General features: G+C 42.1%; 1 protein-coding gene across 1 annotated transcript; it reads right to left on the reverse strand.

The window, feature by feature from the left end:
- Window positions 1-8316: 8316 nt before the first annotated feature.
- On the reverse strand, window positions 8317-48316 carry LOC134568312 (monocarboxylate transporter 2-like). The gene is made up of 5 exons (XM_063426810.1): window positions 48191-48316; window positions 37369-37616; window positions 18001-18144; window positions 12661-13503; window positions 8317-8698 (listed from the first exon to the last, which is right to left on the reverse strand). Exons 2-5 carry the CDS (start codon window positions 37583-37585, stop codon window positions 8397-8399), a joined length of 1506 nt encoding a protein of 501 aa, XP_063282880.1. The 5' UTR covers window positions 37586-37616; window positions 48191-48316; the 3' UTR covers window positions 8317-8396.
- Window positions 48317-72089: the final 23773 nt, after the last annotated feature.

Raw genomic sequence — 72089 nt, forward strand, 5'->3', positions numbered from 1 at the left:
CTAAGAATGTCAGTTAAGGCATTCAGGCTCTCACAGTGCCCATTGGAGGGATGAATTGGTATGGCTAGAATGATGTGTGTAATTTTTCATTACTTTACCCAAATTTTCAATTAGGGCCAGATGCCCTTAATTAGTGTTAACATGCTCAAAATGGTTTCACATTGAGTAGAGACAATGCCAGGGGACTCAAGGCACTATAACCAATTCAATGAATTAAAATGGTTATATTGCATACAGTGTCCCTCTAAAGTGTCTATTTCTGCATATATTTACATTGTTACATTGTTACAAACGGTGAAAAGAGAGATGTGTCCATACCGTTCAGCCTTGCTCACATCTGTTTTTGCGGTTGATTCAAAATAAGGCAAAAAGCACTTGAAGCACTTCCAATTTTGCAAAAAAATGAAAAATTGTTATTCTTGACCCAAAATGGGATTTATCAGATTTTCCTTGGATCAAGAAGATATTACCCCACAAATGAAAAATGACATCCCTGAATATTATGTTTTTGTAAGTATGCATCCAGTTGCTGTATAGACCCTAACAAAGCCACTTCTTTGGGCAGAGTATTCCACATCCTTATTGTTCTTACTGTAAAAAAAAAAACCCTTCCTTTGTCTTATACTAAATCTCCTTTATTCCAGTCTAAACACGTGACCTTGTGTCCTATGTATAGCCCTGTTTATGAATAGATTTCCAGACAATGGTTTGAATCGGCCCAAATATATTTGTATAATGCTATCATATACCCTCTGAGGCACAGGTTTTCTAAACTAAAGAGGTTTAGATTTGTTAATCTTTCTTCATAACTGAAATGTTCCATTCCTTTTATTAATTGTGTAGTTTGCACTTTTTCTAGTGCCATAATATCCTTCTCGAAAACAGGTGCCTAATATTGCACAGCATATTCAAGGTGTGGTCTTACCAGTGATTTATAAAAAGGCAAAATTATATTCTCATTCCGAGAAATATTGCACCGTTTTATACATGACAATATCTCACTGGCCTTAGCAACTGCTGATTAACATTACACATTGTTGCCTAGTTTGTTGTTTAAACCAATTCCTAAATCATTTTTGTGTGTTGGTATCCCTAATTCACCATCATTTAGGGCAGGCTTCCTCAAACTCCAGATGTTGCTGAACTACAACTCCCATGATTCTCAGCCTATTTCATTCATAGAATCATGGGAGTTGTAGTTCAGCAACATCTGGAGGGCTGAAGTTTGAGGAAGCCTGATTTAGGTTGTAAATTGCTTGTGCATTCATTACCGCGAAGTGCATAACTTTGCAATTTTCTACATAAAATTTCATCTGCCACTTGAGTGCCCATTCCCCCATTTTATCTAACTCCCTCTGCAGCAAAGTTATATCTTGCTCACGTTGTATTACTTTATATAGTTTTGTGTCATCTGCAAACACTGAAATATGACTTGTTTCAAGATCATTTAGAAATATGTTAAATTGAAGTGGTCCCAGAACAGAACCCTGAGGGACACCACTTACCACTTTTGTCCAGCTTTAACATCTTCTAGACCAATTTCTTTTGGTTTGAATAATAACCTATTGCATGAAACTGTATCAAATGCCTTGGAAAAATCCAAATAGATCACATCCACTGCAACACCCTGATCTATACTTCTACTTACTTATTCGTAGAATGTAATTAACTTAGTTTGATATGGCCTTCTTAAAGAATTCCTGAATAATATCCCTTAATAACCTTTCAAATACTTTCCCAGTCACAGAAGTTAAAGGTCCACTATAGTGCCCTGAGGATGCCCCCACCCTCAGGGCCCCCCTCCCGCCGGGCTGGATGGAGAGGAAGGGGTTAAACTTACCTCTTTCTCCAGCGCCGGGCTGGGAGCTCTCCTCCTCCTCTCCTCCCTCTTCTTCTCCTCTTCGGCTGAAAGCGCATGCGCGGCAAGAGCCGCGCGCGCTTTCAGCCAGTCCATAGGAAAGCATTATCAATGCTTTCCTATGGACGCTGGCGTCTTCTCACTGTGATTTTCACAGTGAGAAGCGCGGAAGCCCTCTAGCGGCTGTCAAGGAGACAGCCACTAGAGGCTGGATTAACCCATAGGTAAACATAGTTTCTCTGAAACTGCTATGTTTACAGAAAAAAGGGTTAATCCTAGCTGGACCTGGCACCCAGACCACCTCATGAAGCTGAAGTGGTCTTGGTGCCTATAGTGGTCATTTAACCCCTTAAGGACACATGACATGTGTGACATGTCATGATTCCCTTTTATTCCAGAAGTTTGGTCCTTAAGGGGTTAAGCTCGCAGGTCTATAATTTCCAGGTAAAAGGATTTTGTACCTTTTTTGAATATAGGAACCCCATCTGCTTTCCTCCAATCCTCCAGTACAATTCCTGAAAGAAAATAATCTTGAAAGATAAAAAAAACAGCTGTTCACTTATTTCCATGCTTAGTCCCTTAACTACTTATAGGTGAATACCATCAAGCCCCAAAATGCTGTTTATATTAATGTTCTTTAGTTACTGCAGCACCTTGTCTTGAGTCATCCAATAACTTTTTTTTTTTGCTGCATTCATTGCATATCTATAGTCCTATTCTTAATTTATATATACTGATGAGAAATAGTTATTTAAAAGAGCTGTGAGCAACAGCTAAGATGTAAGAAATTAATATAAAACAAATTGTTTTATTCCAGTGTGAAAGGCAAGAATAAAAAGCACTTCTAGAATTGTAAGCAGCTATATCAAAAGCCAGATACATGCAGTCAAAAAAAGATGAAAAAAAAACCCTCCAAGATAATAAAATCTTTATCATAACTCAACATAACATAATTTGTCATAAAAATATGTAACATGCTAGCACTTATGAAACTATTACTAGGTCCAAAAGACCAAATATTTTAGGCATACACCAATACTCAGACAAATTAAGTGTCAAATAAGTACTCTTATTATATAGGAAGAAGTAACTATCTGGAGGTGTGCTTGAATACTTTATCTCTTGCCACTTTGTATAACCTTCAGAAGAAGAGAATGAAAAGTGTATATCATAATGCTGTTATATTATTAATGCACACCAAATAGAGATTAAAAACGCTTACATAGATAAATGTGTGAGTTATTTCTAAGTTCACACTGAAAGCACAGGTTAGGCAATGTGAGTACAAGGGATTTTGCTCTTTCTCCTGTGATTTGGGCAGTCCATCAGTGGGGTATACTCAGCACAGTATCGGCAAGATGGCAACTAGGAAAGTCTTTTTTTTTTGCTCCACTTTCCATCAACATATTAATTCAATGCATGTCACTTCCCCCAGCACCTTGTCTCTTTATCCCTACAGTCGCTGGTTGTCGATTTGTCTCTCCCCCAGTCCCTCTGTGTCTTTTTGTACCCCTCCAAGCCCCTTTTGTGTGTCTCTTTCCTCAGCACCTTGTCTCTTTCTCCCCCAGTCTCTCAATGTCTGTTTGTGTGTGTCCCAGCCCCTTTATGTGTCTTATTCGCCCCAGCCCCTCCATTCCATGTTAACATACAATTATAATTCAATGCTTAAATCGAATGATTACAATCCAAATGGAAGCTCTAGTACCAAATACAGAGTCTCTCTCTTCCGATAAAAAGCTGGATAGAAAACAAGGGGAAGGTGCAGCGCCTAAGTAGTCCTCACTTTGGTATATGTAATAAAGTAAGAAAAAAAACAAAGGAACACAATATTGTAGTATGTAGAACTGGGAATGATGTAAATAAAAAAAAATGTAAAAATGCCCACTGCCGCGAGCATATGAAGAATTTAACTTGCACTTGATCCTTAGGCGGGGATTATTCCACCCAGGCACGTAAGTTGGAGCTGTATTGAAGCTCATAAAAAGTGTGAGTGCATTTATTTATTTATTTACATAATTCCTAGTTCTACATACTACACTATTGTGTTCCTTTGTGTTCTCTTCCTTTATTACATATACCAAACCGAGGACTACTTAGGTGCTGCACCTCCCCAGTTTCCCTCCATTCCATGCGTCTCATTTCTTACCCTCAGCCCCTCCATGTGTCTCATTACCCCCAAATTCTTCCGTGTGTGTAATTTCCTCCCTCAGCTTCTTCATTCATGTGTCTTATTCCCACAGTCCCCCCATAAGTCATTTCCCCTGCCCCCCCCCCCATGATGCATCTAAGTTTCCGCGCCCTCCCATGAGTCTCATTTCCTTCCCCATCTGTGCATCTTACCACCTTCCTCCTCTCTCCATGTTTTTCCTCAGCTCACTCCTGTGTAGCGTGATCGAGTCACAAACCGGTGGGGGAGAGGAGCTTCAGTAACCTTTTCCCGGGGTGACAGGGAGCAGTTCAGCGACCACTGAGCATACTTCCTGTCAAACTGGTGGAGGTTACTGAAGCTCCTTTCCCCCAGTCCGCGACCTGGCAACGCTACACAGGAGTGACTGGCAGGAGGGGAGTGCTGTGCAATGCGTTCTCCTGCTGGTCAGCTGAATCTTGTGCTCCAAAGCGGTGCCTGTGTAACCTTGTGGCAGTGCCGGCCCTGATATTTTCCACCACCTGAAGTCTGGAATGAGTGGAAGGACTGGAGTTGTGGCCCCTCCTCCTATAGAGTGCGCAATGACAGCACGGAGACCCTAGCAGGTGGAGCCAACTATCTTCTCTCTTAATTTTAGAACTAATTTCCAATCTCTTTAATAAAACGTCCCTTGCAGTGAATCCCAACCTCGGTTATAAACATTTTCATCTCACAATATTTTTTAAAAAGAAACACACAAATTGCTTCTATATTAATTTATTTATACATCTATCCCCACTTACAAGAATTAAAACATACCCAAATAGCTATATAAATATTACAATGATCACAGTATCAATATCCATATAATTTTCCAGATAATCACTATTCATGAGTCCAAGAATTATTTACATTTATACAAACAGAAGCTCGGGGTAACCTTTCAAGAGCAGGTGGAGGGACTAATGGCCACCTGAGTAGTATTGATAATCAGAACAGCCAGTGGGTCCACATGTGTTTCCAATGGTATTACAATATTGACCAGTTTCCCATAAAGCATGCAAGGCCACTGCGGAGCACCTATAGGTTTTTGTAGTGTTACTCAGGATTCTGACACACGACTACAGGGTTTTCAATGGTATTCAAGTGTGGACTCTTCACAACACAAGGGACATTTCAAGTGTTGGGAAATTGTCAAGCTGGGAAAAACAAAAAAACAAATTTCTTTCCAGTGATTTTTTTCCATGCAATGTAAAATTCACATTGAATTTCTAATAAGTCACACTTATTAATAGCAATTCTCATCTGTATCCTGTTTTGCTTATTAACAATTCTAAAAGCATGGTATTTTAATGGTCTGAGGGTGCATACAATACTTTGAACAAGCTACCATACTTGGTAACATTGGGAAATCAGAACACTGGCTATCGCTTCAATGAGAGAAGTTGAATGATTGGTGGGTTTGGGGCATTTATATCCTAAAAAGGATAGGAAATATCAATGAATGGCTATAGTTACTCTTATGTATATTTTAGAATGGATGTTTCCAACCCAATTCACAAAAACCTTAAATAATTAAAAATGTCTTAACTTTGCAATTCTGTTCCAATGGAAAATTTGATGAAAAGCAGATTATTCAAATTTGAGGATTAGATTAAATCACTGTTTCAGAACAATTTATTGCTTACCCCATATGGTACTTATAAGGTTTCAGTTTATCAAGTTAAATCAGCTGATTCAAGTTGTGTGCATTTATTTTCCCTAGCCCACCCAATAAAAAAATAAACCGCTTTCTTTAAAGAAATATTTTTAATAATTGGTCTATATGCCGAATTACAGCAGTTCTATGTTGCTCAACATTTTAGCCACTGTGGTTCACCATTATGGAACTCCGACATTTTTTTTCCTATACAACCATCAGCAAGTGATCTAGGACAAGCCCCATATGCTTCATGAGAAGATAAATTCTCTGGCACAAAGCATACAATTTGATTCCAAGCTTCAGATAGGCGTGTTGGAAAACAGATTGTAGTCTTTATGTGTTGGTAGAATTCAGTCTCATTTTCACCACCTATAGTAGACATATAAATATCTGCCTTCAATTCACCATCACAAATTCTCCTACACCAATGTCTCAATGTCTCGGACAGGATTATACAATAATAATATGAATCAATCAGAGCTCAAAGTGAACGTCAAATTTTAGGCTAAAACATAGTGGCTTTGAAGATTTTTTTTCTACTATATCTGCTGAGGTCTAAAATGTGAAATCTACATAGAATTAACTTTTAATACATCACGATTTTCACTTTAGTGAATACATTGTATGAGAGCAGAAATAAAGTAAGGGGGGAGGGCTATAATCCCCTCCAGATGTTTTTGAACTACAATGCCCATGATTCTTTGCTTAAAACAGATAGCCAACACCCATGATTCATTTAACAGATCGCCAATGCCCATGTTTTTTTGAATGAAACAGATAGCCAGAGAATCATGGCTGATAGTCAGGGGATCATTTGATTTGTAGTTCATCATCTGGGGGTGTGCAGGCCTGATCTAAACGAACAGTGGAACACTCCAAAACTAGAAATATATATATATATATTTATTTCTAAATTTGCAGTGTTCCTTTAAGTATATCGATAACTAGTCATGGACAGTCAAATTACAGGGAGAAGCTCTCGGTCGGGTCCAATAAAAAGACAAAGTGACCCAGTGCCCACCATACTAAGTGCACAACCAGGTTCACCTTAGTCTACTAGGAAATTAGTGAAGGCTATAAAACAAAAAAAATATTGTACAGAAAACAATTAATACAGAACAAACACTTATTCTTTAATCAGAACGATGACGCAATAGGGAATGTGTTTGTTCGCGAATAGTAGTTCAACGCACTCTCCATGTTATCCTATTCCCTTGAGACATTATATGATGAAATAATATCCTCAAAGCTACCATAATTCAGCACTTCTTCCCTTTGTGGCTCCTTGCATGTCTTGCTTTCACAGCACGGCTATATTTAATATATTAAAGAACATCCATCACTAAATATACATTTTAGAAATGGCCTGCACTCTCCTGCAGTGATGCAGATTTTGCCTTACATTACGTCTGTAATAGTAATTCCCCTTACTTGAGCTTATCGTCTCTATTTAAAGCTTCCAGAACACATGGGATCATATCAAAGGGTCAAAGGACTAGCACATCTTTCAAATGAAATGTATGGTGCCCTTAATTTAATTTAAAACTAATTGAAATGGGCATTGCAAAGAAAAATTATAAAATGGGAAAACAGAATTTACATGATCACCACACAAGGGAATATATAAAGATATTTATTTCCACAATATTAAATATCGCTGGTAGTGGAGCATTTGTTGATTAACCCATAAAAATGTTACTCCAATTAATGCTAATCATCAAAAGAATTGATACCGAATATCAATTTCATTTATAAAATCTACAAATTCATTCGAATTAAAATTCTTTTTAAAAGGATTTTAATTCAAACAATTCGACAACAAATTAACCAGATTTTCTGAAAATTATTTGTTTAACAACTAGTACGAATTTTTGAAATAATAACTTCAAATACATTTTAGCACATGTCTAACATTAACATTAGTCGCATGTGCAGGGGGTGCAATTACACTCCTGCACAAAATGAATTATTTTTTCGAATAGGAAGTGTTTCAAGCAGAGATGCTGCAAATATAAATTAATACCACCATGACCACTTCTAAAAGCAGAGGTGGTAGTTGGAATAACCTCTTAATAGCAGATGAAAGAAACCTAAAAGCACTTGTTTCAATTTAGCCAATATTCAGTTTCATTAGAATTTTGAACTGAAGACTGTCCAATGTTCTGATCCAAATTTCAGTTATAAGTCTTCTTTACATATGATTGTGACAATGTAATTTTTTTATTGCAACATTAAATAAACATTGCCATAATTTAATGGTCTTCGGATATAATTTCTCATTGTTCATTCAATAAACACTTGTATTATCTTTTTATGTTACATAATTTAAATCATGAGATATACATCTATAAATATATTGTATTTGAATCCAAAAGCAACATACATGGGACTTGTATGTTGATCACTGCTAGTAATGGGCTCCCATTTTTGTCTTCTTGTGAAATTACACATCTCATGTTTGCAAAAGAACGTTTTCAATTCAGTAATCCTGAATTACAATAGGACTATTTTTCACCAGGGAATCTTTTCCTGGATTTCCCGCTAAAGAAGAAAAAAAAAATTATAATAATCAGCTGGGTTTCATGTGTTTTTTCAAAAATGTCAAGTTTCTCCAATTTGTCTAAGATCTAATCACAGTAAATTATCATTTTGGTCTGAAAATTTACTACACTTACAAAACCTTCATGTTTTCATGTCCTTTATGTCTATGCTCATTTTGAGCCATTAAGTTCTTCTTTCGAACTTTTTTCAGGTTCAGATTGTTCAGCTATGATCTCATGGCCATTTTTGACCTCATGATCAGTGTCATTTAGTGCTTGTTTTTTGTTTTCTGTTGTGAAGCCATTGCCTTCTTTCATTTCAATCTCTTTGTCTTGTCTTTCCTTTTCTTCCTTTTCAAGCATCCGATAGTTATAATAGTTCATAACAAATAGGAATAAACCTGCAAACACTATGGTACCACCACATGCATAAAACATGTATCTGTAGTCCCCTGAGGCATCAACTATTGCACCTGTAAATAAACCAAAATGAATCAGTTAAAAATGTTATACACCCACCTTATTAAAAAAACTGTTTTTTTTCCCCAGACGGTAACATATGGTGAGTTGATGTAGACTGACAAAAAAACTGCAATAGTTATGCTATGATATTGGTTTTCTATGTATTTAATATAAAAGTACTCTCATTATCGGTATTACCGGAGATTATATATCGGCAAAACCGATAATTGGTCGATCCCTATAAATTGCTCCAATAAAGGTGAAGAGAGAATATTGAAAATTTACTATATAAGTCATTAAGATGTGTGTTTATGTGTTTATGTGTTTTGGTAGTGTGTGAGAAAGACAGAATCTACATTAAGTCCTTCATTTCGGGTGTTGAAATCTGTGATCATTTTCATCTCAAATGTCTTTCGTTCATGAGAGTTTCAGGCTTAAAGTTCTTAAAAGGAATTTCAAAGACTCATGCTGCCCAAAATCCAAAGCCAGGAAACCCAGGATGGCCCATTATAACAGGTATGGTAACACTCACTGAACAAATATCTGGCCTAATAGAAAACATTCTTAAGCCTCTAGTTATTAAGACAGAGCTTTATACAGGACACTACAGACTTCCTCAATAAACTTAACCAGATAAATGAACTACTTGAAAACACTATACTAGTAACAATAGATGTAGATGTAGTACTTACAGGGCAACATCCCACATAGGGATGATATTGAGGCCTGCCTTTAATTTTTCTCATCTCACAAACCAACACACAAATATGATAGCTCAATAATTGCCCAACTTATAGAATTCATACTCACATACAACTATTTCAGTTTTAATAACAATAACTACCTACAAATGACAGAGACAGTGATGTGCACAAAAATGTCACCCGATACACTAATCTTTTCATGGCTGACCTAGAAAACAGATTTTTATGTACACAGCCCCACATACCATATACATAGTATCATTACATCGATTATATTTTCATAATATGGACAGAAATAGAAGAAAGCCTTATAGACTTTCATAAATATTTCAATTCATTCCACCCATCAATAAACCTTAACTTTTTTTAAATTGTAGTGTGAGTTTCTTGGACTGCACAATAACGGTCACCAATGGCATTCTTCATTCGTCTGTATATTGAAAACCCACTGACAGGTACAGCTACCTCCACAATTCCAACTTCCCGATCACACCAAACAAGGTATTATCTACAGCCAGGCTATAAGATATCACCGCATTTGCTCTGACACAAAAGACAGAGATTAGATCAGCACCCGAGTACACAGTCAGTCATTTAGGCAAAAGGGCTACAAGGAAAGGACAATAGCTAAAAAAAAAAAAATCTGCCCTAAAAACATCACGGGAAAGGCAAAGTATTGTATCCTACAATACAAAGAAAGGGAAAACAAAACAAGAATCCCTCTAGCAGTTACTTACAACCCAACTCTAGGTACGTAAAATTATTAATGAGCTTCAACCATTAATTTCAGAGGACCCCACACTCAAAAAAAATTTCCTGAACCCCCATACTAGCATTCAAACAACCGCCTAACCTGAGACAGAGATTGGTCCGCAGCAAATTGACAACAGAACAGGAGCTCACACAGAATGGCACTGTATGATGAAACAAATCACTCTGCAAACTCTGTCAACATATATGTGGCAATAACACAGCCAGACACAATAACAAATCATACAACATTAAATGATCACTATAGTGTCAGGAAAACAAACTTGGAAGGCAGCCACAGAGGCTGGATTAACCTGCAATTTAAACATAGCAGTTTCTCTGAAACTGCTATGTTTACATCTGAAGGGTTAAAACCTGGGGGACCTGGCACCCAGACCACTTCATTGATCTGAAGTGGTCTGGGTGACTATAGTGTCCTTTTAAAGGAATCATATTCGAGCACATCTGCGAATGTGGTGTACATAATACAGTGTACAGTGTGTGACAAAGGTTGCTACATTGGAGAAACTGGCCTTAAACTGCATCTCAGAATGAATCTACACAGACACTAAATCAAGAACCACTAGGAAAATGGATATTGTACCCCTGTTGGTCATCACTTCACCCAGACTGGTCACTCCATACAAAACCTCATGATTAAAGTTCTTGAAGGGAATTTCAAAGACTCTCATGAACGAAAGACATTTGAGATGAAAATGATCACACATTTCAACACCAGTACTTAATGTAGACTCTGGCTTTCTCACACAATAACAAAACTGTATATAAACACACATCTTAAATGTTCTTTTTCAATATTCTTGTATCTCGTTTCACCTTTATTGGATCACTTTATATACATAAATATATGCAGCTATATGGAGTCTCCACTCCTTCAAAAAAATCATTAAAAACCCACTTCTTCATAAATGCGTATCAATGAAACTGTTAAAGCTCCCGACTGATTCCTCTCTTGCAATTGTCACTAGTCTAATACTATCCTTACCTTTTGTGTCACTTTACCCCACTACCTCCAGTGTCTGTATTATTTCAATTTATAATGCCATAATACAGACTGGGGGCTGGCAGGAAGCACTTACCTCTCCTGCAGCTCCTGTCAGCTCCCTTCTCCTCCGCGCCGATCCGGTGAGCACCTCTGGCAGCTCCCAGTTTAAGTCTCGCGAGAGCCGCGGGGTCATAGTGCGGCTCTCGCGAGACTTACACTGTGAGCTGACAGAGGAGCTGACCGGACCGGCGCGGAGGAGGAGGAAGCTGACAGGAGCTGCAGGAGAAGTAAGTGCTTCCTGCCAGCCCCCCTCCACTGAACTGCCAATGCCACTGGACCACCAGGCAGTGAGAGCCCCCCTCCCTGCCATGTATCAAGCAGGGAGGGGGGCCGGAAAAAAAAAAAAAAAAAATATATATATATATATATATATATATATATATATATATATAAATAATAATAATAATAATAATAAAATAAAAAATAAAAAAATATGAATAAAACAAAAAATAATAATTTAACAAAAAGATTATTAAAATAATAATTAAAAAAAATAATAATAAAAATGCCCACCCCCCACCAAGGCTCTGCAACACATACACAAACACACACTGCATCACACACACACTGCATTCATATACACACACTGCATTTATTATATACACACACTTTAAATAAATATTTAATTAATATAATTTTTTTAGGATCTAATTTTATTTAGAAATGTACTAAGCTGCTGCATTTCCCACCCTAGTCTTATATTCAAGTCAATACGTCTTGGGGGTAACATTAGGGGCCTCGGCTTATATTCGGGTATATACAGTACTTTTTCTGGCTATTCTCAGCCAACCTGAACCTTTCACTTTCAGGCACATCTTCTGCTATTTATGACATCCCACTCACCCCCCTCCCCTCCTCTAACGTCAGTTGTTTTAAGTGTTAAATTAACTATCAAATTGATCAGTATTTCTTCAGACCTGAGGAATAGAGGAAAACTATTGAAAGCTTTATTGGAAATATTATGTTAGTCCAATAAAAAAAAAAGTATTGTTGCATACTGCAATATTCTGGTATTTTGGCTATATATATATATATATATATATATATATAATATCTTCTAAATAACATATAAATAACATGCTGATCAAAACTGCATTAGAATTTCATTGAAATTCCAAAGTAATCCAAAGATGATATAAGACAAAGTAGGGTGGTCTTCGAGGTTGACAAAAGTTTACAAAAGGCGGAGCTCCGAGGTCAACCGCAAGCGGCTGGCATAAATGATAGGATTCTCCATAGACTTCACCAGTGTAAAGCACTGAAATATCTCATGGAAACTGAAGCAACAGGAGCCAAAGAAAACAGCAGCAAAATGTTCTATAGCTTTGCTAGATGACAAAATATGAATATGTTGGGAATCAGGTGCCATGTTTCCACAGCTGGTTTACTTCAACAAATAAAAAACAATTTTGATTTATATTACAAAATGTGTAATTAAATAGAATATATTTACCTCCAAGTGGGGGTCCTATTAGAAGAGGAACACACTCCACAATTGTGACAAGCCCAACAGCACTGGAAAATCGTTTGACGCCAACAAGATCCATCAGAGTTTCAAATAGCAATGCGCACACCATGCCAAAACCCAATCCAAAAAACACAGAGTACACCACCAAACCTGTATAGCCTCCGGCTATTGGGCACATGAGATGGCAGAATCCATTAAATGCAATAGAAGCACTGAAAAAATATTGAATTCTTGGCCTGATCCACTTGGTGTTGGCAATGATTCCTGTAAGTGGTCTGGCAAACATATCAACTATGGCAAGTATTGATAAAAGAAAGGCTGATGAGTATTCATCAACCCCTAGATGCTTTGCATATGGTGTTAAAAATACAATCGGAGCATAAAATGCAAGAAACATTATAACATTTCCAACAAGGTAAATTAAGAAGCCTCGGTGTTTAAAAAGCGTCAAATCAAGGACTTTGTTGAATTTTTGCATACAGCTTTCTTCCTTCTTCTTTTCCTTTTCCTTTAGTTTCCCTGTTTCCACCAAGCCAGCACTTGCTTTATCACCACCTTTGTCTTTTTGTTTTTTAGATTTTATAAATTTAGGTCCAATAGGACGAAACAGAGCACCAGCCACACAACAGTTCAAGAGCAGGGCTCCCAGGATGAGAAAACTCCCTCTCCACCCATACTCGTCGAACAAAAACTGATTCAGAGGTGCCAACGTAGAGAGTACGACTGGACTTCCTGCCATGGCTAGGCCATTTGCAATTGGTCGACGTTTTGAAAAGTACTTTCCAATCACGATGACTGATGGCTGAAGGTTTAGAGAAAATCCAAAACCTGTAAGACAGAATAAACAGAGGTTTGCTACATTATATAAAAATAAAATGCCAATTTTTTATGAAAGTTAAACTGGAGTTTTGGTGTAAATTGTATACTTTTGAGAATGTGGTAAAATCTTAAAGAACCCTTTCAAAACACTTCAAAGGCCATCAAGTGTAACATATCATGCAACTCAGTTGTTCCTTCCAAAACAAAAAGCAAACACATTGCAGCAATTTCACATATTGCCCTTAAAAGTGATAAAACAAATTGCCCTGAAACAAAGTATTTAATATTAATTATATTAAAGGGAAGCTTTAATAACTAAAACAGCTTCAGTGCAAAAGGAACATTCCTGACACCATAACAACTTAGAGAATTACAAAATGTAGGCAAAAATAGTAAATGATGAAAAACATTTCAACTCATTAAAAATTATACACTGATAGTTAAAACATAAAAATCACTTTTCTAATATTGTGTAGGTAACCCTCTGGAGCTCCCGAAATAGCTCTAATGCATCAATGCATGTACTCCACAACACCTCTGAACGTGTCCTGTGGTATCATTTAAGTCCTGCAAGTTACGATGTGAGGCCTCATGGTTTGGATTTTTTGTTCCAGCACATCCCACAGATGCTCAATCGGATTAAGATCTGGGGAATTTGGAGGCACCTTGAACTGTTTGTCATCATCTTCAAAGCATTCCTGAACAACTTTTGCAGTGTGGTGGGGTAAATTATCCTGCTGAAAGAGGTCACTGACATCATGAAACACCATTGCCATGAAGAGGTGTATGTAGTCTTCAGCAATCTCTATGTAGGTGGTTCTTGTCAAAGTAACAGCCACATGAATGCCAGGACCCAAGGTTTACCAGCAGTTTATTGCTTAAAGTGCAACACTGCCCCGCCGGCCTGCCTTCTTCCCATATTGCATCCTGCTGCCATCTCTTTTCCAGGTAAACAATGCATACGTATCTGACCATCCACCTGATCTAAAAGAAAACGTGAGTCATCAGCTCATGCAATCTTCTTCCATTGCTCCATGGTCCAATTCTGCCCCAATTGAAGGTGCTTTTGGTGGTGGATAGGAGTTATCATGGGCAGTCTGACCGCTTGCTGGTATGCAGCCCTGGACCCAGAAAAACAGTTTTTTCAAGAATTGATTGTTTAAGAATTGACTGTTCAATAGCTGCCTAATATATCCCACCCCTTGACAGGTGGGATTGTTTCAATATAATCCATGTTACCGGTCAGTGGTTTTAATGTTGTGGCTGATCGGTGTATATAGTTACATTTTCAATATAAAATATGACATCTAGTAAATAAACCCAAATGAATCTCTCCTTCTGTAGATGGATAAAAAATAAATATGACACTGTTAAATTAAAAAAAAAAATTGAATTTTATATTGTAAATAAAATTTTTGTAAATGCACCCCCCTCAAAAAAAAAAAAAAAAACAACACACAAAAACTTGTTGCTATGAATGTTTGAAAGGGACCATGCAACACTTTTATAGAAAAGACATATTAATGAGAGGAAAATAATAAAAAAAAAAAGTTGAATGCCAACCAATCTTTTAGATAATAATCAATTAAAATATCCTATTATCTGCTCATTAATTTTCCAGTGACACAAATCTAATTTATTATAATTTCATTTTAGCAGCATTAATTAGTATGTGATAGCTTCCCACTCAGCAGTGCTCTTGCTGACTTGTCATTAAAAATGCTTCTAAGTCACTAACTAAATTTAAGTTGTAAATGTAACTCTAAAATCTCTTTTCAGAAAACTGTCACAGAAGTATATACACAGAGGCCAAAATTCCAATATAATTTTTCAAAATTTAATTTTAGCATGCATTAAATTTAATTGAATTAGAAAAAATATAAAGAAGTGCAAAATTATTAAGCATATACATTATTCATTAATTAAATTCATTTTAAACCAAACAAAAAAACCTGAACATTACACCAACGGCACTTTTATCCCAAAGCATTCTAAATACATACACATTAATATTTAGTTTTTCCCCTCTTGCAGCTATAACAGTGTCCACTCTTCTGGAAAGGCGTTCCACAAGATTATCGAATGTTTCTCTGGGAATTTTTGCCCAATCAAAAAGCACTGATATTGGACAAGAAGGCCTTGCTAGCAATCTTCATTCCAGTTCACCCAAAACACGTTAAACACTAAACTCATCCAGCTATGTCTTTATGGACCTTGTTATGTGCACTGTGGCAAAGTCATGCTGGAATAGAAAAAGGCCTTTCCCAAACTGTTCCCACAAAGCTTGAAGCATGTCCAAAATGTCTTGGTATGCTGAAGTATTGAGTTTTTTTTTTCACTGGAAGTAAGGGTTCTAGCCCAAACCCTGAAAAACAGCCCCATACCACTAAAAACTTTACAGTTGGTACAATACAGTCAGGCAAAGTTCTTTTGGCATGCACAAAACCCAGAATCGCCAATCAGACTGAAGCAGGATTGTACTCTGTGATGTGAGGCTTCCATGCTGCACCATTTCTTGAACCTCCCGCTGCACAGTTTTTGTGCTGATATTAATGCGTGTGGAAGTTTGGAACTCTTCAGCTATGGAATCAACAGAGCTTTGGCGACTTTTACGCACCATGTGCATCATCACTCAGTGACGCCGCTCTGTGACTTTACTTGGTCTTCTACCGAAACATCTACTCAGTATATGGGTTGGACCTGCCTAAGTCCAGATGGGTAGTTGAGAATGACAGGGCTGAGATCCTGTGGTTCTTTCAGATCCAGACAGACCAGCAAGTACTGGCCAACCAACCTGACATCATGGTGGTTGACAAGGAATGGAAGACTGCAGTCATGGTGGATGTGGGAATACCCAGTGACTAGAACATCAGGAAGATGTTCTAGCCATGGAACATTAAAGGTGGACAAACGAAAAGCTAGAAAGGATGTGGAAAGTAAAGGCAATTCAAGTCCCAGTTCTGATAGGAGCACTCAGGGCTGTGACTCCCAAGTTGGGGGGAGTGGCTTCAACAGATTCCAGGTGGGACATCCGAGATCCCTGTCCAGAAGAGTGCAGTGCTAGGAACAGCTAAGATACTGCACAGAACCCTCAGACTCCCAGGTCTCTGTTACAGGAAGGATCCGAGAATGTGGAATAAAACACACACAGTTTAAAACAACAGGTCGACAGCACAAAGACTACTCTACTGGTCTGTGTGCCTTTCATGGTCCTTTATTTTGACATGGATTTTCAGTTCAGTACAATTAGACAAGCTGTGATTACTGCAAATGTGAATAATGTTCCCAAATGATTTATTTTTGCCATTTGCATCATTCTTCCTAGAAAAGGGGCATACCTGCCCAATGACAGGCTGCTGGCCTGCGCCCGACCATCAGAACTGCTGAAATGCTCCATGCATTGTCCTAGTGCCCACTGCACCGCACACTGTGCTGCCCGGGACTGTTCCCTGGTTTCCCCAGATGCGAGACACCAGGGAATTAAAGCAAGCTAGAGAAACAGGAGCCTGAAATCGGAACAGTTCCTCCAAAAGTGGGACTGTTGGTAGGCCTGCATTTGGAATTCAATAAGAATTCAATTTCATAGTTTATTAAAGGGACACTATAGTCACCAGAACCACTACAGCTTAATGTAGTTGTTCTGGTGAGTATAACAGCTCCCTTCAGGCATTTTTATGTAAACACTGTCTTTTTCATGTAAACACTGCTCCTAGGGATACCTCCAAGTGACCACTCCTTAGATGGCCACTGGAGGGTCTTCCTGGCTCAGGGCTGCACAGTAAGCAGCCCTGCCGTTCAACGTCTCCACGCTCTGCACGGGGATGCTGAATATTTCCCATAGAGATGCAATGATTCTATGCATCTCTATGAGGAGATGCTGATTGGTCAAAACGGTGTTTGGCCCGCCCCCTTGCCATTGGATTGGCTAAAAATCGGCAATTTTGATGATGTCACCAAGAGGCTGGGCTAGCGCCGGCAGACCCATGGAGAGCTGAAAATAAGGTGAGTTTTAACCCATTCTGAGGGGGCTAAGGGGGGGCAAACCGTGGGTTTTCACTATAGGGTCAGGAATGCATGTTTGTGTTCCGGACCCTATAGTGATCCTTTAAATACACCCTTTAGTCTTTACATCTAAGCGGTCTACTTTAAAGTCCACAAATATGTTCATGAAAGGCTACAAAATCCTGGAAGAGATAGAATATCTTCTGGCAACTACAGTACATCTGTAAATGTATACATGTGCTGTCAAACTATTATGTACAAACATTTCAAACACAAATAATTTTCTTCCACTTCAGTTCTTTAACCTGATTTACGGTTGAGTAGGAAGAAACATTGGTAATTTTGTGCTGTTTGTAAAGAAGGATAAAAAAAAAAAAAACCTTGCAAATAAAATCTCTGTTTTCATATAAATTTCAATAAAATAATCAGTTCATCGGTTCAACCTTGCAGTGCATCAATGAATTCATACATTAAAAAGATTACATGAAATAATAGTTTTATTACCTGCAATAACACCGACGCATATGTAAAGCTGTAAAATACTTGTGCTGAACGTAGCTAGAATCATACCAATCGAACTTAAAAAGCCTCCAAAGATAACTACAGGTCGACTGCCATATCGATTCACCAAGATACTGCCGATAGGACCTACAATAAAAAAAAGCAAATAATTATGTTTTTGCTTAAACTACAGTGTTTAAAAATACTATTAAAAGTATTAAAAACTGCAGTGTTTAAAATACTAACATACAATCAAATTAAAGAGCCATATGTTTAATCTAAACAGTGTTCTAGCAGAAATGCTAGTAAATGTATACATTTGTTTTAAATATTACCCCCTCCCACCCCCCAGGAGGTTGAATTTGATCTTGTCCAAATAGACCTGTAACAATGCAATGAAAATTAGTGTTGGTGTGTAAATATAGGTAAGATGTGGTTAGTTTGAGATATCCCCTGTAGCCTTAACTTATTTGTAATGAGCTGTGCTATGGGGTCACGATGAGTTTGTCTACCACTGACGAGTCCTATCACAAGAGTATGATTACTGTTTGCATTCACTGACCATGGTAAACAATTGTGACATGCAATGACGTGCAAAGGGCTGGTCACCTGAAAACGTGTTTACATTTATTGACAGAATGTAAGATTACTGTATGCATGCACGCAGTTTTATTAAGAGTTCCAAGTATTTTTTTTTTCAATACTAAATTATCACCTACATTGTACTTGTCTTTTCTGCTTCAAGATCTATATCTAGCATATACTTTTTGTCAGAAAAAAAAAAATAAAAAAAATATTTCCATATAAATAAATCAGAAGACAATAGTTTAATGTCTATAGCCAATAAAGTGGACAGGTATCAAGAGTTAGACTTTTTTTGTTTGTTCTTTATTCTTGCTCATAACTTCAATGTATTGTCCCTCTGCCTCCACGGACCCCTTGTGTGATTGACAGGTCAATTTTTTTTTTTTCCATTTACCTGTTCCCAGCACCAAGGTCCCTTGGCACTGGATGAATCTTTTACTCCAGGAACCTAATGTGAATGCCAGATGAGCACAGCAAGCACATTAGACATTCACAAAGGCAAGCATTCAATTAATGCTTTCCTATGGGGATTTTGAGGTTGCTGGACATCGAAGTGAGAGGACATCCAACATAGTTTCATGGAGTTAAACTGCAATGTTTTGCCTTGCTTTACACTGCACAGTTAAGGGGACTAGAGCACTGCACCCAGTCCACGTCAATGAGATAAAGTAGTCTAGGTGCCTATAGTGTAACTTTAACCCACAAATTTTTTTTTATTATATATATATATATATACACGTGGCATCACAAGTGGGCAAACCGCCTGTAAGCCGCCTATAAACCGCCTATATCTATGCAGAAAATACAGGCCAGAGAACAAGTGGTTTGCACCTGCAGCAGGTACAAAACACAGTAATCGCTCCCTTGCAGTCCCCTGTTAATGAGTGCAAGGGAGCAAATATTGTGGTCTGCACCAAATAGAGGTGCAAACCACAGGCTCCCCACAGTTCCTAAAAGGGACACTATAGCCATCAGAACTAGTACAGCTTAATGACCATTCAAGATGTGATGGATGTGAGTCTTGCCGCAGCGAGATGGCGGAAAAAAAGTTAAATACCTTTTAACTTAATGTTGCAAAAGTCATAGATTGGTTATTTTAGCTCAGATGCTGCAATTTGATTTTGAAAAACTCATTGTTTAGCAAAAACCTACGTCTCCAAACTGCCTTAAAGGCAATTTAAAATAAAGATCAATTGTTTTTCCCAAAATTAGGGTGGGTCATGAAGCTTTCCAGTAGAACCCTGCAAATGTAGAATAACCTGCCAGATAACATCAAATGAAAACATCTACATATATTTTCAAACAAAAAGCAACTGCATTAATTGCTACAAACATAATTTCAGAGCAGATTTACCTATAAGGTCACATAGGCGTCCGCCTAGAGCTTCGGCGCTAGCTGGGAGAGTGCCCTCCTTGACTCATCAAGCAGATAAAAAGATCTCCCTGCTTCACTACATTTAGGGGGCTTCACTTGAAGAGTTTCCTTAAAGCCCCTAGCCATTCTCAATGACTCAGAGAGCCACAGCCAGTACTCCGATTTATTGAGGAAACACCAGGGCCGTGAGGGAGCTGTTAAAGTGAGCTGCACCCAATATTAGTGCAGACCAATGTCATAGGGCCACCAACCTTAACAAACCCACAGAAACACTATCAGAATTATTTACTAAAGGGAGAATTGTTGGGAATTCAAAGGAAATTTCAGGTTTAAGGCCAAACATAACCAAATTAAAAAATTGCTCGAAGTCAGCAAAGCCTTATATTTGAAATTCACTTTTTTCTAATTTTAGTGAATAATCTGTACATCAGGGCTCAACCTCAAGCCCTTTTAGATAACAATATACTTTCCACTTAGTTCAAACACATATAAAGATAATCTCAGACTCACAATGAGACCAAGATACATTAACATTCTCATGTCATAAAACCTATCTACACGTTATATTTATGACTTTTAAGGTTTTACAGTTTATGAGTTTAGCTTTTGCCTTCACACAAATTATGGGGGTTAAATACACTGAATACCTTTAAAGTTGATACTTTACAACACGCTTAGCACCTGTGATTGTATATTGCATATAATTAAGTAGATATGGCATCCACTGATACACTTTTATGCCTGTCCTTTAGATAATGTGAAACATATATTTGTAATATGTATATCCAAGCAGGAAATCGTGATTTTGACACAAATTTATAAGCGAAAAAAAAAATGTATAACAAACTTCTGAAAAATAACACAGATTTTGTGCAACAAAAATGTCCAAAATAAAATGCATCAACTAAGATGTGTGATTACAAACAAAAAGCTAACTTAAAGCACCATAACCACTGAAGCCTATTGTAATATTTATGATGCATTGAGTCTCAGGGCGTAGTGCCCTTTCAGTAATGTGAAACTGTTTGAGCAAAAGAGGTGATTTAATCCAGTGGTTACAGCTTATCATTGCCATACAAATTGGACAGATAAGGGAGTAAGAATTCCTCATCACCTCTGTATGAGAGGGTGCAAACTTTGCGTGCCAGAACAGTCTGTTCTGTAAATTCATTTAAAAGTTCAACAAATAAAACAGTCCCATAACAATAATTATACATAGATTCTGGGTACTTTCCAGTTCCCCATGTGGGCGCAATGCGCAAAAGGGAAGCAATACAGTCAATAATGCAATTCCTTAGTACGCAGTACTGGAGGCGGTATCTCCAGAAGGATATTGATACTTTAGAGAGGGTTCAGAGAAGGGCTACTAAACTGGTTCATGCAGGATAAAACATACAAGGAACACCCGGGAGTTAGACTACATAGGGAGGCATATGCCTCCCACCACGCTGACACAGACCTTCCTCCTCCTCCTCCCTTAATTCCCTTTTTTTTTTCTCTACTCTCTCTCTTCCTCTTCTCTTTCTTACCACTGCCCACTCAGACAGGCCACCTTTACAGACGTGATGTCCCGCAAGCACCGGGACCGTGAACACCAACACACTAGAGATAACACCGACAGGAACTACCGAAAATCTATCGTGGAACACTACCCCCGAATGATACACAACGAACTCACACATGACCATAAAGCGGACTGGGGGGCGGGAACCACAGGGACCGCAAGTTGCAGTACATGTGCGTTACGACCCCCACCTCAAACAGACACACCGATAGGGCTACGCCCCACCAATGGTGCTATGACGCTTATATGCACGATTACCCTCGGTACAGTAAGAGCGATCGAGGCACATGCAGAAAAACATACACACCCACAGGGGGTTCCAAACCCCGCACACAAGCCTGCCCTATTGAGGCGTATAATACCTACACAGGTTTCCACCGTCCGCAGAACACAGGGTTCAATAGCATTCCTATGTCCCTGACTGATCAACTGACAGCTGGGCCAATATCACAGTGCCTATTCTGGATCTTACTGACCAATTGCCATTAATATGAGGTGTGCTTATATGACTGCCTGGATGATCCTCATGAAATCAATGGGCTCCAAATATTTTACGTTTCATTTAAGCCTGCTCCCAAGGTTATTCTTGCTTACTGGGATTACACTCTTTGCAATAGATTTGGTGGTACTCCCGCATAGCGAGGTGCGGCAGCGCTGTAATACATCAAGTATCAGTGGTTTCACCCTCACCTTTTAACCCCTTAAGGACACATGACATGTGTGACATGTCATGATTCCCTTTTATTCCAGAAGTTTGGTCCTTAAGGGGTTAAGGAGCACATGCCATACTCCGCTGAAAGAGTCCAACCTCTAGTCTTTAACCTAGAAATGTCGGATAACACGTTACTTTTCTGCAACTCATACGTCAACTGTATACCGTTATTATGACCAAAATTAAGACATAATTGATTCAATTGTTTCAGTAAACAACAAAATGTGCAGATTATTACCCTGCTAAGTTTGACCATAATTCCCTATCTCTTTCTATTGTATAAGTTTGTAAAATTACATTGTTCTCTGGTATTACCGTCACTGCACTTCAAAAATAAAGAATGTAAAAAAAACAAACAAAAAAAATACACAGTAAAGGAGGAGACTATATTTAAAAGAAGGAAAACTACCACAACAAGAGGACATAGTCTTACATTAGAGGGGCAAAGGTTTCAAAATTATATCAGGAAGTATTACTTTACAGAGAGGGTAGTGGATGCATGGAAAAGCCTTCCAGCTAAAGTGGTAGAAGTTAACACAGTGAGGAAGTTTAAGCATGCATGGGAGAAGGCTAATGAAAGTATTAAGAAAATTGGGCAGACTAGATGAACGGCCCTTACATTCTATGTTTGTATGTTAACCCTTACTTATTCTCTCCTGTCTTTTGCTCACCCCTAAACCCATTTAAAACCTTCTCTATAGAATCTGACAGTGGGCACCCACTTTAATGGTGGCTCCTTAATAGACGCCTACAGCTTTGACTCTATAATGCTACCCAGAGAGTGGACTTAAAAACAGCGCGAGAATTGGGTAGGGCTTTTCTGATGATCAAGGAGTTAAGCAATAGTAGTCCATACTCAACAAGAAATCAACAATACGCCTTCCTTTTAAAATCATTAAAGTGTTTCCCCCTGGCGCTATTTGATGCCAGCAAAGCACATATTGTTTATTTGCCAGTCCAAAGGTCATATTAATTCATTCAGTAGACAATTGACAAGTGGAATGATTTTAGTAATTTAATTACTTTGTTGGCAGGTGTGAAACATTGAAAACATTTTTACAAACTACAGTGACTATTTATCCTGTTTGCCGCATTGACATTAGCATAGCAAGAATATTTTATGTCATTATTACGCCATGTAAAAACATGTCCACTATTACTAACTGTAATTGTGCTTATCTTGTTTATTGAACTGCATAATTATAAGCGATCAGTATACTAAAGGGTCAATTAGAATCGGCATCAATATCCAGTCCTATGCATCGTTCAATATAAGGGTATTTTATCAAGCAAGCTACTTATTAATATAATTTACTCTCGGAGTGCTTTTGAATTTGACAACTCTTAATTACTTATGAGAGATGTTTTATAACATGAACAGAGCTCATTAAATGGAAATTAACCCACGACTACATATGTCACAATAAAGCAAAACACTAATAAAGAACAAAAGAAAATGCATTATGAGATTTTATTAAACTTACCGAAAACATTTCAGCAGTTTTTCTAGATTTACATTGACGTTTCCTGTTTCTTGAACTGGGTTGGTGATAGTTTTCATTTTGCACAACCAACTCGATGATACCGTAGCAAATATGACGCTGTGATATATAAAACTAACCCCTTCACTATCACATGATTACATCATTTACAGTCTGCATGCAAGGACTGTTGGCGAAGAGTGACACTTAGTCGTACAGCTCAGTGAGGTACGGAGAGGCAGCATCAATAAATGTACAGTACATGGGGTTTTTTTTTGCCCCTGAAAGCGAATTTCAAGTTTGGGCCAAAATAACCAAGATGTTACATAGTCGAGTTTGGACACATTAAATTTTGGCCTAAAAAATGAAACTCTTTCTAAATTCTAATTACACGCTACTGAATAGCTCTGCAATTGTCTAATGACAATATGCGAACAATGCGATGTAAATAGAATGCAATTCTTTTGCGCAAGAGTCACCAGAACAACAGCTTCATGTAGTTGTTGTGGTGAGTATACTGTAATCATTATATGCAGGCATTTTCATGCAAACACTGCCTTTTCAGACAAGCTTTGACACGTTTTGACTGTCTTTTTGTCAAGCAGAGGAAAAAATACTGAGACAAAAAGTAGTCCCTACTTTGTCTCACTATAATTTTTGACAGGGTTGGAATGTCAGTTAAATTCCAACACAGTCAATTTGGGTATATTATACAGATTTTATCTTTATGAATTACTTATTTTGGAGGCGGTGGGGTTTTTCCTAAAATTACAAACTACACTCTCACAAACTCCCCGCGCACTGAAGGAAACTGTGTTTTTACCCCTTAAAGACAGAGCGTGCTTTGTCGTCCTATAAAAGCAGGGCTTTAACACCTTTAGGGTGGCACAGTACGCCCCAATGATCAGGCCTTTCCAAGAGCAAGGATACCTGCCCTTCGCAGCTATCAAGATGATACTGCAATCACATGACTTTGACTGGCGTGGCTGACAGATTCACTGTCTGTGTTGTCAGGCAGATCCCACAAAATAGAATTAGTAAAAGCACTTAATTATGTTAAAATAATAAATAATTAAAATAAAAATGTAATAGCAAAATATACTTAGAATCAAATAATAATATATATGAATTTCATTGTAAATGTATTTTGTAGATTATATATATATTATTTTATGAATTATATATTGACAACCCAGGCAGAAATACCAGATAATTTAATTTGCAAGCCCTATATTTTCCCATGTAACTTTCTAAAACTCCATAAAATCTGTACATGAGGAATAATGTTATACTAGTGAGACATCACTCAACACAAATATGGGTGTTTTAGAGCAGTTAAAGGACCATTATAGGCACCCAGACCATTTCAGCTTAATGAAGTGTTCTGGGTGCCAGGTCCATCTAGGATTAACCCTGCCTGCTGTAAACATAGAAACTATGTTTACATATGGGTTAATCCAGTCTCCGTGACAGCCGCTAGAGGCGCTTCCGCGCTTCTCACTGATTTTCACAGTGAGAAGACGCCAGCGTCCATAGAAAAGCATTGAGAGTGCTTTCCTATGAGACTGGCCGCGCATGCGCATTCAGCCGATGACGGCAGAAGAAGGAGGAGATTCCCCAGCGCCAAGGCAGCCCGGCGCTTGAAAAAGGTAGGAATTTAACCCCTTCCTCACCCTAAAGCCCGGCGGGAGGGGGACCCAAGGACCCTAAAGAGCCAGGAAAACGAGTAGGTTTTCCTGGCACTATAGTGGTCCTTTAAACCTAAAGTGCAGTTTTTGTGTGAAAAATAGAAAAAACAAAAACGACTGGACATACCTGATTTTGAATACCCTGGGTTGTCTACTTTTGCAAATGAAACATCATGATGGTGGTATTTCTCATACCTGGGCTGCCACACAGTCTCAAAGGCAACATATGCCCAGCAAACGAACTGACAAGTTTCAATATGTAAAAACTGAAATGGGCAAGCTCTTTATTTGATCCTGTAACTTTCAAAAACACCATGAAACCTGTACATGGGGGCAACATTGTACACATGGGACATCACAGCTCACAAATAGCATGGTGATCACATGGCAACATGCTTACGCTGGGACTCCAGTTTGAAGTCAATCATTATGGACTATGTGTTTTCTATGCAACTCATGATAACAATGGGGGTGAGTACTTGAATGTTTTTATGCTATACACTTCTATATATTAACCAATACAGAAAAGAGTGCTCTGTGTATAAAAGGCGCTTAGTAGATAAACCAGACAATGGATAAAGGTGAAAAAGCAGCTCACACTCGTGTAAATATCCCCAAATTTTACACACAAAGTATAATGCAAAGAAAACAGATAACCCAGGTGGACCAAACCACTATAGGTGTCTCTTAGTGGAGGGCTAAGAGACTTCTATATATCTAGCTCTGTCCTGATGAAAGTTTAATTTGGCAAACAGATATATTGATTAGAATTTTCTGAGCAATAAAAGTTATATTTTAAGCAAATTTTAAAAAGTCCTGGGAGTGCTATCTAGTATTATGATGTTTTAGATTTGATTAATTTAAAATTAATGTTTCATATATAAAAATATTTGATGCAAAATGAAAGTCCTAATTTCTAAGAAAATGAAATATAATAAGCGTTGGTTGGTGCACTTAATATGAAAGAGGTAATTATGGTTGAACAGACATACAAAACAAAACCTAAAATTTGAAATATAATTTGTATATTTACCTCCATCCTTTAAAGTTTAAGACAAAGACTCATCATGTAAAGAATAAAAAGATATATATATATTACATTGTTAAACACAAATACACACACCAGTAAAGCCATAAGACTAGCTTTTCCCACAGAAATCTCACTTTAACAGTGCTCTCACTACTGCAAGGGATTATGGGTAGGCATATGCGAATGAGCTCAACAAAGAACCACATTTTTGCCTCATAATCCCACTTTATACATTTATTCCTTGGAGTATGTGTCTGCTGTATACAACAGCTTTGAAACAACTCAGGAAGAGGAGCAAAGCCAGTGAACCACTCATGGACAGCTGTTTCGTTGTTATATCAACTCATCAGCATAAGATAGAATACAGGCTTGCTATGGAGGCTTGGCGTTTCTTGTAATGTACATACCAAAAAAAAGAGTTGTGGTGGGGAAAAAAAAGTAGGAGGATGAAAACCCCTTCCACCTGAAGTGGATATCATCCAGATATCCAATAATGTGGCTGCACTCACGGTCTTCTCAGTTTCAAATCTATATTGAGTTATTAAAAAACGATCATCGACATTTCAGTCCTCCGTTCGGGACTTTCATCAGGATCCTGATGAGAGTCCCGAATGGAGAACTGAAACGTCAATTATGGTTTTTTTATAACTCAATATAGATTTGAAACTGAGAAGACTGAGTGCAGCCACATTATTGGATATCTGCATAATAGAAACCCAGGCTGAATAGCACCCGGCATAAGGCCCGGACTAGCCATCGGGCTAGTAGCCAAATGCCCTGCTGTGTGCCTTCGTGGGCCGGTGGGGAGATCAAGGATCTCCCTAACCGGCCCACAGGCACGGACATGCTGCCACAGGCTGGGGAGGGAGTGAGAGGAGGACCCGGTGGAGCTCTACCCTGCAGCTCCGCCGGGTCCCTCTCACGAGGTCGGAGCATTGCCGTGGTTACCAAGGCAATGCTCAGATCTCGCGAGAGTGAACTCTACCCCAGGATCTGCAGGGTAGAGTTCACTCACCACTAAGACCACTAAGGACTGCAGCACGCACCCCCCCCCCCCTCCATGGCAGCACGTCCCCGTCCCCCCGAGGCTAAAGGCAAGAAAGGGGGGATACAACGTTTATCTATTTTTTATTAAAAGAAACACAAAGAACATATGTAATATATTTACATTTTGCCCCTCCAGACACATTTCACACACACAGCAACAGCACACACAGCACCCTCACCCACACAAATCACACTCACACTAACAGCACCCTCAGACACACACACACACATATATTATGTATAAAATAACCCACAGTGAGTTAACAGACAAAGAAAATTAGAAACATAGAATGTGACGGCAGATAAGAACACCTTCACATACACACAGCGCCCCTCACACATACATATAAAAATGGTACATATATTGGGGGGCGGAGCCCGACAGCCAAGATGGCCGGTCGTGTTTTCTAAGAGCTCCAGCACCGGTGGGCTAATAAACGCCAATCCTGGATAAACTACCGATGCTACCAACCCACGGTGACCAGAAAGCGACCAAGGAAAAACCGGGGAACAGAATGATACCTGTCCCGGCCCAAAACGAGATGAAATCGCCTGAACCGGCCAATGCGGCCTAAGCCAGAGCGGAGCCTGAAGCCTGGGGGAGGCGGCCGATCTCCCGGCGTGAGGCACGCACACATGCCTGAAACAGCTCTGCTACCCCCCCTCAGGACCGGTGGGGGTCATCCCGGTCCTCGCTGGGGACGATCACCCCCATAACACAGCCTGCAACCCACCGGACGCTGTGTACCCCTGAGACCATTAAAGCGACACCTCAAATGTGTACAAGCTCCTGGGCCTGCAACACACGAGCCACAAGCAAAATGGCGGCAGAGCGCCAAATGCGACAGCAGAACTGGCCCGCAACCCCAAAACAACACGCTGACAACAGCGATCTCGGGAAGCGCCTGGATGATATACTCACAAGGTTCTGGGAGAAACTGCAGAACCGTGCAGCGACAAGGCGGCAAAACCTTCGGGGAGTGGGTGAGAGGGAGCCGACAGAGAAACCCTTAAGCGCAGCACAGGGCCACCTGCTGACACCCACCCATCCTGACTCACCACAACTGCCCGAGGACTCACCTCAGCAGCCTTATCAGGATCCAGCACACAGCAAAAAGGCATGCCCCGGGGCGTGGCCTGGACGCTGATGAAAATGGCCGCATAGAACGAGTGCTCCGCACCCCGGCGCTCAATAAAGCCCTGTAATCTGCTACAGCCCCGATCTCGGAGCAGTGAACCGTGCCCTGAGCACCCCCTTTACCACGGCCGAATGTCAAGCCGCAGAATTACTAAGAAAAAAGGCACCACCGAAGCATTATCCGTGGCGAACATGTTTGCCGCCCAGAGGCCTGCTGCACGTGGCGTGCCCTCGACTGCAAGCCCCGGTGCCACTCTCCTCGAGGACCCCCTCCGGGCCCACGACACCCCATCGGAGGCAGCTTCTAGTGCCATCCTACAGTCCCTAGCGGACGTTAAAGGATACCTGGCCGAGGAAATCCAGCGCACGGCCACAGAGGTAAAAGCAGAGATAGCCGCCATTGGAGGCCGCACAACCCGCATCGAGCTGCAACTCGGCAAGGCGGTACAAGCCCACAATCAGGCGGTTTCCGTCACAAACACCCTCCTTACCAGAGTGACGATCCTGGAACTGGAGCTTGAGGACGTCTCCAATCGCTCCAGGAGAAACAATCTGCGCATACGTGGATTACCGGAATCGGTGGCGGATGCGACCCTTGAGGAGACACTGGTCGCCTGCTTCAAACAGAGCCTCCCCGACATCCCGGCACATCTGTGGATGGTGGACAGGGTACATAGAGCCCTGCGGGCCCGAGGACCAAAGAATAGCCCGCCCCGTGATGTTATCATCAAATGGCACTACTACACGACCAAGGAGGCCATCTTGAGACACAGCAGGACGACTGCCTTTGCCCACGAGGAGACCAGCTTCCAAATTTACCAAGACGTGGCGCCGGCCACTCTGCTCCGACGGAAGGAGTGGAAACCGGTCACTGATTTGCTGAGAAACAATGGCCTGCGCTTTGCCTGGGGCTACCCGTTCAAGATATTGGTCTTCAAGGGCCCCAGGCCATCGGTGCTGCTCCCTACAACGGACATACCCACGTTTCTGGCTGATCTGGGCTTGGACTTGCCGGAGGACTTCCAGCCCCCACAGTCGCACACAGGGACTCTCGCCAGGCTAGACTTTGCCGCCGAAACCCAAGATATCCAGCGGGAATGACGCCGGGAGGGAGCGCCCAGAGGGGCTCCATTGCAGAAGGCAGGGGGACCTGCTACAGCCTTTGGACGCTTTGATATCACTTAAGTATACAGAAATGCCCTGGTTTTACTCTGTTTTTGGTTTGTGTTAGACTTAGGTTCCTCTCTTTCCATAAACTCTGATAATGGGGGAATATAACAGTGTGGGGACATGTCATCAGATGTATGCTACTACCCCTGAAACCCTCTGCTACCCTGGGGGGCACACTGGGCTTTAGTACCGAGGGGATTAGCTTTGATGCTCCCATAGTTAGCTGATGCTGCATGATACTTCAGGGGACTGAGATAGCAGCCGCTGCTCCTTATGCAATGTTATAATGTATATTTTATATGCTGGTAGTCTGTGGGCAAAGATAGTGCGCCCTGAAATGCCCTGACACCGGGAGTTTTCATCCCATAATTCTGGTCCCGTTTCAACCTGATGCTAGCGGTGTGAAGGCAGGGTACAGGTTGACACTGTTTAATGGGCTGGGAGGATACCATGATACGGCGTGCTTTGGCACTCCAGCACGGGCCTCTGAGAGGGAGGTGATTGAGAAGTGACTTCTGTTGGGGGGGGGGGGGGGGGGGAGGACTTGATTGTGGAGGGGACGCCTTGAGGAGGCAGGTTATTATTAATAGTTTATTTTCGCTAACGACCAGCAGGGGGAACAATTATTGAAAAAATAATATATATATATATATAATAAGAAATTACCCAAAAAAAAAAAAAAAAAAAAACACGCAAGAAAAATAATGGGGGAAAAATCATAAAGACAAAAAAAAAAAAAAGAGAACCCAAAAAAAAAAAAAAAAAAAAAAAAAAAGAAACGGCACAGAAAATGACAGACAAATGACCGCTTTCCACATAATGAGCAAGATGGCAGAGGGGTATGCTGTAGATGGCGGGAAGCAGGGGGCAAGTACCCTTATACAAACAATAGAGCGGGACGCAGGCCACACTGGCTGATTGGCCGGTGGGTGTGAGCCCGCCTCAAGGCAGAGTCACAGGGAGGGGGTGGGACCCTGACTTAGACGCGCCTGTTGGGCGGCTTCCTCTACATAGCTGGCGCACATGCAGCCTCTCTGGCGGGTGCTCCTGTGGATGCGCGCAGGGGGGTGGGATGACTCACGGTGCCGCTCGTGCCTCGTGGCGCTGCGGGGATATCCTGGCGCGGCTCCCTGGGTCTTCCCCCCCTCCTCCCTCATTGCTAACAGGGCTCAGGGATCGGGAGCTGGTATACAACGTCCTTAGACGTTTCGCTCTGATTGAGCAATGCCGGGGTGCTCTTCGGCTGAGTTTCCCCCCCGTTTTGAGGTGATTCCCCTGACGCGGAGGTGACCCACCCCCAGAGCTCCTGGCATAGTATAAGTCCCGGAATTGTACAGTACAGTGTATATAAGTGTTTTGTTCTAACGTTGGAAATACCAACGTAAATCTCGCTCTCTCTCTTTTTCTCTCCTTCTTTTCTCTCTCTTTTTTTCCTCTATAGCCCCCCTTTTTTTTTTCCCATACCCTCTCTCCCTTTACCTCTCCCCCGACCCCTCCCCCCCCCCCCGACCCAACCCACCACACCCGGACCTGCTGGGGGAGACGACTAGGTCGCCTGTCTTGGACTAGCAGGGCGTGCGGACAACCGCACACACATAACCAGGCATAGTACATTTCCAAGTAACTACACGAAATGGAACTAAAACTAACGTCACTAAACGTTAACGGGCTCAACAGCCCAAATAAACGACGGCTTCTCTTCCGTGAACTCAGACGGCAGAAGGCCGACATAGCATATATTCAAGAAACCCACCTCTCACGCATCTCAGGGCCACAGCTCACGAACCATGTGTACACCAGAGCATACGCCTCTAGGGCACTTTGTAAGAGGAATGGGGTTGAGATACTGATCCATAAAGATTGCCCACTCGCTGTAACTCACACATATGAGGATAGAGAGGGGCGGTACGTGGTCCTGTCAGGCATGCTTCATTCTAACACATACCATCTGATCAATGTCTATGCGCCCAATGTCCCTGACAGAGCATTCTGGACAGACCTGGAGACACTGATCCTAGGACTTCCCAGGGGAATCCTGCTATTAGGTGGTGATCTCAACGCCACACCTTGCCCAGCAGCAGACAGGGGTGGAGGCCCGGGACTACCTAGGTCCCAGAATAAGGGAGGACAAGACAAACTCTTCAACGCATTCCTAGACCACACGGGCCTTCTAGACCCTTGGAGGATACAGCACCCGAGTGTACGTGACTACACTTTTTACTCAGCTGTCCACACCACTTATTCCCGAATAGACATGTTCCTACTTAACTCGCTTGCCATGTCGTGGTTGAAAACCTCGGACATAAACCTCATCAGCTGGTCCGACCACGCTGACATTGCCATAACCCTTAAAGTGCCGGGCCCCCATACCTCCTGGAGGTGGAGGCTCAACGCCTCCATACTCAGACACCCCCAGACAAAGGAAGCAATTTTAGCAGACATCATACGCTACTTTCAGGAAAATGACACCCCGGACGTATCACCCACTACACTGTGGGCGGCTCATAAGCCGGTGATTAGAGGACTGCTTATTAAGACAGCCACACACCTAAAGAAGAAAAAACTTGAGAAGTTGGCGGAGCTACAGAAGCTCTTGCGCAGGGCGGAGACACGAAACCAACAGGGAGCCACCCCACATACCACTAGAGACCTAGCAGACATTAGGCGACAACTCAGAGAGCTCATGCTGGACGAGGTCAGTAGAGACATGGTCCGCTCCAAACGTTTTTACTATGAAAAATCCAACAAAATGGATACGTTACTAGCGCGAGCCCTGAGACCCAAACGCACAACGTCTAACATCATAGCCATCAAAGACACTCAGGGGCGCGTACTTAACAACCCAAGGGATATCAATGAAGAATTTACTAAATTTTATGCCCAAGTCTATAACCACTCCCCGACACTTACGACTACGAATAACATGCACCTAGACCTTGTTACGGACTTCTTGCGGCAGGCCCATCTGCCGCTACTCCCGGCGCACAAAACTGCGCCCTTGGGAGCACCCATAGGACACGATGAAATAGACAGGGCAATCACAGCCCTCAAGGGGGGGAAGGCCCCGGGCCCAGATGGGTTCGACGGTGCTTACTACAAAACTTTCAGGGAACAGCTGATCCCCCACCTAGCCGCAATGTACATGACTTGGACAGACAACGACTCACCCAACGTGGACCTCTCCACAGCAGACATAGTCCTGATTCCCAAACCTGACCGAGACCTCACTGAGGTGGCCAATTATCGCCCTATTTCCCTCATCAACTTTGATCTTAAAGTATATGCAAAGATCTTGGCCACTAGACTCAACCTCATTCTCCCAGAACTAGTACACCCTGACCAAGTGGGTTTTGTCCCCGACAGACAACTATACGGCAACACGAGACGAGCCGTGGACATAGTGTGGTGGGCAAGCACGAAGCGAACGCCTTCTCTGGTCCTCTCCCTGGACGCAGAGAAGGCCTTCGACAGAATACAATGGCCATATCTGTTTGCCCTCCTAGAGGAAATGCACCTTCCCGAAACATTTATCAGGGCGACTAAGGCTCTGTACACCGCCCCAAGAGCACAAATGCTCATCCCAGGAGCGCAGCCAGTTCCCTTTGACCTGAAAAACGGCACCCGCCAGGGCTGCCCCCTTTCTCCCCTCCTTTTTGTTTTAGCGCTGGAACCCCTATTGCACCTCATCCGAACAGACAATGCGATCAAAGGCGTACAGGTTGCGTCCGATGAATTTAAAATCTCGGCTTATGCCGATGATCTCTTACTTACCATAACAGACCCTAAAGAAACAATCCCTCATGTCCTTAAGCTTCTTGACATGTACCACCAGGTATCTGGATACAAAATCAATATAGCAAAATCGGTCGGCATGCCGATAGGGCTCTCAGACGCAGACATCCTCTGGCTGCAATGCACTACGGCCCTTAAAATAAGCACACAGCCCATAAAATATCTAGGGATTAAGCTCACACGAGACCACAAGGAACTATACAAGGTAAACCACCAAAGGCTAATCGATACCCTACGCAGAGACTTAGACCGCTGGCATGACAAACCCATCTCATGGATGGGACGGCTACACGCCATTAAAATGAACCTCCTTCCGCGCCTCCTCTTCATCTTCCAGGCGCTACCCGTGGCAGTAACTAAAAACGACCTTAAACCCCTACAGACCGCAATAGACAATTTCATATGGGCAGGGAAGAGGCACAGAGTAGCAAGACACACACTGTATACCCCTAAGAGCAGAGGGGGACTGGGGCTCCCGAACCTCCACCTCTACTACTTGGCAGCCCACCTAGCACAAATTATAGAGTGGCACTCACCGCCTGACACACACAGGTGGGTTGACCTAGAAACACACCTTATGTCCACCGACCTCCCCCAGTACTGGATCTGGGTCCCGAAACCTGACCGCCCAGAGATCCGCACTTCCTGCCCGGCCATCCTAAACTCAATTCGGATATGGAATACTACAGCTCATAAATATGCCCTCACGTACCCTGTCTCGCCTCTGACGCCCTACCTTCGCAATAAAGCCTTCCCTCCTGGCATGACCCCAAGGGACTTCCGAGGTCTTGAGGACACGGGAGCGCAACGTTACTGTCACCTGTTTCAGGATGGTACATTCCACACTTTTGACAATCTGAAAACTAGGGCCCCCCTAACCAATAAAGACTATTTTCGATATCTTCAACTTAGGGACTTTGCCAAGAAACCCAACATAGCAGCAGCGGCCAGGGCAAAGCCCACGTTCTTTGAAGCATTATGCATGTCTGGCGGGCCGCGTACCGGCCTTATCACTCGCTTGTATGAGCAGCTAAGCGCACCCACAAAAGACTCCCAAACGCCCTCGTACATACTTCAGTGGGAAGCTGACCTCCGTCAAACCCTGGATAGCGGGGATTGGCAAGACATATGGGAGGCAGCGACCAAGTCCTCAATCTGTGTTATTCACCAAGAGCAATGTTATAAAACACTGATGAGGTGGTATACCACCCCAGTCAAACTACACAGAATGGGCAAAACATCCTCCGATGTATGTTGGCGAGGCTGTGGGGAAAAAGGTACCTACCTCCACATGTGGTGGACCTGCCCGAAAGTCTCCCTATACTGGGAACAGGTAGCTCAACTCACGACAGACGTTCTCAAACGACCAATCCAGCCCGACCCCTGGACGTGCCTATTGGCCAAACCGATAGATAACCTCTTGAACAGAGAACAAAAACTGGTGAACAAAATCAACTTAGCGGCCCGGCGCGCCCTGGCGCAGACGTGGCTCCAGGTTGACACTCCACACATGGACAGAACCATAGGCAATATCAAAGAGGCCTGCCTTATGGATCAACTCACGGCCCAGGTGCGAGACACATACACACACTTCCGTAGGGTCTGGGAACCCTGGGAGGAATACATAGATCCCTGAACAAGTGCCCCGCATACTCGCAGGGACATGGAGACTACCTTTCGGGCGGACGCCTGCCTTCTCCAGACATCGGGTCCAACTCACCTCTACTCAGCCCTCCCCCCCCCCCCTCTCTCTTTTTCTTCTCTCTCTCGCAACCTCACAAACAGACCGGGGGAAAACAACGCTGTCATATACTCTAAACTCCCTCTTATTATGCTACCGGTCTTCCCTTCTCTTTCCTTCTTTTCTTGAATTTCAGTTTGTTAAAAATGTTAAGTAGGTATAACTGTTTAAAGTGACAGCTCCTCACAGTGCAGAGACCATATGAGTTGCCTCAGTAACAAGCTGCTCACAACGACCTCACTGTAAACCGTGAAATGCGTATGGCACACTGCAAATGCTGGCCTTTGCGTAGGCCCCTACAAGCTACTCTAAAAGGGCGTTTTTCCTTCACCAAGGCACCTATAGATGCCTAGTTGATACATTACAAACCAGAAAGGTGCCGAGACAGGTCACAGCATGTAATGTCGATTGCCCGAGTCCACTTCATTGAGCATATATGGGCTTCTGCGTAAGCCGCACTGTTATGTTAACGGTTGAATTGTCTTACTATACCGCCATGGGCTTCTGCGCAAGCCATCCAACTGTCTTATTAAATTGCATGTTGCTCTATGTCACGACCAAAAATAAAGAATTTAAAAAAAAAAAAAAAAAGGCATGCCCCTCGGAGAAACAGGGTCAGATAATGAGCCGCAACTCCCCGCGACAGGCTGCCGCCGCAACTCCCACCCGACGCCATAAAGAGCAGCAGAAGCAAAAAAACAACTTACATTCTGGGACTTCGCGACATTGCTAAGCCCGACCTGCGGCCACAACGATCCGGAGGGTACGATCCCGGCGGCGCAGACAGCAAAGAGACAAGCCTGGGCTGGCTGAAAAGAGACCGGCACAAGCTGAACCGGGGCACGAGTTTCCCGACCAGGAGACAAAGGGACTAAGCACACATGAGAACACTCAGGGACCTCTACAGCACTCTACCGGCCTCCTGCACTCCACAGCTGCCTTGGGAGACAACCATATACCGGCCGCTGGCGTGGGCTAAGTAATTTTGCAGGACTCAATGTCTGCCGGTCTGCTTAGGCAGTTATGGACAAACAACACTTGACCTTTACGCATGACTTAGCAACCACACAACTACACAGGCAAACTAGACCCTATCGCCCACTCACACCAACCCGACATTCCATCTTGCCTAGCAAACAATGTGCTTATATGTATACCTGACTGTGTAGCTGTGACTATCCAAGAGTACCACTATCTCCCCGTTCTAGCATTTAAAAAGCCTGCTTTCAACATTAGTCTCAGAGAGCCACGCACATGTCCAAATGTCCCACACAGATAACATAACCTACAACACGTTACATTAGGACATGGACGACCAGTTTGTGACTCAGTTATTTAAAAAAATTATGCAAGACTATCGCATACCCTGAAATGTGCATTGTTTGTATTTCATAACTCTTGTTATGCTATTGGGGCATGGCAAGAGCATCTGTTTAACCATTGCATAACAAAAATAAAGAATAAAAAAAAAAAAAAAAAATGGTACATATATTACCATTTCTCCAAGGGTATGCAAACTTTTGAGCACAGCTGTTTATATATATATATACACACACACACACACACACACACACATACATACATACATACGAACATACAATTTGCTTGAAACACTCTACGCAGATACATTCTTGCACCTGACATGTCTGGGATGTCCCAATAATCAATATACTATGAATTGCTTTAATTGTATAATATTACCCAGGTCTGTATAATATTTTGCACCATGCCAAATGGAAAATCTATACTGCACCAGTTGAGAGAAAGAACTGGCAAGTGTAGATTCAGATCAGATCAATTTCTCCATCATCACAGAAAATCCTCCTAAAACACTCATAGGATCAATGGGATGCAATACAGTTCTTCTCAAACCAATCAAGGGACATTGCAACATGATTAGGTTATCTTAGATTTTGAATGGACTGATTACTACTTTGAATGAAAATGGCGTTTATTTTTCTCTGAAGTTGTGATAGCCATATGTGGACTTCTACACTATGGTCAGAATATGGACATACTGTGTTGTCTAGAAAATGTTTTTTACTCACCACCAGCATACATGACAGCAAGCAAGAGGGACGATATCCAAGCAATCTCACTGTAAGAGGCTCCAAAAAAATCCTGGATTTCTTTGAAGAAGACTGTTACTGCTTTGCAGAAAGCATATGAAAAGCCCATGGATATGAAAGCACCAAGTACAACAAGCCATCCCCAGCCGCCATCTGGAGGGGTGTACCCCATATCTGCACTTGCCGCAGGAGCCATAGTGAATTCAAAACTCTGTTACCATAAAAACCTGCAAAACAGAAATACAGTGTCATATAGATCTTGTGTGACTAGCTGTTAAAAAGTTAGATTTTTTTTTTACTTTTTAATAAATTGATCAGTAAAATAAATCATTTATTTTCCAAAACAACGAGTTGTCAACCATTTGCAAAAGTCACACCAAATAGTCAATTGGAAAAGAAAATCTCCATTGTAGCATCAAAATATCTTCAATATGGTCTCCTTCAGCACTTGTCTCTGTATGTCAAATGTTGTCAATTAGCGCTATAAAAAAAATAGTAATAATAAACTGTATACAGTGATCTTGTGACATCTTCAGCAGACCCTAGCTTTTACTCTCAGAGCTGAACAAGAGTACACCAGTAATGCAACTCTTTTTAGGTATAGTTGGATAGAGCGGAAGATGGAGGACTGTGTGATGGAACTATGATGAAAGCGTTAGCGTTCGATGACACCAAGAAAGCAGACAGGTCATTAAGCCACTCTCCCCTGCCCTACAGTGTTAATTTAAGTGGGTAGCTTGAGGTAAAAGCATACCTAAAGTGTTTTTAAAAGGAACTCTATAGTTAAAAAGGAAAATAAATATCCCCATACTTTTTATCGCAATAAAGAAGTGCATTAAAATAATAGGGACAGTCTATTTTGAACCTAAATCCCTCTGTCCATTTCTATCCTAATGTCCATATTTTCTAGGAGCTCCATATTGTTGTTATGTTTGCGTGTATAACAGGGCTTCAAAGCAATAATAATTACAGTAATGTGTCTTTAAACCGCAACAAAGGTGTTTAGATATCCTTCTGTGTAAACAGAATACATTGCTCTTGTTCTAATTTATGTTTACTATTAGTAAGTCATCTGAAATTTCTCAGAACAGCCTTGTCCCTGGCCACACACCCCACATACTCCATTCCCATAGGGGAAGCATTGGATTGGCTGAAATCGGCAAGGAAGCGGGGCAAGGGTCAAATGCCAGCTTGGCCAATCAGCAACTCCTCATAGAATCAACGCATCACTATAAGGATAGTTCAGCATCTCTGCACGCTGTGCAGTACTGCCCCAGGATCACCTCCAGTGGCCATCTGAAGAGTGGCCACTGGAAGTGTACCTAGGGGCAGTGTAAACACTGCCTTTTGTCTGAAAAGGTAGTGTTTGCATCAAAATGCTCGCAGGGAATGATTATACTCACCTGGACAACTACATTAAGCTGTAGTTGTTCTGGTGACTATAATGTTTCTTTAAAGTGTCCCTCTTTGTCCATTTGGAATGAGAGGTATGGAACTGCTTTGCCTTCGGATGATATGTGGACCAAGGTAAAGAGAGAGAGCACATCATACATACAGTGTGTCCGCAATGTGCATCCTCCACACACAAGAGAAGCAAAAAACTGTTACAAGGCACCCCAAAGTGTTCTTTTTCCAGCAGCCCACCAAGACTGCACGTAGGCTATCTTACAGCCGCAGCCATTGTTACAAATAACAGCAGCTCAAACCCTCATTCAGAAATGAGGGGCCATGGTGCTCTAACTATCATGCACTTTGCAAGAATGTTTTTCATTTAAAATGAATCTAACAATTAACTGGGCACCAGAGGCAAATGCACATACTATTAGTGTTTATATAATTAATCTCCTCTGTCAAATGGAACCTATACATGGTGAAGTGCTGAAATTATGCAGGTTAACACAGTGAAGGAGTTTAAGCATGCGTGGGATAGGCAAAAGGTTTTACTAAATATAAGATAAGGCCCGGGACTAATGAAAGTATTTAGTAAATTAGGCAAACAAAATGGAATGGTTCTTATCTGCCGTCACATTCTATGTTTCTATTTGCTTGACTTTCAGAGTGCCTGCCGAGTTCCCATTTTCTTCGAAATGGGCTAAATGATCACAGATGAATCCTAGCACCAGGTTATACATGCTTTAATAAGTTATTAAGAATGTTTATTTTTTATTTTTAAATCACTCTTAATTAATGAAGTATTAACCAGAATTATTAAGAAATTAACTTGATAGTGTTTCATAAATTGATTAGAACTGACAAGTTAATTTAAAGATTTCAGGGCAAAAAAGACAAACTGTAGAAAGACTCAGGTTTTTTCCCAGTTTGCTATTTTGTCTAAATATTCCACTCCCTTATAAATCACCACAGTTATCAGTTTAGTGAATAAATTGCCACTGTGTTTTTACATTTCAGGACAAACAGGGTCAGAGAGTAATCTTAACTTCAGTTTCCCAGCTGACCACTCCTATTTTGGCTACTACACCTTATAACTGTCCTTAAGATTGCAACTATGAGCATTTGTATACCTTCTGTAAGCTTAAAGGGACATATCTTTTAAAAGCTGTTGGATTTTTACAGCACAGCTATTGTACATTTGCAATTCAGTTGTCAATTGGTGCTAATCCATCATTCCTGAAAAACATAGGGGTTTATCCAATAAACAATGAATTTAAAGCCAAACTGCAAAACTTAGGCAAAAATAGGCAAATTGCAACCTTTCTCCAATTAAGCTATAATCACCGCTCGGCTATTTCAGCCTAAATTTTACAATTCCTATTCACTGCAGTTTGAGGTTTAGTGAATAAAGACAATAGTTTGGAACTTTTACATATTAAAACAGAGGTGCAATTTTACCATCTTTGACCAGACGAATTGTAAAGCCAGTGCTGAGATTTAAAGGGACACTCCAGGCACCCAGACCACTTCTGCTCATTGGAGTGGTCTGGGTGCCAACTCCCACTACCCTTAACCCTGCAAGTGTAATTATTGCAGTTTTTTTTAAACTGCAATAATTACCTTGCAGGGTTAAGTCCTCCCCTAGTGGCTGTCTATTAGACAGCCACTAGAGGGAACTTCCTGCTCTATAGCACAGGTTTTCTGTGCTAGAGCGTCGCTGGACGTCCTCACGCTGTGTGAGGACCTCCAGCGTCGCTCTATTCCCCATAGGGAAGCATTGAAATTCATTTTCAACGCTTTCCTATGGGGTGCGCTAATGCGCGTGCGCGGCATTGCCGCGCATGCGCATTAGGTCTCCTCGGCCGGCGGGCGAGATCAGTCTCGCCCACCAGCCGACGTAAGCAGAAGGAGGAGCGGCGGGGGAGGAGGAAGCAGCGACGTGGGACATGTCGCTGCCTCTGGTAAGTCACTGAAGGGGTTTTCACCCCTTCAGCAACTGGGGATTGGGGGGTGGGAGGGAGAGGGACCCTCCAATGCCAGGAAAACGGATCGTTTTCCTGGCACTGGAGTTTCCCTTTAAGGTTAAAAAAAAAAAAAAAATCTTATTTGGAAAGATTCTCCAAGTCTGCTATGCTTCTAATTAAGTGTTCTTGCATAGCAAGACCACTTAATGTTATCTCACATATATATTATTATTATTAAGTGTTCTTGCATAGCAAGACCACTTAATGTTATCTCACATATATATTATTATTATTATTCTTATTATAGCCAAATTTGCCACCCTAACTCCTCCCACAGTTTTTACACTACATAGACAAAAATATACCAAAACGTGCAGATTGTTCCCGATCGGATTGCTATTACTTTGTGGAACGTTTCGCCGAATGGTTCACGGAATATCGTCGTTCTTGTGGCGAAATTTGTCCCATAGGAATGAATGGCAAAGCTAGAGTGGGAGCTGGCAAAAGCTGAAAAATCAGGACATGATTTCTAAACTGCCACCACTCCCTCATTTTCAGGCCCACCTACACAAATCTTATATCAAAACGTTCAGCTATCCCTGCTGCCACTAGAAATGTCCACGGCTAAGCCATAGTCCTGATAGTTTTCACAATATGACCATTTGTTTGCAACTCACGCCTTCCATTGACATTCATTGAAACTCTACTCTGCAAAGCTCACATTTGAAGGGCATTTTCTAAACTGCGACTGTGCCTTCATTGTTAATATCTCAGAGACATACTATACATCAAAATGTAGGTCTGGGTCTTGTGATTCTCACAATATAAAGCTCTTCACTGTAGGATTTATAGTTTTAGAAATATGACCGTTTGAAGATGGCAATCGCAAAAATACTCTGACCTGTGCCAGGCTGCAGCAGCAAGTGATGTCATAGACAAAGCATTTTACACCTGCTCATTTTTTTATAACTGTATGTTTTAATGTAACTGTGAAGCACTTTGGGCAACAACATTGATATTAAATGTGCTATATCAATAAATAATAACAGTTACTCCGCCCACTCCAGTTGTAGACTACTGGTGGAGGCAAGAACACTTCACAATTTCCCCAGAAATTGTAGCTTTTCTAGTTATTATTATTATTATTATAGCCAAATTTGCCACCCTAACTCCTCCCACAGTTTTTACACTACATAGACAAAAAATTACCAAAACGTGCAGATTGTTCCCGATCGCGTTGCTATTACTTTGTGGAACATTTCGCTGAATGGTTCTCGGAATATCGTCGTTCTTGTGGCGAAATTTGTCCCATAGGAATGAATGGCAAAGCTAGAGTGGGAGCTGGCAAAAGCTGAAAAATCAGGACATGATTTCTAAACTGCCACCACTCCCTCATTTTCAGGCCCACCTACACAAATCTTATATCAAAACGTTCAGCTATCCCTGCTGCCACTAAAAATGTCCACAGCTAAGCCATAGTCCTTATAGTTTTCACAATATGACCATTTGTTTGCAACTCACGCCGTCCATTGACATTCATTGAAACTCCACTCTGCAAAGCTCACATTTGAAGGGCAATTTCTAAACTGCGACTGTGCCTTCCTTGTTAATATCTCAGAGACATACTATACATCAAAATGTAGGTCTGGGTCTTGTGATTCTCACAATATAAAGCTCTTCACTGTAGGGTTTATAGTTTTTAAAATACGTCCGTTTGAAGATGGCAACCGCCAAAAAACTCTGACCTGTGCAAGGCTGCAGCAGCAAGTGATGTCATAGACAAAGCCTTTTGTACACCTGCTAGAGTTTTTATAAATGTATGGTTTAATGTAACTGTGCAACAAAGTTGCAATTAAATGTGCTATATAAATGATAACAGTTACTGTGCCCACTCCAGTTGTAGACTACTGGTGGAGGCAAGAACACTTCACACAATTTCCCCAGAAATTGTAGCTTTTCTAGTTAAGTGTTCTTGCATAGCAAGACCACTTAATGTTATCTCACATATATATTATTAAGTGTTCTTGCATAGCAAGACCACTTAATGTTATCTCACATATATATTATTATTATTAAGTGTTCTTGCATAGCAAGACCACTTAATGTTATCTCACATATATATTATTATTATTATTCTTATTATTCTTATTATAGCCAAATTTGCCACCCTAACTCCTCCCACAGTTTTTACACTACATAGACAAAAATATACCAAAACGTGCAGATTGTTCCCGATCGGATTGCTATTACTTTGTGGAACGTTTCGCCGAATGGTTCACGGAATATCGTCGTTCTTGTGGCGAAATTTGTCCCATAGGAATGAATGGCAAAGCTAGAGTGGGAGCTGGCAAAAGCTGAAAAATCAGGACATGATTTCTAAACTGCCACCACTCCCTCATTTTCAGGCCCACCTACACAAATCTTATATCAAAACGTTCAGCTATCCCTGCTGCCACTAGAAATGTCCACGGCTAAGCCATAGTCCTGATAGTTTTCACAATATGACCATTTGTTTGCAACTCACGCCTTCCATTGACATTCATTGAAACTCCACTCTGCAAAGCTCACATTTGAAGGGCAATTTCTAAACTGCGACTGTGCCTTCATTGTTAATATCTCAGAGACATACTATACATCAAAATGTAGGTCTGGGTCTTGTGATTCTCACAATATAAAGCTCTTCACTGTAGGATTTATAGTTTTTAAAATACGACTGTTTGAAGATGGCAACCGCAAAAATACTCTGACCTGTGCAAGGCTGCAGCAGCAAGTGATGTCATAGACAAAGCCTTTTACACCTGCTAATTTTTTATAACTGTATGTTTTAATGTAACTGTGCAACAACATTGCAATTAAATGTGCTATATAAATAAATACTAACAGTTACTCCGCCCACTCTAGTTGTAGACTACTGATGGAGGCAAGAACACTTCACACAATTTCTCCAGAAATTGTAGCTTTTCTAGTTCTCTTATATTATTCTGACATATTCAATTTCACTATAGAAGGGAGCATAAGTAAATTAATCTGTATTTATGCAATAAACCATGAACATTGGGTAACTGAAAACCAAATTTTAGACCAAAATATATACATTTTATATACATTAGACCAGTGTGCTGAGGTACAGCTGCAAATTAAATTGGACAAAAGAAGGGAAAAAAAGTAAAATAAAAAAAATAAAAAAAAAGTGCATAGAGTATAGTATCTTGGAAATTGCATTAGATTTTGCATCAATGTAAAAATGTGCCCAACATGACTGTTTCACATTGCTGACAAAACCTCCAGCAGAACTTTATTCAGCCAGATTGTGCACTTATGGATGAGTGAAACATCATTCATTTTTTTTTAAACTGCCTTATGGGAATTTTCACAGAAAGTGAAAATTGCCTTTCTATGCAATAAAATGTTGTAACATTAACCTAAACTACATTTGCCAGTTGTTTTTGCACATAAATTTCCCTAGGCCTGTGAATTTTAGGGTAATCTGTTCAAATAATAGAATAGCATAGCACAATGTACGACCAAATAAAAACAAAAAACTGAAATCAATTTAACAGAAAGATCATTATTGAAGTTTATTGTCTTGACTGAATTGTTGCAAGTCTGTCAACTCTCCACAAGCCACCGCTAAGTGTACAGACCTCCACAATATTTTTGTAGCAGTCCCTATGGTCATCAAAAAGTGCTAGTTTTTGCATGATCTTTTTTGAATTCAATATTTTGTCCATACAGATAAAAAAAAAAAAAAACTAAATATATAATAGAAAAATTTGTGTGTAGGCCTATATCTATATACACACACACAAGTGGCACAATATACTACAAGTTGTGTGAATTATACTTCAGTGCATGTGTTTAACAAATGCAAATCTAACAATTCCACAATTGTAGTAAAAATAAAATAAACACAAATATAACTTTAATGCAACAACCATAAAAACATTGGCATGTATCCAGATATTTCGATATAACTATATACCGTATTTTTCGCTCCATAAGACGCACTTTTTTCCCCCTCAAAAGTGAGGGGAAATGTCTGTGCGTCTTATGGAGCGAATATGAGGCTTTACTTACCTGTCTTGTAGCGTTGGCCGGCAGCACAGGGCGCACCGCGGTACTGGAACTTGAATTTCAGGTTCCGTTTTCCGGCGGGACTGAAAGGAAGTGTGCACAAGCCGAGTGCGCACTTCCTTTCAGTCCCGCCGGAAACCGGAACCTGAAATTCAAGTTCCAGTACCGCGGTGCGCCCTGTGCTGCCGGCCAACGCTACAAGACAGGTAAGTAATTATGGGACAAGGGGAGGGGGACAGTATGGGAGAGGAGAATATGGGATAGAAGAGAAGAATTGGGGGGGGGGATGAAGTCTATGGGGAGGGGGGGAGAGATGAAGTCTATGGGGAGGGGGGGAGAGATGAAGTCTATGGGGAGGGGGGGAGAGATGAAGTCTATGGGGAGGGGGGGAGAGATGAAGTCTATGGGGAGGGGGGAGAGATGAAGTCTATGGGGAGGGGGGAGAGATGAAGTCTATGGGGAGGGAGGGGGTGGATGAAGACTATGGGGAGGGGGTGGATGAAGACTATGGGGAGGGGGTGGATGAAGACTATGGGGAGGGGGTGGATGAAGACTATGGGGAGGGGGTGGATGAAGACTATGGGGAGGAGGAAGACTATGGGGAGGGGGTGGATGAAGACTATGGGGAGGGGGTGGATGAAGACTATGGGGAGGGGGTGGATGAAGACTATGGGAGGGGGGGGGAGAAGACTATGGGAGGGGGGGGGAGAAGACTATGGGAGGGGGGGGAGAAGACTATGGGAGAGGGGGGGAGAAGACTATGGGAGAGGGGGGGAGAAGACTATGGGAGAGAGGAGAAGACTATGGGAGGGGGGGACACTATGGGACAGGGGAGAAAAAAAAATATTTTGAACAAACTGTCCCATAGTAAGAAACACTATGGGACAGTTTGTTCAGAATATTTTTTTTCTGGGGTTCTTCCTCTAAAAACTAGGTGCGTCTTATGGAGCGAAAAATACGGTAAACATACACAAATAAAGTAACATTTGCTATGCACTTGTCAGCTTCATTCTGTTGTTCTGGCTCAGGATAATATACTTCGCTGAAAAGAAGAAGATATGTGAATTTTGCAGGGTGATAACTGTTGTCTAATAAAAGAAAAATAGTTACTTCTTCAGGGGAGAAAGGTCCTTTCAATAAATGCATGTACCAGTCACTGGCGTGATAACTTGTGCTTTACATAAAGAGAACAAAAATAGTCTGAACTGCGCAAGCAGAAAATATAGCAAATGTATAGATTTTATGAAAATCTATGAAATGTTGTGGTCCCGCCTGTTATCTGTAGGTCAGAAGAGGTATCATTGCTGAAAATGTACTGAAAGAAAAGAGCAGGTTAACCCTCCTAAAAGCAGGTCTCACACTTTTGCCAGAGCAGTGACAGATTTATGGTTAAACCGATTTCTGTCAAGATGTTCAAAAGGACGGAGCTCTAAGTAGCTTCCACCTGGAGCATCTTTCCATTGCTCATCACGGTCACAATAGCTGAAGGGACATAGAAACATAGAATGTGACGGCAGATAAGAACCATTCGGCCCATCTAGTCTGCCCAATATTTTAAAATACTTTCATTAGTCCCTGGCCTTATCTTATAGTTAGGATAGCCTTATGCCTTTCCCACGCATGCTTCAACTCCTTCACTGTGTTAACCTCTACCACTTCAGCTGGAAAGCTATTCCATGCATCCACTACCATCTCAGTAAAGTAATACTTTTCTAATGTTCTTTTTAAATCTTTGCCCCTCTAATTTAAGACTATGTCCTCTTGTGATAGTTTTTCTTCTTCTAAATATAGTCTCCTCCTTTACAGTGTTGATTCCCTTTATAGGTTTATCGGTTATAGGGACAGGCCTTCTTCGTATGGCATCAAACTGCACATAATGCTTCTGGCAATTTATCTGCATTAATTCAAATATGAAGGCATATTTGTTACAGTGATAACAGATATGTCACCTTAATGTTTCTTAGGGGAAAAACATTGCAATCATCCCAAAAATGACAGAGACACTTTCATGCCTAAACATATGGTTATTTACTGGTAAGAATTGCATAGAATTCAAAGTCAATTTCAAATTTAAGGCCAAAGTAGCAGAATTGGAAGCATAGCTGACTAGGAGAATGTTTCCATTTCAGCTATTAGGACCTTAAAATTAAAATTCTGTTTGAATTCACAACTATTCACAGTTTAATGACTAGCGCAGTAATAGGGTGCATATAAAACAATTTGTGTGAACTTAGTAGGATGCCTTGTCTGCGTCGGAGTGGCACATTTCCTTTTTTGTCATAATTTTAAAGACAGAACACACACATCCATATATTATGGTAATTAAATACACACAGAACATCTAGACCAACACAATTAGTTGTTCCCTTTTTAACAAATTGCCACAAGTAACGGCTGGGTTATAGAATATAGATTGGATTTCATTTGATCCATCTTGGAATGACCGGTCACATGCTGCCCATAGCGAGCTTAACCTAATTACAGTCTATAAACAAAAGAATCATGTAAAGACCTAATTAGACACTGGGACAACACTAATTTATCTGCAAAGTAGTAGGACTTTAACTTGATATAATCAGTCCAATTTTCTTGGCAGTATGAAGCAAATATTTTTTATTCTGAACACAATATAAACATTACATAATGAGGTCATGTAATAAAGTATTTTAGATCTTAGCTGGGCAAATGTTCTCGTGTCCTGAGTTTCCCCCCTCTCTTAAAGGGCTAATGCATTTTTGGGGGGCACAATGTATATATATATTTATATAGATATTTTTTTTTTATTAAGCTGCAAGAAGATAATCCCTGCCAAAGATGCTTGCTTAATATGAAACCAGAGGACTAAACTTCCTTATACTTTGAAATTAGTTTATCCCCTCGTTGTAAAAAAAAAAATAAAAAAAATAAAAAAATACAGTGGTCCTTTTTAAATGAAGCAAGCACCAGACACTTAAATAGTTAATAGCATCAATGTTTCAGTGTGGTCGTTCTGGGATATAATGAGTTAATCCAACTTACTCCTCCTAGAGATAACACTTCCTCCCCCCATGTCAAAGTTCCAAAATAAAATGTACACTTTGTATTGAAAAAAAGTTTGAAACATCCTGTGTGCAGCAAAACAAAAACGCAAACCACTGATAAGACCACTGATAACACAGAAAGTAAGTTTATTGTAAATTAGCGAAGACCCAAAGTTCCAAATATAGCAGCAACGTTCAGTCTGTTATACAGTCTGCTAATTCATCCCTAGACCCCTTGCAGAAGGCAGGATGTTAAAAGTTAGAGCCACGTGTGCAAAGCATAGATAGAAATCCCCTGATCTGTTTCTTATACAGCAAGGGTTTAAGACTGGTGACCCCCTGTGGACTTACCTGATCTCAGATCATGTGGAACCTGCATCCACCAGACAACAAGACCAACTGATGGCTTGACCAGGAGGACAAGCAGTAGAGACTTTGAAGGAGTTTCATCAAACACATAGCTCACCTGACAAAGAGGGCAGAGTTTGGGAGGAGCATACAGAGACACACGAGGCTCCAGATACAGCCCTGGGCTAGCTTGGGGCTACTGTGAAGACTGAGTATTCAAATGAAAGCCTCATTCTCAACATGATTGAAGAGGGATGGACCACCAAGCAATACACCAGTATTTCAGGATGCACAAGGCGCTCTGGAAATACAGCGGATGAGAGAACAACACTTCGACATCAGATTGGATGAGACTTGTGGGAGTTGTGCTGCACAGCAGCTGGTGTGATGACTGGATAGTTTAAACAAAAAGTATCATTGTTGCATCTCATTAGTACAACGGGATGTATGACCATGCTGGGAGTTGTGAGCCACCCATTAGAATGGCTGAGATTCTTAGGAGTTGTAGTCCACAGTAGTCAGTATTGTGTGATTTATAAAAAAATATATATCATATTCATGGATTTTAGATATATAATTCGATTTAAAATACATGTTTGTGACTCCAGAGACCAGGGCTGAATTCATGAGATATCTGAATCACTTGTAAAGCTATTGCATCATTTGACAACTGGGCACTTTTTGATTGAAAAAAGATATCAGCATAACATGTATTTGAAGCAAGGGATGCAGACTTAGCATATAAACATATCAGACTCCCGGACTTTTTGTGTATATTGCTTTGCAGACACATGTGCACATACTAGTTAAGTTAATTGAGACTTTCACTTTTTCAGTTATTTGTTGAGGCTTTATAATAAAAGTTGGAAATGAAAAGGTTTAGAGACAGTATAGAGTGTCTTTTTTTTTTTTTTTTTTTGCAATAATCCAGGTTCTGAAATGTTACTATAAAAGCACAAATGCAATTTTTCTCACTGTAAGTACGGTAGATATGACAAAAATAGATTTAAAAAATCGGTCAAATTCATTGCATATAGGTATTTGTAAGGATCCTAAAGGCATTTACTACCAGTAAAGCTTACTAAGAATGGAAACAGAATGGAAAAATAAGATTGCCTGCATTTGAGCAAAAAGCCCATGTATATTGAAGGAACATTAAGAGGGCAGGAACACAAACATGTATTCCTGACCCTATAGTGCTAAAACCAACATTTAAGAGAAAGCGTTAAACTTACCTTATTTCAAGCTCTCCACTGGTTTTCTGGCACTGGCCTCGCCCCTGATCCGCCTCTCTAGCTGACATAATCAGAATTAATTATCTCAGCCAATCCGATGCTTTCCCACAGGCAGTGGCGTACACACAACCCATGGGGCCCCGGTGCAAAAACTGATCCGGGGCCCCCCCCTCCCCCCGCGCGAGCGCTTACTCTGCACAGGCTGGGGCCGCAACACATGTCGGCGGGCTCCTGGTGGCAGGGCTGCGACCCGTGCCGCGGTATGTATGCCAGTGCATGCATAAACACATACACTTAAAGGACCACTACAGACACCCAGATCACATCAGCTCAATGAAGTGGTCTGGGTGCCAGGTCTCTCTAGTTTTAACCCTGCAGCTGAAAACATAGCAGTTTCAGAGAAACTGCTATGTTTCACTGAGGGTTAATCCAGCCTCTAGTGGCTGTCTCATTGACAGCCGCTAGAGGATTTCCTGCGATTCTCACTGTGAAAATCACAGTGAGAAGACGCTGAACGTCCATAGGAAAGCATTGAGTAATGCTTTCCTATGGGCGGTTTGAATGTGCGCGTGGCTCTTGCCACGCATGTGCATTCGGAGCTGAGAGGCGGATGGGGACGGAGAGATCCCCAGCGTTAAGGGAGTCCGGCGCTGGAGAAAGGTAAGTGCTTAAGACACACACACACACACTCTCATGAACAGACGCACACATTTACTGACAGACACACACTCAGTAACACACACTAACACACACTCTAACACTAACACACACACTCACTAACACACTCACTAACACACACACTCTAACACACACACTCTAACACTAACACACACACTCTCTAACACTAACACACACTCTCTAACACTAACACACACACTCACTAACACTAACACACAAACTCACTAACACTAACACACACACTCACTAACACACACACTCACTAACACTAACACACTCACTAACACACACACTCACTAACACTAACACACACACTCTAACACTAACACACACACTCTAACACACGCACTCTAACACTAACACACACACTCTAACACTAACACACTCACTAACACACACACTCACTAACACTAACACACACACTCACTAACACTAACACACACACTCACTAACACACACACTCACTAACACACACACACACTAACACTAACACACACACTCTAACACTAACACACACACTCTAACACTAACACACACACTCACTAACACTAACACACTCACTAACACACGCACTCTAACACACACACTCACTAACATTAACACACACACTCACTAACACACACACTCACTAACACTAACACACACACTAACACACACACACTCAGTAACACACACACTCACACTAACACACTCACACACTCACTAACACACACACTCACTAACACACACACTCACTAACACACACACTAACACACTCAGTAACACACACACTCACTAACACACTCACTAACACACTCAGTAACACACTCAGTAACACACACACACACTAACACTAACACACTCAGTAACACTAACACACTCACACGTTTTTTTTTTGTTTTTTTTATTTAATCCCCCCAGCCTCCTTACCTGTGGGAGAGCTGGGGGGATTCCCTGGGGTCCAGTGGTGTTGCTGGCCCTGCTGTCACCCGGCTGGCGGGCGCGCGAGGGAGCACTGTCCCATGAGTGCTCCCTCTTCAGCTCCCTCGCGCGCCGCGTACTGATGCCGGAGCCGGAAGATGACGTCATCTTCCGGCTCCGGTTTCAGTGCGGTGCGCGAGGGAGCCGAAGAGGGAGCACCCAGGGGACAGTGCTCCCTCGCGCGCGCGCCAGCCGGGTGACAGCAGGGCCAGCCTCGGGGGGCCCGGAGGTGGCCGGCTCCTGGGCCCCCCAGCAGAAGAGGCTGGCCCTGTGGGTACATACCTGGGTCGCAGGGCGGCCGGGCCCCCTGGTGGGCCGGGCCCGGTCGCAGCCGCGACCCCTGCGACCCTGGTGTGTACGCCACTGCCCACAGGGACAGCATTGAGTTGGCTGAGATCGTCAAAGGGGTGAGACGGGGCCAAACGCTGCCCTGAACAGTAAGCATCTTCTCATAGCAATGCATCTCCATGCAGAGTGTAGAGATGCTTAACGGCAGTCCTGCACAAGGTGCAGCACTGCAGCAGGAAGCACCTCCTAGTAGCCATATGAGGAGTGGCCAGTGTAGTTGTCCTTAGGCTTTAATGTAAACACTGTATTTTCTATGAAAAGACAGTGATTACAACAAAAGCCTGCAGTGACATTAACCCCTTAAGGACTGAGCCAAATGTACATGTTGTGAACAGAACAAAACGTAAACAAAACCTGGCATTTGCGCTATATGTCTGTCCAACCGTAATTCACCTCTTTCATATTAAATGCACCCCCTCTTATTATATATAATTTTATTCAGGGGAAACAGAGCTTTCATTTAATATCAAATATTTAGCTATGAAACATAATTTAATATGAAAACAATGGGAGAAAATAAGAAATGTTGTTATTTTTTTAGTTCTACATTAACTGTCAATGTCATAATACTGTTTGCTTTTACTGCAATAAAATACACATATTTGTATTCCGCAAAGTCTCACGTGTAAAACAGTACCCCCTATGTACAGGTTTTATGGTGTTTTGGGAAGTTACAGGGTCAAATATAGTGTGTTACATTTGAAATTGAAATTCGCCAGATTGGTTACGTTGCCTTTGAGACTGTATAGTAGCCCAGGAAATAAATTTACACCCATAATGGCATACCATTTGCAATAGTAGACAACCCACGGTATTGTAAATTGGGTATGTCCAGTCTTTTTAGTAGCCATTTGGTCACAAACACTGGCCAAAGTTAGCGTTAGTATTTGTTTGTGTGTGAAAAATGCAAAAAACGCTAATTTTGGCCAGTGTTTGTGACTAAGTGGCTACTAAAAAGACTGGACATACCCCATTTGCAATACCTTGGGTTGTCTACTATTGCAAATGGTATGCCATCATAGGGTAATTTTCATTCTTGGGCTACCATAGGGTCACAAAGGCAACGTAAGCAATCTGGTGAATTTTAATGTGAAAAAAATGAAACACAAGCCTTATATTTGACGCTGTAACTTTTGAAAACACCATAAAACCTGTACATGAGGGGTACTGTTGTACTTGGGAGACTTCGCTGAACACAAATATTTGTGTTTCAAAACAGTAAAAAGTATCACAGCAATAATATCGTCCGTGTAAGTGCTGTTTGTGCGTGAAAAATGCAAAAAACTTCACTTTTACTGGCGATATCATCGTTGTAATACATTTTACTGTTTTGAAACACTAATATTTGTGTTCAGCGAAGTCTCCCGAGTAAAACAGTACCCCCCATGTACAGGTTTTTTTGGTGTCTTGGAAAGTTATAGGGTTAAATATAGTGCTAGCAAATTAAATTCCCTATACTTTCGGCATGCGTTGTCAGGCAGGTCCCACTAATTGTAATTAATTAAGATACCTAATTAGTAAAAATATTACATAAATATGTGTAGAATTAATATATGTATATATATATATATATATATATACGTATGTGTGTGTGTATGTGTATATATATATATATATATATATATATATATATATATATATATATATAAATTTTTATTTATATATAGGTATATATATAGTGATATATACGTATATATTTATGTATATAGATATATATATTTCGTTCTACGTGTATTTTGATATAAATATATATATACTAATATCACAATACAGTTAGAACGAAATAACACACATCTATATGTAATTATTTTTTAAATTTTATTTTTTAACGTATTTAAATTTTTTTTATAATATATATAAATATATATATATATAACAATAATTATATATATATATATATATTTAATCAGTATCAGTCTACGTGTAATTTGATATTAATATATATATATATTAATAGTAAAATACACCTAGACAGTGTATATGTGTATATATATGAACTAAGTATATAATAAAATTTTTTACACTTATTTTAATTAATTTGATTTCCAGCCAGCAGGGGGACTAACTGTCATTACAGTTAGTCCCCCTGCTGGCAATGCCTGAGCCAGCTAACCCGGCCATGTGATTGTGAGGTCCTCGCAAGGACCTCACTCTCACATGGCCGGGGGGGGCTTCAGGACATCGGATGTGCCACGGGGGGCTCCCTAGGAGTCCCCCCAACCGCGATCGCCGGCGACCGGGTAAGTAAGAAAAAAACGGAGGGAGTACTATTACGCCCGGCGGCGTTTAGAGCCGCTTAAAATAGGGCGTAATAGTACGCCCTTCAGTCTTAAAGGGTTAAGTTGTAGTTGTTCTGCTGACTATAGTGTCCCTTTAAATACATATATCTTTCAAATTAATGGTAGTATAAAAATCTGTATTAATCTCTGCAATGCTAATGTAAGGCTAACAGTGAAATGGTAGAATCTTTTCACTCCTCTCTCATGACTCATGATATGGCTCATTGAAATTTCCTGCACTCTTTGGAAGCAGAGGAATAGCTTACATTTTCAGCACATTTACAGGCATTATCTTAGTGACTTATGCTTTCTGGCAGAAAAATGAATTCCTCTACAGGCTGGTAATCATGACAAGAGTGAGTAAGGCTTTATGCACTAGACTTCATTTTGCAAAATTCATGAAAATAACATTTATACTCAATTTAAGTAGTGAAGTGGTTAATTAATAGTCTAACGCTCAGACGTATGATAGAATCTGTTTCTAAGACGCTCCTGTGAAATATCTCAGAGTGACAGAGAGGAGATAAACAGTCCATGCAGCAGACTTCACTAGGGTTGGTGTCACCCAGTATGATGACTCATACAGCGTTATCCAGGAAAGTCCAAATGGGGCAAAACCATCTGAACGATTTGTCATCTGGCTGCGCTTGTGGGCAAATAGTTAAAAAACATCCTCAGCAGCAAGCCACCACATTAATATAGTTAAAAGAAAATAAATACAAATTCCTATGGAGGTCAATGTGACCATATCACTATAATGGAGGTTATATAACTCCATGTTCTACCACCTGCCATCGGGTAGGTTAGGGCATGTCTCCTAAACATTAAAAGGTAGCAACTGGGAAGCCATAGAATTAACAATAATTTAACACACCCATGGCCCCGGCCCTAATATGCATATTAAAGGGGAGGACTTATTATGTCCAGGAAATTCGATTATTATTGACAGTATTTTGAGATACTGGAATAAAATCAAGAACATTTTTAAAATAGAATATAGACTGTTTCCATTCTTACCCATAGAGGTGATTAAGGGGAATATTGAGGATATTAATAGTGGATTTTTACAGAAGGGAATTAAGAATATTAAAGAGATTATAGATAGAAAGGAAATCAAGCCATTCAACCAGTTACAAATAGAGTTCGGGATTGATAATAAGGAGATATTTACATATTTAAGAATTAAGTTCTATTTGGCGAAATTCTTGAATTTCCAGGTTAATAAAAACATGAGTAATCGTAAAAAGATTCTGGAAATTCATAGAATTAAAGGCCATATTACTAGATGTTACGAGTTCTTAAAGGACTCTCAGAAGCCCTATGTCTGGAAATCTAAGACCAAGTGGGAAGAAGACCTACATATTGTAATCCCTGAGCAAGATATGATAAGTGCGATAGTTAAGGTCAATAAATCGGTGCATTGTCTGAATATAGTAGATAATTTTTATAAACTCATAAATAGATGGTATATGGTCCCAGAAAAATTGGCTAAAATGTATAAAGATCAGAATCATGCTTGCTGGAGATGTGATGATGGGAAAGGAGATTATCTCCATGTATAGTGGCAATGTAAATCTTTAAGCAATACATGGAAGAATATCTACCTACAGATTTATAATACCTGCCAGATATATATATACCTTTCACACCACAGAGCTTTTTGTTACATCAGGGATGGCCCTCTATGCCTACTGAAAAATGCATGTTAATAATACATATTTTAATGGCAACCAAGATAGTTCTAGCAACAAAGTGTTAGAGTGGGCTGAAATTAAAAAACAAGTAATATATCAATGTAAAATGGAAATTGGAATTATTCAAGGAAACTCTGTTGGTTTGAGGAAAATTAGTAGGTGGGAAAATATAGTTCAAAAGTGTATCGCTAGTAATGAAAGTTTATAAAATAGAAGGTCTGTGATGCCCCCAATGCGTGTTTGACTCCGGAGAAATACTAGCGAAAGATGTACCCATTTGGGAAATAAAGGAATAAATGGCTAGAACAATGCTAGTTCCTTGGGATGGTGTGTGTGGTTTAGTATGAATGTTGCTTAGTGATACCTCAATTTTGCTACTTATGTTACTCATAGATACTGTTATCCTACTGCGGTTTATTCTAGCTATGCAATATATGTTTTTTTATGTGTACGTATTTAAAGTTATATATGCATTGTCTGTATTAATGCATTTTTAGACATTTGCTCTAATGGAAACACTTTTATTTGTATCGCTCATGAGGTAATGTACGTATTTTTGATAATTGTAAAAAAGGAAAAAAACTATTGAAAAAATTAAAATATATAAAAAAACAAAAACAAAGGGGAGGACTTATAGTATCCTGTCCTCCACCCTTGCCGTTGTGCGGGGGCCCTAATACTTATAATAGGGGGGACCTGGGGTCCATGCCGGTGTGTGGAGGATCTAATTACACTGAACAAAATTATAAACGCAACACCTCTGTTCTAAGATCTAATACTTTTTCTATGGACACAAAGGCCTATTTGTAGAGTTGATCAGGTTATTGATTGTAACCTGTGGAATGTTGGTCCACTCCTCTTCAATGACTGTTCGAAGTTGCTGGATATTGGCATGACCTGGATCACGCTGACATATACGCCAATCCAGAGTATCCTAAACATGTTCAATGGGTGACATGTCCGATGAGTATGCTGGCCATGCAAGAACTGTATTCAGCTTCCAGGAATTGTGTACAGATCCTTGCAACATGGGGCCGTGCATTATCATGCTGCAAGATGAGGTGATGGTCTTGGATGAATGGCACAACAATGGGCCTCAGGATTTCGTCACGGTATCTCTGTGCATTCAAAATGCCATCAATAAAATGCACCTGTGTTCATTGTCCATAACATACGCCTGCCCATACCCTAACCCCATCGCCACCATGGGTCACTCGATCCACAACGTTGATATCTGCAAACTGCTCACCCTGGCGACGCCATACACGCTGTCTGCCATCTGCCCTGTACAATGAAAACCGGGATTCATCCATGAAGAGAACATCTCTCCAAAGTGCCAGATGCCATCGAATGTGAGCATTTTCCCACTCAAGTCAGTTACGATGACGAACTGTAGTCATGTCGAGACTCTGATGAGGACGACAAGCATGCAGATGAGCTTCACTGAGACGGTTTCTGACAGTTTGTGCTGAAATTCTTTAGTTATGCAAACTGTTGCAGCAGTTGTCCGGGTGGCTGGTGTCAGACGATTTTGGAGGTGAAGATGCTGGATGTGGAGGTCTTGGGCTGGTGTGGTTATGCGTGGTTTGTGGTTGTGAGGCCGGTAGGATGTACTGCCAAATTCTCTTAAACGCCTTTGGAGACAGCTTATGGTAGAGAAATGAACATTCAATTCACGGGCAACAGCTCTGGTGGACATTCCTGCAGTCAGCATGCCAATTGCACGCTCCCTCAAAACTTGCGACATCTGTGGCATTGTGCTGTGTGATAAAACATTTTAGAGTGGCCTTTTATTGTGGCCAGCCTAAGGCACACCTGTGCAATAATCATGCTGTCTAATCAGCATCTTGATATGCCACACCTGCAAGGTGGATGGATTATCTCGGCAAAGGAGAAGTGCTCACTAACACAGATTTAGATAGATTTGTGAACAATATTTTAGAGAAATAGGCCTTTTTTGTCCATAAAAAAAGTCTTAGATAGGCATGTGCATGGGAAATATTTTCGTTTCGGTTCAGCATTCTGAAATTCGGGACTTCGGCACTTCGGAAATTCAGTAATTTCGGAACTTCGGGACCTCGGAAATTCGGCACTTCGGAAATTCGGCATTTCGGAACTTCGCCATTTCGGAACTTCGGCAACTTCGGCAAATTCAGCACTTTGGGATTTCGGAACGTCTCTTGCAGCCGCTTGGTAGATAACTCCCTAATTCCCATGGTATTAGGGAGTTATCTACCAAAAGGCTGAAAGACTAAGTAAAAATTACTTAGTATTAGTAAATTGTGCCCCTACTCGCTATACCGCGAGTAGGGGATTGTCTATTAAACAGTGAGCAGCCAGTGGCTGCTCACTGTTAAAAAAATAAATAAAAAAATAATTAAAAACTGGGTCCCCCTGACCGAGCCCCCACCTTTTAAACTAAAGGGGGGTCTATTGCCCCCTCCCCGGCTCCCACCCCTGAGCGGCAGGTGGGGGCTCTAAAGTAAAATAATGGGGGGACCTATTGTCCTCCCCCCGGCCCCCATCTCTGAGCGGTGGGTGAGGGCCCTAAATTAGAATGAGGGGGGGAACCTAATGTCACTCCTCTTGCCCCCACCCCTGAGCGGTGGGTGGGGGCCCTAAATTAGAATGAGGGAGAGGACCTAATGTCCTCCCCTCTGGTCCCCACCCCTAAGCGGTGGGTGGGTGGCCTAAATTAGAATAAGGGCTGCTCACTGTTTAATAGACATGCAACTACTCGCGGTATAGCGAGTAGGGGCATAATTTACTACTAATAAGTACTAATAAGTAATCTTTACTTAGTATTAGTAAATTTGGCTGAAAGACCAATTCAGGTCTTTCAGCCTTTTAGTAGATAGCTCCCTAATACCATGGGAATTAGGGAGTTATCTACTTATTCATTCCTGTCATTACACTGACTGGCCAAGTAACTTACATTTTATATGAATGGATGTTACTTGATTGTTGTAAGTGTTGCAAATGCTTACAGCTGAATCCTGGCTATGTTTGTATATTAGTACTTGGGCAATACTGTGCTTTGGAACTTCGGCACTTCGACACTTTGGAAATTCGGTAATTTCGGGACCTCGGTAATTCGTCAATTCGGACATTCGGAAGTACCTGAATGTCCGAATTGCCCGCAATTTGTCCGAATTCATATTCGGCCCGAAACGAATTGCACATGTCTAGTCTTAGATCTTTGAGTTCAGCTCATGAAAAATGGAGGCAAAAACAAAAGTGCTGCGTTTATAATTTTGTTCAGTCTAATTATAAATTAAGGGGAAGGGGGTAGACATACCATTGTCCACCCACCCAAATAATAGTAAATACCCACTTAGGTAGCTAGGAATCCCCAATCTACTAGCCACCCCCCCCCCCCCCCCCCTAAACTAAAGTCCCTACATACCCTCCCCTCACCCTAATTATAGTAAGGATGGGGCCAAGACTAATTCTGGTTAGAATATATATATCTATCAACATAAGTCTTCTATTTCGTCCATTCTTCGCCCCCCAAAAAGCGAAAACAAAAATTCACAATTCCCAAGCCACTAATTAAAATAAAAAAGGCCTGCATGCTTGACTTACATATCCTGCTACCAGAGTGTATGGTGAGACCCCATGTTAATGCAGTGAAGGGAGAGGATATGCTGTCAGGAATCACACACACATGGATTAAAAAATACATGAAGGATGTGGTTAGGGACTGAAGTAACAGATTAGAGACATGTTTTTTTGTGTACCCCTAAATTCAGGGAATTTAAATGCATGCTTGTTTATTAAACTCCTGATTGTTCAGTGGATTAGTTTAATATATTTAACATCCTCTGAAACCGTCTACATTGTTTCTGAATTGTTTCTGTTTCAGAACTGTTTGACTTCTTACCTGGGGTCCTCTTAGTTTCTAAGCTATGCACTGCAGGACTTGGCTCATTGGCTTGGGGCGATCAGCTGATGCTCAAAGCTTGTTTAATATATGTGTAATATAACTCCAATCAACCTTATCCAAGCCTGATAAGAATTTATGTCCACCATCTTTTTATATAGTTAATCACTGTTTTAATGGACACAAAAATTACTACTGCCTCTGCCCCCTACCCCCTGCTAAATGGAAATTCCACGACTTCCTACATAAATTTCCCACACGTCACACATTGTCATGCATAACACTCACAGTGGTCTAAACGTATCACTCACACACTGCCACACATATTGCTCACAGCTACCCACATGTAGACACTGACAGCTATACACACATTACACAGCCTTATACAGCACATACAGAAAGCCACAACATACACTTTCAGGCACCCTACACAACACACACTCACACCATACATCCACTCAACATGTTTTAAAATATTCACATTACATAATAATACAAAAATAACATAGGGGAAGAATTTCCTGGTGCATACCCTAATAAAATGGGCTGCGCATGCCATTGTGCACATCTGGTGGCTCTACTGTAGTCTGGGCAAATGAGCTTATTTCTTTAATATAGTATCTATAGAATTACAAATAGGGGTCATTACCAACTTGGTTTGTCTGTTTAATATAAGGGTATATTATGCAACATGCTGAAAAAGTTATATATTAGAAATAGTCAACCCGTAACTTAAATAAAATACAAATGTAATGTTTATGATATTGAAAGTCCACTTGTCTAGCTAATTTTGAAAAAATGACACATTTACTCACAATCGTTATAAGAAAAATATAACAGATAACTTCATAGGCAAACAAAGAACCTGCTTAAATATCAGAATAGAAGAATTCTGTGATGCAGATGTCAATGAAAAATTCATTAAGCATGTTGAGGAGTGTAGTAAATCACAGGGAAACATATTTCATGGAAGCCCAGAAGAAATTACTGGCATTTCGTGGCACGACTAGGTCATAAGCCAGGTGCTCAATATGTAATGTGATTTTGGGTACGGCTGAGTAAATATGCTCTGAGTTGGTAAGTAAATATTCCCCTAAAGATAGCTTCCCTTCAGTCTCATACGAAAACACTGTGGCTATTTGCTTGTTTTATCTGCTGGAAAAACTTCAGTAAGGAAAAGTGCAAACAAATGGGAGCAAAGGATTATGGGAGCAGAACAGCAGACTTAGTGCAAACCGAAGCAAGAGATTCATTGTTCCTGTCAGTTTTTCCTAGACTAGAGACCATGTGTAGGTGAATGTGAATTTTGCCAATCTAAATTAAAGGAACACTCCAAATGCATACATTATTTTAGCTTGTTGAAGTGCTTTATGTGTCTGGAGTCTGTCTTTTTCTTCAATATATAATAATGCCTATATCAATAAAACTCAGCACTTTTTTAAGTGGGCACCAGAACACATCAATCAGACAGCTAGAGAGGATGTTCTGCTTTTGTTAGTTCCACATAGGTAACACAACTGACATGTGCCCTAGGGTAATTTTCACACCTCACACAAACACATTTGGTAAATATAGGTTGTAACGGACCGTTTCAGCATAAAAGGGGAAAAATCAGTTTAGGCGATAATCCCCTTTGCTAGAGACAGGCACAGCTACTGCAGAACACCAAACTCCTGATCTGGATACGAAATAACACTCCGAACTGGAACAGCTGAACAAGAAAAGCATACAATCCGCTTACACTCCTGGCAGTCAGCTTACAATCCAATTCCCCCCAAGAACGAGACGACACTTCATTTTGAGGGTTAAACAGGAACTGAGGACTGGCTCATCCAGCCTGGCTTTTATTTCCAACTCACACATACAGGCCACACCCAGGGGGAGGCATAAAAGAACCAATGACATAGATGTTACCTCCCACACATCCCCTCCCCTTAGTGTGACACATAATCCCATTATGCATACAGAGTAAAATATACTTTTACACAACTTTCATAACTTTAAAACCATACATCACATTCACATAAAAATACATATCCACAATCAATCCATTCAGGGGAACAACATATTAAAAAATGGCATGAATCCGACCAGGGGTTAAAAAGTTACTAAAAGTATCTTTTGGGCCCTGGCTTGCAGCATGGCACAATCTGGCTCAAACAGAAGTAAAACATCCCCCACAATGCATCCCGGCTTCCTCCCTTCTGCCCTGGAGATAATTGGAGAAGTAATCCAATTATCTAGGACTAGAGTCAGACTCCATTAACCACATGGTTGCAAAAAGACAGTAAAAGACATAAAATTACATACTGATACATTTAACACATAAACACACATTTCTACATATCCCCAGTTTAACTGAACACATAAATACCTACATAATATTTAAGACAGTATTACTGTGATATGTTACAAAGTCTTAAAGGGACATTAGTCCCAAAAGTCCCAATATGTCCATCGCTGATTTTAAAGGGCCAGTAGCAGCAATATACATTATTACATGCCCAAATATAGTTTTTAAAGTGCAATATGTCCAGGGGCCATAGTCAGCGGGCAGGAGGCTAGCAACCAGGCCTCTCCAGTTCACAGTGGCGAAGTTGGTTTCGCCACAATTCTCCCCTTTACCAATTAGACTAACAGGGTATCTGACCTCCTGCCGGTCAGTGCCCTGGTTAGTCCAGCAACCCACCCACAAAACAGAAATAGTAGAGCAGCCCACCCACAATAAATAGTTACTACCCCTGGGTGAGGGAGGATCTTGTCCGGGTTCAGGTGCCTCACCACGGCTGTGTGGGGGGCTGGTAGGCTGCCTTGGTGGGTTGCTGAGGGGGCAGAGACCAGCGGTACGCTGTCCTGTTGCCAGCACTACCACGGGAGTAGTCTGGTTGGAGCCTGGTTGCTGGAGACCGACTGTCTCCCCTTTGGATATATCGCTCTGTGGCTGGGGGACAGGACCGACCGTCCCTACCCCTGGTGCTGTAAGTGCAGAGACTACGGTCCCATCTGCACAGATGTGGGGCTTAACATCTCCCCTTGGTGGGTTAGGCTGCCGCTGGAGAGAGGGTGTAACAAGCTCCTCTCTCTGGATGGTAAACTGCCGCTGGGGAGAGGGGTTAGCAGGCTCCTCTCCCTGGCACTCTCTCTGCTGGTGGAAAGGGGAACCAGCTGTCTCCCCTTTCATTCTCTTGTCCGGCTGCTGGGGTGCGAGACTGACTGTCTCTGCTCCCTGCAGGACACACTGCCGCTGGGGAGGATGTACGACACCATCAGCTCCCTGGGGTACACACTGCCGCTGGGGAGGGAGGACGCTGCTCTCCTCTCCCTTCACTTCAAACTGCCTTCTTGGCATATCACTTTGCTGCTGGGGGGCAGGAACAACTACCTCTGCCCCCTGTGACTCAGCCTGCCGCTGGGGAGGAAGGACTGCACCTTTGGCTCCCTGGGACACACACGGCCGCTGGGGAGGATGGACGACACCATCAGCTCCCTGGGGTACACACTGCCGCTGGGGAGGGAGGACGCTGCTCTCCTCTCCCTTCACTTCACACTGCCTTCTTGGCATATCACTTTGCTGCTGGGGGGCAGGAACAACTACCTCTGCCCCCTGTAACTCAGCCTGCCGCTGGGGAGGAAGGACTGCACCTTCGGCTCCCTGGGACACACACGGCCGCTGGGGAGGATGGACGACACCATCAGCTCCCTGGGGTACACACTGCCGCTAGGGAGGGAGGACGCTGCTCTCCTCTCCCTTCACTTCACACTGCCTTCTTGGCATATCACTTTGCTGCTGGGGGGCAGGAACAACTACCTCTGCCCCCTGTAACTCAGCCTGCCGCTGGGGAGGAAGGACTGCACCTTCTGCTCCCTGGGACACACACTGCCGCTGGGGAGGGAGGACGCTGCTCTCCGCTCCCTTCACTTCACACTGCCTTCTTGGCATCTCACTTTGCTGCTGGGGGGCAGGAACAACAACCTCTGCCCCCTGTAACTCAGCCTGCCGCTGGGGAGGGAGGACGACACCATCCGCTCCCTGGGTTACACACTGCTGCTGGGGAGGAAGGACTGCACCTTCTGCTCCCTGGGACACACACTGCCGTTGGGGATCTGGGCCGGAATTTAATAGTTCTACATAGTCCATCTCCAGCCCTTGTTCCATGGCAGCGAAACGGCGGAGGTCTCGTCCCAGTCCAATAGATCTCGGGCCCTGTAACATCTCACTCCGGTAATGCACGATAGCCCAGTACCGTGACTCTGCTGGACTGCCGAAGTCGGCGTCTTCTGTTAGGGCCTTCCACAACAGGCCAGGGCTAGTGTAGTGATCCCCCTCCGGCTGGATGCCCTCTGCCCTCCACGTCTCTGGCTGGACAGTGCACCACCACAGTGCCCGGTATGAGACGTCCAGGCTCAGTTCCCTTTCCACGAGGTACTCAAGTTGTCTTACCCGCTCCCCTCCGGGTTGGTCCCCCAGAAGCAGCATCCGCCAGGCCATTTGTTCCTCCAACAGGTATGCGGCACCAGGAAAGCGCTGCTGCCGTTGATACTGGACTTCTTCCCGGGCATCATACCATAATCTTATCCGGGCATTATCTCTCCATTCTAATTCCCTCTCTTCCTCAGGTGTGTGTGTTGCCCAGGTGTGCGTGTTGCCCATTTTCCCAAAATCCTTCGTAGATAGGGGCGCTGTACGGGTAATGGCGTTGCCCTCACTTTGTAATCCAGGAATAGTGTTGTCTGTAGCTGTCCCTCTGGTTGTAGGAACGATCCCGCCGCTTGCCACCAATTGTAACGGACCGTTTCAGCATAAAAGGGGAAAAATCCGTTTAGGCGATAATCCCCTTTGCTAGAGACAGGCACAGCTACTGCAGAACACCAAACTCCTGATCTGGATACGAAATAACACTCCGAACTGGAACAGCTGAACAAGAAAAGCATACAATCCGCTTACACTCCTGGCAGTCAGCTTACAATCCAATTCCCCCCAAGAACGAGACGACACTTCATTTTGAGGGTTAAACAGGAACTGAGGACTGGCTCATCCAGCCTGGCTTTTATTTCCAACTCACACATACAGGCCACACCCAGGGGGAGGCATAAAAGAACCAATGACATAGATGTTACCTCCCACACATCCCCTCCCCTTAGTGTGACACATAATCCCATTATGCATACAGAGTAAAATATACTTTTACACAACTTTCATAACTTTAAAACCATACATCACATTCACATAAAAATACATATCCACAATCAATCCATTCAGGGGAACAACATATTAAAAAATGGCATGAATCCGACCAGGGGTTAAAAAGTTACTAAAAGTATCTTTTGGGCCCTGGCTTGCAGCATGGCACAATCTGGCTCAAACAGAAGTAAAACATCCCCCACAATGCATCCCGGCTTCCTCCCTTCTGCCCTGGAGATAATTGGAGAAGTAATCCAATTATCTAGGACTAGAGTCAGACTCCATTAACCACATGGTTGCAAAAAGACAGTAAAAGACATAAAATTACATACTGATACATTTAACACATAAACACACATTTCTACATATCCCCAGTTTAACTGAACACATAAATACCTACATAATATTTAAGACAGTATTACTGTGATATGTTACAAAGTCTTAAAGGGACATTAGTCCCAAAAGTCCCAATATGTCCATCGCTGATTTTAAAGGGCCAGTAGCAGCAATATACATTATTACATGCCCAAATATAGTTTTTAAAGTGCAATATGTCCAGGGGCCATAGTCAGCGGGCAGGAGGCTAGCAACCAGGCCTCTCCAGTTCACAGTGGCGAAGTTGGTTTCGCCACATAGGTTTAAGTAAAAATTACTGTGACAAGACCAATCTCGCCACTGTGTATTGGAGGAGCCTGGTTGCCCGCCTGCTGCCTTTAGACTATGGCCCCATGTTGAAACACTTGATTTTCCCCTGCAAAGACACAAAAGCCGGGTCATTCGGTACTTGCCCTATTTTAACCGTGATACCCCAGATAGCTATGCCATGGAGCCCATTCGTATAACGAAAGACTCTGGCTCCATGGCAATTGAACTGTATGTATGTTATCTGAGCGCCATTCAGTAATAATGTGCGCTCAGATCTAAGCTATCTGGGGATATGTTGAATGTACCTGTTTTATGCAATAGCTGCACAATTACATATATTTATGTATTTTATTGTCTTTTGCTACCATGTGGCTAATGGAGTTTTGCCTCTGTCCTTGGAGATAATTGGATTACTTCCCAATTATCTCCAGGATAGAAGACTCAGTGGAATCTGTTTTGGGCAAAAAAGCCATGCTTCATTTGGTCACAAAGGACTTTGATCTAACTTTTGACCCACTGGACCAATTTGGATGATTTTGACATATGTTTGTATTTGGAGTATGATGATTCTGAAAAATTTATGTGAATGCGATGTATACTTTTAAAGTTATGAATAATGTGGAAAAACTAAATTTCTCTGTCTGTGATAATTACATTACCCATTGTGTAAGGTAATTGTATCACAGGTAGAGGGGAGGATTTTGTGTGGGAGTGTTTATCTGTGTTGTATGTTTTGAGTAGATGTTCCACAAAACCCTGTGGGTGGGACTTTGTCTGTATATAAGAACAATAAACCCACAGCTGTCTGTTCCTGCTTGACCCCCAAAACGGAGCCTTGTCTCGTTCTTGGGGGGGATTTACTGTATGCTGTTAGAGACTGATTGCCAGGTGTGTAAGCCGCTTGGGTGCTTTTCCTGTTCAGCTGCTAGCAGCTATTCGTGAGGTTCCAGTTCGGGAGTTTGGAGTGCTACTTTGTATCCTGTTTGGGTGATTGGTGTCTTCAGTAGCTGCCTGTATATCTGGAAGGGAATATCTCCTAAACGGCTGTTAACTCCTTTTATGCCTGGGGGTGCCGTTACAATTACATTAAAAATCTTGGGAAGTGACCGCTCCCATTTAATGAATAAGGATGCTGGAAAGCTTTAGAAACCAAGATGCCCATTCACTAAACAAAGCTTGTAGTTTTTTCATTTTTGAAGGCATTTGAGAGCTCACCAGATTTCATTGTAGTAAATAAACCAAGGCGCAGTTTAATTTGCGTTACTCATTTAATAATAATTGCTGTTAAAACATTGGCCATCATTACATCGCTCCTCATAATGGTGATGGTTTGGACCATACACTTTTCTACCTCACTTTGCTCATCTGCTATTATTTTTTTATTTATTTATTTTTTCTGCATTAGCTTTGTAATTTGGATTCTTTCTTTTTTTTTTATTCAAGGTTTTCATTAATGGCATTCAGTAAACACAGGTAAAGTCTAGCATTGACAACTCAGAGTACATTGCTGGGCAGGCCAGCAAGGTATACAGTTCTAGTTGCAGTTTACAGATGTACATTATATGCATTACAGATCACATATCTAACATTATCAGCTGTACCTTCCGTTTCATTGGCTTGAGTAACTTGCAGGGTTAGAGTATGTGGTGAGAGTTAGCTGTGAGCAGCGGCATCAGTGGAGTGCATAGTACTGGTAAGGTGCGAGCTGAGGTATGTATCTGTCGGACCCCGCCAGGCCCACACACAAGAAGTCGTCCAGGTAATGGACCACGGTACCCCCGCCAGTTTCCCCACGCACTACCCATTCTAAAAACGTGCTGAACTTCTCAAAATACGCCCTGGAAATGGAGCAACCCATGGGTAGGCATAAGTCCACGAAAAAATTACCCTCGAAAAAACACCCTAACAGGTGGTGACAGTCCGGATGAATAGGAAGGAGCCGGAAGGCTGCTTCCACATCTACCTTCGCCATCAACGTCCCTCGCCCTGCTCTCCGAACCAACTCGACTGCATGGTCGAATGATGCATACGATACGGAGCACAGGGTCTCGTCAATGTCATTATTTACTGACGCCCCTTTCGGGTATGATAAATGATGGATCAAACGGAACTTGCCTGCTTCCTTCTTGGGGACCACCCCCAGCAGGGACACCCTCAAGTCCAACAACGGCAGGGCTGCGTAAGGCCGTGCCATCCTACTCAGCTGCACCTCCTTCAGCAATTTGTCCCGCACCACCTCTGGGTGTTCCCTAACAGATTTGAGGTTATTACATAACCTCCCCAAGCCCCTACCCTGAAACGGTATGATAAACCCCTCCGTGAAACCTCGCCATAAAAACTCGGCGTCCTGTTGGTTAACGTACCGTTTTAGCCACGGTAGCATCTTGCCTACCTTCCCCCGGGGTTGCCCCCCGCGGCAGCGGAGGGGGCCGTCGCCCCACTGGCTCCCACTCCGGGTGCCGACTTACCTCTCTTGAAACACCGACTGGCTCCATGGGCCCCTCCACAACCGGAGCATTCGTGTTTAAACCTGCACAACGTTCCCCGTTTACATTGGCCCTCATTGAAGAGCCAGTCGGAGCGTGGGCCCCGCTTGCCCCAAGGTACCTGGCTGGGTGGACCCGCCGTCTGCGTCCCCAGTGCTGAACCTGGCCCCACTATTGGCCGCCCCCGGTGTGTCCCTGTTTCCAGAGGCTCCCCCTGCCATCAGGGGGACAGCCTGGTCTCCAGAGGCCTCCACCCTGCCCACCTCCCACTGCCCGGCCCCAGCACCAGCTCCTGACTCACAAGTCCGCATCCTCTCACTGCTCCCTCCATCCGTTCCGCTCTGGGTCCCGGCCTCCGCCGTGACAGTCCTGCCAGCCGCCTTCCGGCGGGGCGTACACCGCGTGGCAGGCCGCGGCCTGGCTGCTGCTCGCGCCCGACCAGCACCGTGTCGAACAGACGATGCCGGTCTTCTCCACTCCGCTGCGGCCCGCGACCACTTCCAGGGTCTGTCCAGGTCCAGGTGCCTCACCACGGCTGTGTGGGGGACTGGTAGGCTGTTTTGGTGGGTTGCTGAGTGGGCAGAGACCAGCGGTACTCTGCCCTGGTGCCAGCACTACCACAGGAGTAGTCTGGTTGGAGCCTGGTAGGTTGGGGCTGCACGAAGCTGAGCAGGTGTTGGTAGTCCTGCTCCAGCTCCCACTCCCTTGTTACCAGGTGGGTCATGTCTTTGCTCACCTCGCGTTCGTCAGCCCAGACATACATGCCCATCCGGTAGTCGTAGATGTCCCAAAACCTAGACCCCTCCGTGCTGCCAAGATCAATGTCGTCCTCCAAGGCATCCCATAATAAACCCGGGCCATCATAATCATCCCCCTCCGGTAAGTCATGCTCGGCCGTCCAGGGGGTAAGTCGAATGGTAGGCTACCAGAGGGCCTGGTATGCGTTGTCTAGCCAGATCTCTCGCCATACCAGGGTCTCTAGTCTTGTCACCTACTCATCCAGGGGCTGCTCTCCCAATAGATACATCCGCATTGCCACATGCTTCTGTAGCCGCTGCTCATCACTGGGGAGACTCTCACCTCGCCGCCACTGGGCGTCTTCCAGGGCATCATACCAGAGTTCCTTTCTGTCTAGCATTGACAACTCAGTCCCTGTAGTCCACGGCCGCCTCCTCCTCCTCATCATGGAACGCTGTCCGAAAACTAGCTGATTCCATCCTGCTGTAGCCAGGGGCGCTGTAAGGATACTAGCGTTGCCCTCAATTTGTAATTCCAAATGTTACCAGTGTCTCCGAGCTGCTTCTCCTCGCACTAGGACGCCATCCCACCGCTTGCCACCAATGTAACGGATCGCCTGGCACCCCGACTGGGTACCTCCGTTAATGGATGCTCCTAGCGCTTCCTGAGGACTCCAAGCACTCTGGCAGACACCACAATCACCGAACCGATGCAGCATATGAATCTTCTCAAGCATAGGAATGCTGTAGACCATTGAATAGGAACCATACGAATAGGCTTACACTCCTAGCAGTCAACTGGAACAGCATGCAATAAATCCTTCCCCCAATAATGAGACGACACTTCACTTTGAGGGTAAAACAGGAACTCTGGACTGGCACATCCAGCCTGGCTTTTATTACAAGAGTACACATACAGGCCACACCCAGGGGGAGGCATAAAATAACCAATAGCATCACGGGTGCAACCCACACATCCCCTCCCCTTAGTGTGACATATAATCCCATTATTCATACAGTTTAAAATATACTTTTTACACAATATTTATAACTTCAAAACCATACATCACATTCACATAAAATTACATATCCACAATCAATCAATTCAGGGGAACAACATATTAAAAAATGGCATGGATCAGACCAGGGGTTCAAAAGTTAGTAAAGTATCTTTTAAAACCCCTAGCTTTCCAGCTCAATGGAGACAGACTCCATTGAGCACATGGGGACACAAAGACAGTAAAACACTTTAAAATACATAAATTCACCTTTTACACATAACACACAGACATTTCACCTATCCCCAGATAGCTGAGCGCACAAAACTACCGAATAGCGCGCAGATCCTACTCACACAGTTCACTTGCCATGGGGCCGAAGTCTTTAACTACATGAATGGGCTCCATGGCATAGCTATCTGGGTTAACACATTCACATAAAGTCTGGTCCATAGTCCAAAGGCAAGAGGCGGGCAAGCAGCCCCGTCCAAGGACACGTGGCGAGGTCGGTTTCGCCACAATGTCCCAAACAGTTTGCCGGGAATTGTTCGCCAGCGAACATAGCTTGTTCGTGGCGAACATGGCGGGCGAACATATGCGATGTTCGGTCCGCCCCCTATTCGTCATGGAGGTGGGAGGGTCTGGGAGGGAGGGATTGGCTGGAATGTGTCTGCTGACTGTGAGGTACAGGGTCAACGTTTACTCAATGATGACTAATAGGGGGCGGACCGAACATCGCATATGTTCGCCCGCCGTGTTCGCCACGGACAAGCTATGTTCGCGGACGAACAGTTCCCGGCGAACTGTTCGGGACATCACTAAATATAAAACAATGTTAAATGTTGGGGATACTTAGCCTTATGAAATGCTTCATTTTTGCAACAGTTTAATTCGGTATGCTAAAACAGAATATAGCTTGAAAAATCAATTTTATGTATAAACGTAATCCTGATTTATTCAATTTCTCCGACACATTGGAAATGCTCAGACCTGTCTGGACTTAACTGATTAATAACTTGAGAGCTAAAACTCACATCCAAACCTGATCTGAACATCCTATTCATAGATTTTCACCTGTCAATGCTGGGAAGTATGCTAATATTCTAAATTAAACTGTAAAGTAAGCCTGTTAGAACTATATAAAACAGTTGGGCATGTTATATCTTCATCTGTGCTCTAATTAAAGGAGCACTATAGGGTCAGGAACACAAACATGTATTCCTGACCCGATATTGTTAAAACCACCATCTAGCCACCCTGTCCCCCTCATGCCTTCCTAAATATAGAAAATTCTTACTTGTATTCAAGCCTGAAGATGCTGGTTTTGTTAGTGGTGTATCCTGGTTTTGTGCTGCCCTAGGCAGGACAAAACTCAGGCGGCTCCCCCCCCCCGCGCCACCCCCACCCAACCCTCCCCCCCTGCCCCGCCTTCTAAATAGACACACACATTCACTGACAGATATGCATACACTAGCTAACAGAAACACACACTCACTGACACACACACACTAACAGACACACACACATTAACAGACAAACACACACACTCACTAACAGACACACACTCACTAACAGACACACACTCACTCACTAACAGACACACACACACTCACTAACAGACACACACACACTAACAGACAAACACACACACTCACTAACAGACACACACACTCACTAACAGACACACACACTCACACACTAACAGGCAAACACTCACTCACTAACAGAAAAACACACACTCACTAACAGACAAACACACACTCACTAACAGACAAACACACACTCACTAACAGACACACACACTAACAGACACACACAGTCAGACAAACACAGTCAGATGCACACACGCTAACATACACACACACACACACACTAACAGACATACACACATACTCACTCACATTAACACACTCACTTTTTTTTATTTTTTTGTTTACCCCCCCAGCCTCCTTACCTTTGGGGGCTTCTCCCTCTCCCTGGGGTCTATTGGGGCTGCTGGTGCGGTCGCAAGGCTAACAAAACATCTGCCAGGGCATTTGGTGGACGGCTGGAAAATGCCGCCCAAGGCAAATGCCTTGTTTGCTTCGCGGCTAAAGCATCCCTGGGTTTTTTTGTCCCTGTTTCCTTTAGACCTGCCCACTGCCTGCTGACATCATCAGAAGTGGTAGATCTGCATACTGTTTGCCTAAAAAAACAAGCAGTCTGCTGACATCATCAGAAGTGGTAGCCTGATCCAATCACAATGCTTCCCCAAAGGATTGGCTAAGACTGACAAGGAGGAAGATCTGGGGCAGAGCCAGCATGATTCAAACACAGCCCTGGCCAATCAGCATCTCCTCATAGAGATGAATCAATGAATCTCTATGAGGAAAGTTCAGTGTCTGCATGCAGATGGTGGAGACACTGAATGTTTGGATGCATCTTAGGCAGCCATGACCCAGGAAGGATCTCTAACAGCTATCTGAGGAGTGGCCAGTGGAGTTATCACTAGGCTGTAATGCAAACACTGCATTTTCTCTGGTGACTATAGTGTAGTTGGACATGTTATATCTTTAATAATGTAGGCACCTGAACACTAATAATATTAGTTCTGTATTTTTAGATATGCTTTTGAAACTATTTTATATTTTTTGATAAACGTTTCAAAGGATTTATCTAAATAATAATCACAATTAAAGTTTATCGTAATTTCCGTAGATAAATCATTTGAAAAAGATTTAATCATTTGATATGCTTATCCAAAAATATTAAATCGAGGTCAATGTTGGCACATGGAT

Source organism: Pelobates fuscus, chromosome 7, assembly GCF_036172605.1.
Source record: "Pelobates fuscus isolate aPelFus1 chromosome 7, aPelFus1.pri, whole genome shotgun sequence".
Lineage (NCBI taxonomy): Eukaryota > Metazoa > Chordata > Amphibia > Anura > Pelobatidae > Pelobates > Pelobates fuscus.

Coding starts and splice junctions, on each gene's coding strand:
- LOC134568312 (XM_063426810.1), bottom strand. CDS start 37,585: ATGGCTCCTGCGGCAAGTGCAGATATGGGGTACACCCCTCCAGATGGC. Junction 18,145..37,368: donor TGCTGTCATGTATGCTGGTG/GTGAGTAAAAAA, acceptor TTTTTATTGTAG/GTCCTATCGGCAGTATCTTG. Junction 8,699..12,660: donor AATAGGACCCCCACTTGGAG/GTAAATATATTC, acceptor GTTTATTTACAG/GTGCAATAGTTGATGCCTCA.